The 72,089-nt window shown below is 32.6% G+C and overlaps 1 pseudogene; it reads right to left on the bottom strand.

The window, feature by feature from the left end:
- Positions 1-51,014: 51,014 nt before the first annotated feature.
- LOC149250105 (UDP-glycosyltransferase 83A1-like) lies at positions 51,015-52,558 on the bottom strand (annotated as a pseudogene).
- Between the last annotated feature and the right edge of the window lie 19,531 nt (positions 52,559-72,089).

Below are 72,089 nucleotides of genomic sequence, written 5' to 3'. Positions count from 1 at the left end.
ATTTACAGCAGTAGCGATACTATAGAGCCTGCATAATGAACGGCTTATCCAAGGTAGTTTTTTAGAGAGCATACACAACGGTTTATCCAATGTACTTTTTTAGAGAGCATAACACATTTAGTGGACGACGTGGATGACGTATAACAATTACGTTAAGCAATGATCTACACCTTGCATTTATTCATCGACAATCTAAAAATTTATGTAGAAAGAAAATGAAAATTTTGTATTTAATAAAGACAAGTAAATTTGGGAACGAAGAAAAATGCAGAAGAATTTCAAGTCTCATTTAATGAGTTGCTTAGAGTAATGTAGTCATACGTGAATGTTATCATCTATATGTTATAATTGGAGCTAAATGACTAAATGGATTACAATCAAAATATATCAAACTGCTTTGGATTGAAAACATATAGTACTGCTTTGGATTGAAAACATATACATATATACTATAGTTATTAAATTCAAATTGGAATTCAAATTTGAATTCAATTCAATTTGGTAAAATTCAATATAGAAAAAATTCTAGAGTATATATATTTTTTTTGTCGTTCAAAAAACTTTCATTACATTTTCAGGAAAGAATTATTTACATAGATCATCTCGACAATCCCTCTTCTCTCATTCCAACCAAATTTGTTGAGATTAGGGACTAGAGGATACCATAGAAAACACTTGACAAACATTATTTCTGGGAAGCATTGTAGCCTTAGCATATTAGGAAAAAACAAAAAGAGGACCAGAATTAGCAATAACATATCAAGGAGGGGGGTTGGCGGGCATTACAGGGGAAGCTGCAAAATAGCCAACAGGATCATGCATATGGAAATCTATGTGCTCGACTCGTGCTTCCAAGTTGTGTAGGTGGTCACTTGTGCGGAGGTGGTTGTGAAAAAGGTTGTCCACTTGTTCAAGAATTTCACTTTAGTTGTATTGGATGTCTTTGATATAGGCAACAATTTCGTTTCGATCTTCATACCTATGGTCCCTGAGAATTCCCATGGTTAGTTGAATGTTCTGAAGCCACTCAATGATGGACTCCATGGTAGCAAGGGCCACTACGTAACCACAAGAGCGAGCTAGAGAGATAACTGCAACATCCTTTATCTTTCAACTAGCCAAATTGTCCGAGGAAGAGCTATGGCCTCGCCCAGGACACCCTGCACAGAAGCGCTACACCCCCGGGCAAGGTCGGCCCCGTTGGCGGGGCATACTGAGATTGGCACGAAAGAACCATCGAATGAAAGGGAGGGTCACTAATAATTCTTCACAGAGCCTGCAATAACAAAACCAATAGCCAAAACCAAGAATCTGATGTCCCAAGTGGGTGCATACCAACATTCAGATACCACAAGAGTGAACATAGGGAGAGTCATTGTTGACCCATACCAAAGAGATGTACCCAACGAAAACCAACAACACAAATTGAAGAGCACGATGCAATAAAAGTAGTGACAGCTATCCTTGATCGGCACCCAGACTACCAATAGAGCTAACCAGAGACCAAGGTAGCACCCCCCACAAATAAGAGCCAAAGGTAATTCCCAATAGTTAACCGACAACAGAGCGATCCGAGACAAGCAAAGACAAAGCCCCCCTCCTATTATGACAAGCGAAAGAAATTGCCAACATAGATACCTGACCCTTCAAAACAAGAGGTAGTTCCTGGAGCTTCTGCTTCTGTGTTGCAGGTATAAGGAAAGATGGCCCGTGATTGGCATGAAGACGAGACAATCCCCCGATCGCTCAAGTTCTTGGATTCCAGGGACAAGATGAAAAACCAATTTAGACCCAACCCAAACTAGCACATACATCCCCTCCATTTCTCAACCATGGTCGTGACCCCAGAGGGTCTCCATGGAGCTTGTCTCCCTTTTTTCTCCTCCCGACCAAAATTCATTGCCCAACTGTCTAGACTAGAGCACAACACTCGTTTTCCCATGAATTTAACTATGGAATGTGCGTGCGAGTTCAACACTTGCCTATATTGAATTCAAGGTCGACATATGAGTTGGTGTTTAATGAGCATGTGGAGGCGGGACGAACCCCAATGGCTGCGCATGTGACAAGTGTGTACCCGGTAGGTCACCCCCATCGGGATGGGAGTATACATATTATCACTATATAAAAAAATGAATTTTCAAAATGTTAAAGTATCAAAATTAACAATTTTTACATTCAAAGCCTCAAAGACTCCTCTAAAATTGTTTTCAATGATGGTATAAAAGTGGCGAATAAAATTAGATATAAAGATTAATAGAAACGAACACCTCCTAGGTGAGTCAATGGAATGAGAGGTAATCCTTTTAGTTGTTGGTCAATCAATATATAGTAGTTAATGAGGCTATTTCCTCATAATACACTATGAGGTAATTTGATAATAATTAAGTAACAAAAGAATAGATCAAAGGACATTTGAGTAGAATTGGTCTCAATATTGTCGACCTTGTCTTAAAAAACCTAAAACCATGTAATCTATTTTCCCAACAAAATTTTCAAAAACAAAAAAGTGGATTTTTTCCAATCTTATAACAAATATATAGTTTTTTGAGACATGTTTTCAGGGATAATCACATCAAAAATTCATTTTCCACACGCATTTCGAACCAACCAGTGTGGTTCATCATCAGCATAAGATGAAGAAAAAGATCATGTCATGAATATAAATAGAGAGAAATGTAGAGACTCAGGTTCAATTAAAGATACCACTAGTATATATATAATATATTCTTATTTTTATAATTTCTATAAAAAGAAAAGTAGTTTATAAATAATAATTTTTATAATTTCTATAAAAGAAAAATAGTCTATAAATAATAATTTTGTAACGATTAGTTTATAAAAAATTATAAATTATATTTATATTTTATATAAAAAAAGCTAATATATAAAAAATAATTCAAATGTTAGTTTATAAAAAAAATTCAAACTAATCTAGAAAAGGTTAAATATAAATAAAAAGAAAACACACATTCAAAGGTTAAATATAAATAATAAAAAATCACACATTCAAAGTTAAAATTCAAACAAACAGCGAAGTAAAAAATAACCGAAGTAATGATGCCAGACCTTATTAAAAATATAATATATGAAAAAACAATGCCATAAATAAAATTAAAAGTTTAAAAATAAAAATTAATCAAAAATGAAAATGAATAAAATTCAAACTTAAAGTAATCAAAGAAAGATTATAATAAAAACAAGAAATTAATAAAATAAATAAGGTCTAATCTAAAACACGAGTTAAGAGATGATGAGAAAGATTAAGAAGATAAAATACTCAAAACTTTAGAGAAAATTAAAACCATTAAAAAATAAATACAAAGAAACATACAAAGAAACGGAAGAGACCCAACTTCTGTTAATATTCTAACCATTGTCTCTATTCAAATTATTTGGCTTGCTTTCTATTTCTAAGTCCTTCCTAAATTTAGGATGATGGAAATGACTAACCCTCCCAATGACTTGGGCATCATGAATGTAGATGTGATGCTTAGATTTTTCAGCATGTTCTGCGAATACAGAAGAGTGGTACCTACCATACTTAATGTGAGAGGCGTGTTCACGAATACTTTGATTAACCGAGTGAACAGTCTCACTAATGTAAGGAGTCCCACAAGAGAAAGGGATAATGTAAAAATTGATATATATCATCAAATCCTAAATTCAATAAATATATAGTTGAATATCATTTACGATACTCAATGGTGAATAGTATTTTATAAAAAAATATTAAAATTTTAAAAAATGAACCAAAAATATTTGAGAATTCACTATTCTAATTTATAAAATAATATACAGAAAATCCTCCACATAAAACTAAAAGTAATATTTTAAATATAAATTTTAAATAACAAAAATTAACGTATAAAATCATATCCAATATTTTTATTTTTATTTTTTAATTTAATTTTCTATTAAATTAATTTTGACATAAATTAAACACATACATCATCATACATCATTGAAATAAAGAGTTCCTACTGAAAGTGGTTGAAGACGCACCACGTGAATCAAACTATATTTTTCCCCTTTTCAATCTCATTATTTGAATTTAAAAATGCACGAACATTGTTTTGGCTTTAATGAGTTGCTGGTTCGAAACTCATCAATAGTTCTCTGCAACCAATGACTCAACGCATTGAATAAAATGGACGAGGATTTTCTTTGAAAATTACAGATTTGAAAAAAAATACTAAAAAATTTCGTCCAAATTGTGTATTAAATTGAATTTTGACATATTATTTGGTCTGGGCTGAATTTGATAACAATGATATATACATATTAGCTGACTTGTTAATATAATGTTATTTATTTATCCTAATTGCATAACAATATTGAATCAAGAAGCTCATTCTACAGCCCAATGCGAGGGGATGTGTAAGTTTGTAAATTCGTTCTTGCCTTTAAAAAAAATAAAAAATAATGTTCTAAATAGAAAAATAATGTCATCTATAATTAACAAAAAAAATGAATATGATCTAAAATAATTAGAAGTAAAAAAAATGTGAATCAAATGTTTAAATCTTATACTTCGTTTCGTGCTCCTTTCAAAAAGAATAAAAATAAATTATGTTGTAAATAGAAAAACAAGAGATTTGAATAAACTATTTGAAGGTATATGTTAACTAATTTATGTCCATATCAACTTCGAAAATAAGTTTATGGTTACAATTTTTATTTGGTCCTATATATGCTCTATTTAGCATTCAAAAATACAATTTAAACAATGAGAAATAAGACATTGTATTTTTACTCTAAAAAAGTTTGCACATGAAGAAGTTTGATCCCTCTAGGCTCATGTTAAATCCGTACTTAAGATGGATCTTTTTACAACCTAGTATGATGACTATGTGTAAGGATGTCCATTTGTGCTCAACATTTGTGAACTAAAAATAAGCTACTCTCTAAATAGAAACGTAATGTGAGCTATAATAAAAAACAAACACTAATATGCTATATATGTTTAGTTAGTTGCCATATGACATAATATAATTTCATTTAAATAGATTAGACGTATAAAAATGTGAGTAATATGTTTAAAATTTATATTTTTCAAAAATATTTCAACACAATATTTTTTTAACTAATTTCAATATCTATGTTAACTGATTTATGTGGATATCAATTTATTTACACATTGTATTTTGTACTCTAAAAAAAGTTTTCACTCGAAGAAATTTAATCTCTCTCATGTTAGATACAGAGTTAAATGGATCTAGGCTGGTTTATTTACCTTGTTATTTTCGCTCTTCGATGTGCCTTACATATAATGTGACTCCTGTGCCTTACATATAATGTGACTCCTCTGCTTGAAGGAGCCCTCCCCTCACAATGAACATTTCCATAATCTTTTTATCCTATGTCAATTTAGGTTTGATAATATCTTATGTAAGTTCACATTTTATCTTTATTATAGATTGTTTTTGGACGGTACATTATGTTTGTTGGTAATATTAATATTAATGTTAATTTGGTGAATATATAACATTTGAGTAAGATGAAAGATGTGTAAATTTAATATATTTAATAGATTGTAAACTAGATATATTAACAACATATGATTTAGTAAAAATCAAGATGTTATGTGGGTGGAGACCTTACTCTTCGAGTTTTATCACAATCACAATGAGCTAAACATGTTTTGTAGAATTAAACTCAGGTGAATATTTAAATTTTTTCTAAACTAAATACTAAATTGATGTATGATACCTCTTGTTTATGGGAGAACCTATAAGCATCTCTACAATGAATTCACCATTTAAATTTATGAGAGATATCCATATCCCACCCACTTTAAATTTAAATATATGACATTTTGCAAAGAAGTACATATTCTTAAGCATTATAAACCATTCATAACAAACATTTTCATATTTTCTTTGTCTTATGTACATTCACATTTCTACTATATTCTATATATTAAAGCAAGAGCCAATATGGCATATGGGTTAGCCCCCTATTCTTCTAGCCTTATCACGACCCGTGGAACATATCTTTTGGCTTTAAGCCATATGAATTTCTAATTCGTTGTCAAGATAAAAACTAAATTAATGTATGATATCCCTTGTTTACCCTAATATGTGTAAACACTAAATTAACATCTTTTATGTATCATGTTGCTCAAGTTCTATGTAAGAAGAGATGTGACTTTTTTCCAGGGATAACGATAACATAGGGATTAGAGTGATATCGAAATGAGCTATCAACTTTTCTTGGAAAGGTTGTAATTAATTGTTGATATATACTCCAATACTTACGGTTTAGATTAAATTTGGAAGGATTGATTTATTTTATTTCTAGTTATTGTTTTGGACATGCACTCACATTCTAAATATAAATGCAAAATTCTTAAAGATGTTAGTTGTGAATATGTGTGGAGATGTTGATAATGATTTTGAACACAATGATGTATGAATGATTGTTGGCAATTATCTCCCAACCTAACTACAACACCATCCTAAGGTTTTCTTACTTTGATTTAAAGTACATTTAATAATAATTATGGTTCATCACAAATAATATAATAATTTAAATTTATATTTCACTATTTTCATAAAGAATTTTAATTATTATTTCGATTTTTTTAAAACAAAAAAACAATTATAAGAAAAGGATTATGAAAGGTGAAAAATCAAAATTTGAATAAATCGATTTCTACCTCTAGCCGGAGGAAGACAGAGAGGTATCAAGTGAGTAACGTTGAGCCTGATTAGTGATATAGCTCAACCGATCAAATTTTAGCCAAGAAACTTAAAATCTTAATAAACTGAAATAATAATAAGACACCAAAAAGTTTAATAAACTTAAATGACATGGAACAATACATTAATAAGACACCAAAAATTTTAATGAACGTAAATGCCATGGAACAACACATTAATCAACCATCCTAAGATAAGACACCAAAAATTTTAATGAACCTAAATGCCATGGAACAACACATTAATCAACCATCCTAAGATAGACATGATATTGGTTAAAATGAATTTTAAGTATTTCCTGAATGTCTTTTCTTATAACACATCCATTATTTTCTAAAATTTCTCTACTTGTCTTAACTATTTCAAAAATTATTGAGATTTATATTTAATAAAATTTATTTTATTTTCAAAAGTTATTCTGGACTATATTTAACAAAATTTATTCTATGCTTAAATTAGCTTTGAAAAAATTATTGCTACTATTTAAAAAAATTATTTAAAAACAAAAAAATTCTACAATAACATATAAAAAAATTACCTTTTTATTCTACAATAATATATAAAAAAAAATTACCATTTTTTTTTTAATTTTAAAAAAACAAAAATAAAATAAAATAATACCAACTTGAAAAGGAAAAGAATCTCTCCCTTGGCGTTATCTCGAAATAAGAGTCTGCACTTTTTTTTAAAGATGAAAAGAATCTCTCCCTTCGTGTTATCTCCAAATAAGAATTTGCACTATTTTTTATGTTTAATAGTAAAGTTGAAAAACTACAAATTAAATGCAAAATGATCCATAAGAGAATAGATGAACTATAAATCCCATCAGCGATATACTCTACAAAATAATTATTTCAAATAATTTCAATCATCTATGATAATAATTATTTCAAATCATGAAATTATTTCAAATCATTTCAACAATTCATGGTAATTAAATATCTAATGTAATTAGCTTGGAAGGATCCAAAGAAGCCCAAGTCTCTGCAATTCACCGCGTTCTTCGTAAAAATTTGGTTTTCCGAGAGTCCTTTCCCTCATGGGCTTCTCCACTTAATTCATTCAGACGAGGATTACTGAACGCTCTTCCTCTGTACTCGAAGCTACTCCTACCAACTGGAACTTATCCTCTTTAACATATGAAACATACTCGGCTCGTCTGCCTTGAGACCTTTTCACACCTATTTTTATCTGACCGGTGATTGAGTACAATTGGGCTATGCCAAAATGGCCTTACAAATATAGTATCAGTGATCGCTATTACCTGGCACCGGACATAACTCCATTTCTGAAGAATTTTTTTTCTGGGCAACAACCTTACCCTTCCATTATTGGAATTTATGATAATAAACATTGAGAGATTAACCAAATCTTTGGTCTACATGGTGCATTTATTTTAGAACTGCCAGCATCTTTTTATTGGAATTGGGCACTTTAATCATTTTACTAATTGAAAAAATTTATAGGACAGTTAAAATTTAAAGATGATGGGATTCACACTACTAACTTCCTTGCCTATCTAACTCACATGATTAAACCTTCTTTAAATTAATTTTATACAAAGCTTCATTAAAAATTTACCATGCCATTTATCAGGGTTAATGAGAACGAGAAGACTATAAAACGTTACACACACTTACCATAACAACAATAGGAAGATTACAAAACCTTACACATACACTTGTCATACACTTAGCATAACAACAATAGGAAAATTACAAAACCTTACACATACACTTGTCATAGTAGTGGAAAGGTGTATTTCCGAAACACGTGTCCAATTCCAAATAACAAGTGCCTATCAGTTTCATTAAATTGTCCATGAATTTCACCCTTTCATGTTCTTAATAATAATTTGTAGAGAGATAACTTGAAAAAAGCATTTTTTTATCCAAATAAATTCATTTTTCATTCAGCTTTATAACTTTAAAATTAAAAGTGCAGTACTGTGCAAAATTTGTAAAACATTATAATAAATGTGAAAAAAATGTAATATTCTAATTTTTATTAGACTAATTATAATTTAGGATTTTGAAATTTATATAATGTAATTATGCCTGTTAATTTGATTCTTATTAGTTATACAATATTTCCATTTCGCAAATAAATTCATGAAAATTGATAATGTATTTCAATATAAATTATATTGATAATATATAGTTTTTATTTTAATTTTTATATTTATAATTATTTGTTGAGATTAATTAAGGTGTTATTTTTAGCTTTTAATATTTAAATTTATATTATGACTTTGAATTCTATGTTTAAATTTGGAATATAACTTCCAATTCCACTTCAAATTCAAATTCCAACTTCCTAAAACTAATAGTATGAGTAATGGTTGTAGTTATGCTTCCTAACTTGATTATTATTAGTTATACAATATTTCCATTTCACAAATAAATTTATGGAAATTGATAATGTATTTCAATATAAGTTATATTGATAATATAGAGTTTTTTATTTTTATATTTATATTTATAATTATTTCTTGAGATTAATTAAAGTGTTATTTTTAGCTTTTAATATTTAAATTTATTTTATGACTTTGAATTCTATATTAAAATTTGGAATATAACTCCAATTCCACTTCAAATTCAAATTCCAACTTCTTAAAGCTAACATTATGAGTAATGGTTCTTTTATTGTACCTATTTTCAATACTAATATTTATTGTCCCTGTCATTTGCCATGTTTTGCATGCTAAAACGTGGAGGAATATATGGCAACGTGGAGGAATAAGAGTAAGGTTTATTGGCTGAGCGTTTCAAATTGTCATTAAATATTTATTTTTATTCATCACCATGTCATTAAATATTATGTTTTATGCTTTATTACTCTGCACTCCATGTAGGATTGTAATGTGGAGGAATAAGAGAAAGGTTTCTTAGCTGAGCGTTTCAAATTGTCATTAAATATTTATTGTACCTGTTATTCATCACCACTCCATCTATTATAAGCAAAGCAGTGCTCCCTGGATGCATGCATTTCTTAGTGCTTGGGTTGTTGGAATTGTTGAATCCAAGCAATATCCAATTTCTTAGTGCTTGGGTTGTTGGAATTGTTGAAGCGAAGCAATATCCAATTACAATTTGCTGGAAGGATTACTGGAATGATTTGAAGGGGCTTCTCTCAGCTTCTATCTGCTAAGAAAGGTGCACAATCTTTCAGAGTCTTCCTTTTCTCGACCTAGGGTGTGGACTAGGGTTGTATACAATAGTTTTTAGCCTTGTAGTTCCACATGTGTTGGTTATTATTTATTTATTGCTTTAAATTTAAGTTTGGTTCTAAACTACCGACTAGGGTTGTATACAATAGTTTTAGTCCTGTAGTTCGACATGTGTTGGTTATTATTTATTTATTGGTGTAAATTTAAGTTTGGTTGTACACTACAACCCATATAGGGTTGGTTCTTATTTAATTAAGTTAGTCTCTATTAGAGAGTGTCAAATACCTTCGTACCTGTTATAACCTTGAGGCTTAGATGATACACATATATTTATTGTTTCACTTTATGATTAATACTACTTAGAGAGAAAATAATTATTTTTCCTACTATTCTTGTGGGTTAAAATGGTGATGGTAGTAACAAGAAGTAAAATTCCTTTCTCATGAGATTTCTTGAATATATGTATTGATTGTCTTTGTTGGTATAACTATTAGAGTATTTCAATTTTAAAAAAATGACTTGTTAATATCTCTTATTCTTTCCCCCTTGACAACACTACGCAGTAGGTTGGACCACCGTTGTCTGGGACATTCCCCAGCCCTAGGGTATTTAGCTAGGCATCATTTGCCTCATTTTTTTTTTTACTATTCTTGGACCAACATCAGTTGATATTCTAAGGCTTAACGAGGGTGCACACAAACCATACCCTTCAATACTTTTGTGCATACTTTAAGCTTTAAACATTAAACCCAGATCAACTATTTATGAGGTTCTTTATCTTCCCTCTTGTGGGAAGACATTTTTTTACTTTTAAAGAAAATATCCAAGATATTTCCTATCATAATAAAAAAATTTTAACTCTTTCCTTTTAGTGTTAAAAAAAAATGAATTTTCTTCTTTGTTTTGTACAAGGGTTACTATCTCAACAATTTCCATTCCTTATTACTGCACAAAAGACTTCTGTAAAGAATTAAATTCCCTTTCTTCTTATGACACAAAGATTTACTTTAACCTAATAACAATCCCTTTTCAAGCCAATACCTTTTCATTATAAATTGTCATATGCAATAAATTATATATATATATATATTCAATTATTTTATCCTTATACAAAGTCTATGCCAAATTAAAGTATATTATTTTTACATGTATCTCATATAAAGTGGTGACCAATTATATATAATCAATTAGTTTATTTTTATACAAAGTAGATTCCAAATTAAAGTGAAAAATTGAAGTATTTTATTTATGGTACCAAATTTGGGGTTACATGGGAGTAAATATGCATATAATGAAACCCTATTGTTAACTAAAGCGTTCAATACACCAAACTTTAATAGAAGTGTCATCTATTATATGTACTAGATTTATGTAAAACATTTTTTTATAGATTTTAAATAATAAAATCTATTTTATGTAATCCAAAAATTAGAACAAAAAAAAGGCATAGAAAAGCATTTAGAATTTAGTTCATTTAGATTTAAATACAAATATTAAGAATGGATGTCAAAATTGTGTTGATAGTAAACCATCTAAAATTTCTTATTAATTTAATTTTGTGTTTTCAATATAAAATCTATTTTATGTAATAGATTTAAATAATACATTTGGTTCATTTTGATTTGATATAAAATATTTATATATTAAAATTTTGTTCATTTAGATTTAAATAAATAAATTGAGAATCTATGTAAAATCTGTATTAATAATAAATTATGTTAATTTCTTATTAATTCAATTTATTGTATTCAATATAAAATCTCGAGAATATATTAAACATAAATATATTAATATCTATTTTTTATTACTATTAAACATCGATATCTCTTTTAATGTTAATTAATATCAATATTAATATTATTATTATTATAGATATTAATGTTAAACATAGAAATCGATGTAAAAATATATTTTGCATCCATATATTGATGTGAATATTTTTTTGATGATGATGATGATGGTTAACATCCACTGAGACCAAAATTTAGTCTATATGACCTAAAGAAACAAATTATTTAGTTTGATTTAAGATTTTATTCCTGTGCTCAAAAAGCTTGGAGAGAAGCCTCCCGAGCTCACTGTAATTTTGACAACGTAAAAGTCTAGGAAGGTCAGTATTGCAACAAAGATTTTGAAACTGAGATCTAATGTGGTTGTACGCAGGGCACTCTAAGAGGAAGTGATTTTCATCCTCGATGTTCGTATTCTCACAGAGACGGAAGCACCTTTCCATCCATGGTGTTTTAGGAATTGCCCAACGATTCGTTTCACTATGGAGCTCATGAGAGTTCGTTCTAATCTTGGCTATATTAATTTTCTTCTTTGAGCTAGTTAAAACAGAGAGATACTTTTGATCTTCTAGGGTGGGGTTGATGACCTCCTTATAATATCTTAATTTTCTTTTAGCTGCTAAATCTTCCTCACACCACATTTTTCCTTTGAACTTAGAAGTAACAATATTTTTAATTTTATTAATGTTTTGCAATGTAATATTTTTGTCGATCTCCCAATGGTTTAACAAGGCCCTGGTGTCTTTATGCCAACCTCGTTTGAGCCTTAGGTAGTTTCGGCTGGAATTTAAAGCTAGCTTAGGAAGTCTATGGTCTCATATGTTATTGAGTTTGTGCTTGTACAACAGAAACCTAGTCATAGCTAGGCTCTCGATAGGGGAAAGACCCACTTCTATAAGGAGAATAGGATAGGGTGTGTAATTTTGAGGCTATACATTATAAAACGCTTTTGGATTTGCTCAATCTTTCTCCAAGATTCTCTAGAGATGCTACAACCCCAAACCTCGCATTCATATAAGATAACCAGAGTGACTAAAGTTTCAAAAAGGAACTTCTTTCTATCCCACATTACGAGGTTTGCCATTTTACAATTATTTTCAAGACCAAAATAGGCTTTCTATCCCCCATTAATCCTTTTCTCAATGCTATAGTTCCAGTTGAGCTTGTGATGAATATCAATTCCTAGGTACTTATTATGAGACACTTCCTCCAAGTTACTATTTTCATACATAAAATTAGCGTAAGTGTCCTTCTTGGATTTGATAATCATAACTTTTGTTTTGTCAGTGTTAACAATCATACCCATGGTAGAGCAGAAATCCTTAAGAAGTATAAGTTGCTTATCAAGATCAGATGGGCACCTTGAGAGAAGAACAATATCGTCAGCATAGAGAAGAAGGATGATGACTATCCCAACTAAGATTGTGCCAGCAATTCTTGCTTCCTCTAAACAACCTTCTAGCTTGTCGATGTAAATGCCAAATAGGGTAGGGGAGAGGAGGCAACCTTGTTTAACTATGATATTACACTTAATACCTTTCGACCACCCCTCATTGCTCTTTAACTTGGCAATTACATTCTCGTGTAACTTTATAGTGGCAGCTCTCAACTCGAAAGGAACCTTTAGCTCTTCTAATCTGTTCCAAAGGTTGTTTTCTAGGAACTGCATTGAAAGCCTTTCTAAAGTCCACAAAGAAACAAAAGAGATTATGTTTATCATTGCGACATTCCTCCACAATGATCCTAAGTGTAATGAGGTGGTTTGTTGTTTAGTGTTGCTTTCTAAAACCTGCTTGGCCTTTAGCCCGCTTACCTTCACTTTCAAGACATATGGTCAACTTCCTTTCCAAAATAATACCATATAACTTGGCTAGGGGAGGGCTGATCATAATTGTCCGATAATTAGAGGGGTTATTTGTATCCCCACTTTTATGTAAATATTTCTATTAAACATTGCATTTAATAACTTTAGCTTTATTTGGGTTCATTGATGTTAGGATTAAAATGTTTGGTAATTTTATATCATTTGGTTCATGTAGCATTGTGTTAATTTATAACATTAGGTTTTGAAGTTTGAGTTTTTTAACATTAAAAAATTGCTTTAATGTTAATATTTATATTCAAAATGAAAAATTGATATTGATATTATAAATATTTGTAGAAACATTATAACATCAATAATAAACATAGACCTTATAGGTTTATGAACATTAATAATCTTGGATTATAGATATTAGGTTTAAAAAATTGTGGAATTTTGTTTGGTGTTGTAATAATGTTATGATCGCTTATTTGATTTTATAGAATGTGTATATGTGAAGTTTTTCTGTATGTGTAGATGGTAAATTATGTATGTATGTTAATTTTAATTTTATTCAACATTAAATTGTTTTGTTGATATCAAATGTGTTTTTATTTTTTTTGTTACAAAATTTCATTGTTTGATCGTGGATCTATCTATTTGGAGTTGTCTTCCATTTGAAATTCTTGAAATTGTCTTCATTTGGCTCCCTTTACCGGTTGTGATAAAGTTTAGCACTGTTTGTAAGAAATGGAAGAATGTTTTGCAAAACCATTATTTCTTATTACGTTGCAAGAATGTCTCTACGAACAAATTTGGATTTATGGTTCCTTTCCTCAATAGTGAAGACAATTATTTTGCTGTTGAATACCTTAATCAGAATGGGCACATATCTCATTTTCATTTACGATTCATAGATTCAAGATACATAGTAGAGTCTACTATTGGACCAATGGTGGTTTTATCCTTACCAATAGAATGCTCCCATACACACAACTAATTTGTAACGAATCCATTTACAAAGGCCTTTAGAAACATAGGGTCAATACAAATTGGAGACTCGAGATTCTTTTCATTATTGGAAAATGTAAGCAACAGAAAATCTCACTGGGTTGTTCTAAAACATATGTATGACAGAATGTAGTATAAATTTTATGTTTGTAGTAGTCTTGATAGGGTATGGAAAATGGCTAATGTTCCATTTGGTGGCACTTCACCCCCTAAGAATGGAGTGTTTTATAAAAGTAAATTGTTTTGGCTCTATCTAGACAAGGAGTATGAATATTATCCTTGGTATGGGTATACAATCTACTGGTTTGATGTAATAAAAAATGAATGGGGTTTTTCATTTGTTCCAATCACTGAAATATGTTGTATGTCGTTAGAAATATACATGGATCAGTTGATATGCCTTGTCAATGATGGATCCACTTCTATATGGTCAATTGAAGAATTAGATCATTTCCAATTTGGTCAACCGTGCATTGAACAAAGAATTGACTACTTTGAGGATGATTGGGGTTTCAGATGGAAGTTGTTGGAAGAAATTTCTACAGATATAAATAGAAAATGTCTTGGTTATCTTCCATTTCGAACAGTCCATGGTGTGGTTCTTATGTGCAACTATAGTGAAGTTCCTTTCCTATTATATGACATGATGACTAACATCTATTTTCCAACAGATATTCATAATTCAACTAATGAACATATGTCTGGGTTTTGGTACCCAACATTGGAGGATTGTAATGACTTGATTGAGTATGGAAATGTTTTTGCAATTGCTCCCTGTATGGATTCTATTGATGAGATTCCACCATTGGATATGGATATGGATTCTTAGGATATTAGTATTCTTAGGAGTTCCTATAAATATTTTCATTTTATATACTCTCTATGGTTGTGGAAAATATTTCCATTTTTGGCTCTATACATACTTTGGGTCTTTATGGTAATACTTTAAAATTATGCTTGTATCAATCTTTATGATGTAAAATATTTCATATTGTTTCCCCTAAAATTTTCTTAATTACATGTAAATGTGTCTGGATGCTATGCATTTTTCTTTGTTTGTATAATTATAATTGCTATGAGTTATGTTATACATGTTATTTGTATTGGTTTTTGTCATTGATTCTCAAACAATGTTATATCTTTATGTACATTTTAATATATAGTTCCAAATTTTTAGATACACTTCCAAGTCATATAATTCTTAGAGTATTGTGTCCCAATAGTATGGGTTTTGGTTTGATTCTAATATGATACATGAAAATTTAGACTTTTTTGTTTAAGCCATTTGGGAGAATTCATTTCTGTTTTTAGCCATTTCAAAAAATTCACTTTTTTTTTAACATTTTGATAAGTTTATATGGTTGGAAAAAATAACATATACACCTTTTTATGTTTTCTTACAATTTCCAAAAAAAAAACTCATGCCTTTTTCATTCTTTTGTGTTTGTCTGTATTAGATATTTTCTATGTTCCATGTTTATGATTCCATAATGAATATTTTATTATTCATTATAGACATGTCATCTGAAGGCACAAGCAAGCATACAAGAAAACGAAATTTATCACTAGCATCACGTGACAGGTCTAATGAAAGTTGATGTTTATGATATCAACAAAATAAGGATGCCATAAATGAGCATAGGAGAGATACATATCATAGAATAATGAGTGAAGCTACTCTTGAAAACGATTTTATAATTCCTCGTAAGTATCGTACGATGGATGATATTATGGAAAGAACATTTCCTGTTGATAGTTCATTATTAGAATATGCTGCTCGTTAGCATAATTTTTTTGTTCGATGCTCTCCTGAAAATTCTCATAACATTGGGGAAAAATCTTGCAATCGGGAAGAACTTCATATCGATAACGTGGATGCAAATGTCCACCCTAACCCTTACATGTGTCCAATTTCATGTTTTGACCAAGGCCAAAGGTTTCAAAACATCCACGATGAAGGTAATGATGACATTGTGTGTGATTATTTGGATGATATTTTAATTTTCCATTTGTTTGATAATTTGGAGCCAGTTTCTCGAAACATCAGATCTTCTAATCACTCTTCTCAAAGTAATGTGATCCCACCAAGAGAATTAGTCATCCCTGATAGTATTTTACGTGGAACAATGGAGGTAACGCAATGATATTTTGATTTTTTCTGCAATAGTGGTTGTTTTATTACATTCCTCTATTTACAAAGTTTTTTTTACTAAACTTATAAGTTATTTTCTTCTCTTGGAATAGGATACAACTCGTTTTAATAGAGGTCTAGAAATTAATTCCCAAAGTGTTCCATCTACTAATCTGAGAAGTGAAGATGAAGCATGTCATAACCTTCTTGTGCATTCTCCTCGATGATCAAATTTCCAAACTAAAGTAAATTTTCATTGTTTTTTATTTTCTTTCATTTTTTAAATTTCTAGTTGGTTGGACATTGAATTTTATGGCATATTTCATTTTGTTTGAATAGGACACAACTCATTTCAATAGAGGCATACAAATTAACTTCGTAGATGTTCCATATACTGATGTTAGAAGTGAAGAGGAACCATCTCATAGCGTTCATCCACATCGCCAAAGAAATGTAAATGTTGAGTGCAGTTGATATTTTTGTCATTTTTTCATTTATAGTTGGTTGGAAATTGTATTTCATAACCTTTTATGGAGAAAACGTGATTTCATCTCATTAGGTTGGAGAATTGGAATTCAAAACATCAAATTTTAAAACTAATGTAGATGATCAATGTATTTGATTTGTTTTTCATTTTTGAATCTTTATTTGTTGGACATTTAGTTTTATAACGTATTTTATTTTTTTGAAATAGGAAAAAGCTCATTTGAATAGAGGCATAGAAACTAACTACCAAAATTTTCCATCCACTGATGTTATAAGCGATGAGAAACCATCTCATAACCCTCATCCACATCAAGAAACAAATGTATATTTTGAATGCATTTCATTCTTTTTCATTTTGTTCATTTATAATTAGTTGGAAATTAATTTTTAAAATATTTTATGACAAGAGACCTTTACATCTTCTCAGGTTCGCGAAATGCAGACCATAAATTTGGAAAGACCCTGTCATAGATCCATTCCACATGCTTCAAATTTGGGAAGGGAATCTCATGTTCTTAAAGATGAGTACATTTTATAATAAATTTTACTCTTCCAAATGGTTCTCAACATGGTCTTGCCGATAGAGATCATATTCATTTTGATGAAAACATGATTGCAATGCATAAAATATTTGGAGAAAATATAGATAGCTTGACATTTGTCCAAATGTGCCACATTTGCCAAGAATCATATCCCGAAATCCAAGTTTTGAGACATTCTGAAGGACCTGTTTGCAGACAATGTAAGAGTGAAAGAGGAGCGCATCGTTTTTGTCGATATAATAACATGGATCCCATTGAGAATCCTCATATTTCAAGAGTTCTTACTCAAGTTGAAGAATTGCTAATAGCACGTGTGAATCCTATTTTTCAAGTGACACATGCTCGAGGTAGGTAATATAAGTATAGCGGTCGTACAATTATCTTTCCTCGTGATATTTCTACAATTGTACAAAGTCTTCCCTCACATGTTGAAGATATCGACTTTCTAATTGTGAGGAGACATGCTGCTCACTTTATATATTATGAATGTTATGAAAAAAGATATCGAGTTATGGCTGCATTTTTTTTCAAAATCCAACATGATCAATATTATCAAGATGTTGTAATTGACTATGATTCAGTGAATTCTCTGCCCGAAAGATCAACATATGTCTCCTCTAGGCTTAAATTTGTTGATTGTGATATTGAAGAATCTCATATCAATGCAAATAATAATGAAGGGTTTCCTGCTGAGCACTTTCCCTCTCATCCTTCTTATTTTGTTGTTTGCCTATCAAATGAATGAAGAGAAGTGGAAGAAATTAGAGCATTTCTTGATAATTTTGATTCTTCACATGTTCAAGACATGGATTGGCCTAGTATTGGAACCTTTCTTGTGAATGAATATAATACAAATGGGTTATTAGATGTGGCATTCCTAACATTGTTCCCCACTGGTGATGTTGATTGGTTGCAACCACGTATTTGTAGTGTTGAACTTCATGAGTATGCATTGCATCTTCTTAGGTACTATGATCAGAGATTTGGAAGCCATCCTTGATTTCGATATTACCTATTGAGCATGATAATGTGGCATCAGAGCCAAGAAATTGCTGCAATTTTTGTAAAGAAACATTTACATGATAACTCACCTACAAGAATTTAAGAGTTGCGTCACCAATTGTCTGATTTACTAGATAATAAGTTGGTTGAGCATCTTATGTGGTTTGGTTCTTCTCTGAGAGGTACAAGGGAATAGTAGACTAAGTGTTGAGATGAATTGACTGACATGATTACTCAGTTGGGATGTCCATCTTTATTTTTTACTTTGAGTGTAGCTGACACAAAGTGGCCAGAGTTGCATAACCTCATGCCCATACATTCACATTCTCATTCTTTAAATGAGCATCGTATGAAAATTGATAATGTTATCCAGTACCCTCATATTGTTGCCACATTTATGCACCATAGATTCAATATTTTTCGAGAGGAAGTTATCCAAAAATATCTTAAAGCTAAGGACTTTTGGTATAGGTTTGTGTTGTTGAATTTATTTTCTATACTTTGTCAACTTTTATTATGATTCTATTTATATTGTTTGTAGTAATTATATCTTCATTTCTTCATATATGAGTGGAAACATAGAGGTTCAACACATATCCATGGTTTCCTGTGGTTGGAAGGCGCTCCTGACATGGAAAGACTTGATTGGTCAAATGGTTCTGATGTACAACTTGCAAATATATTCTTTGACAAATATGTAACTACATGGAATCCACGTGACATACATCGCCGCAACATAATGGTTCCACGAAGCCTCAATGATGACCCTTTCCTATTGAATATTGGTCAGATTTTCTCTTGTAATCCTCATAATGATTATGAATAATTGTTATACCATGTCCAAAGGCACACAAAGTGTAGTGTAGATTCTTTTTTGCACAAAAAAGGCATTATTCTCACATGTCAGTATAATACTCCATGGGATCTTTGTGATGAATCAATATTGTTCATAGATGATCAAGGAAGGAAAAAATATGAGCTAGCAAGAAATGATAACAGGCTTAATGTACATAACATTGAACTTCTAACAATGCGACATGCAAATGTTGATTCCCAGCCAGTGCTTTCTCTCTATGTTCTCTTGAAATATATTGCTAAGTTTGCATCAAAAGAAGAAAAATGTCTGAAAGTTATCATCATATATTAACTAGAATTTCAAATTCTATTGGCTCTAAGGATCATGCTTTATGTGCATATAGAAGGTTTCTTGCAGAAATGATTGTTGACTGTAACATTGGAGCACAAGAAACGTGCCATATGTTGCCTAAGCTACCTCTTGTTGTCTGTAGTCGGAAATTCATTTCCTTAAATTTTGGAAGAAAGGTTTTCAGAAAAATCTCAAGGGATGGTTTGCAATGTTCATCCGAGAATACTTTTGTTCAACATTATCAGAGGAGACATTTTTTCCTTGAACATCTATCTTTGATAGAAACAAAAATATCTTGGACATTTGATAGCAAGCGTAAACAAGATCCATGGAAGCCTAGAGATGTTAATGCTATTGTTCGGGTTTGGCCACAATTTTATTCTATTTTTGAAGAAGCTTCAGATGAATTTGAAACCTTTTGTTGGACAAAATTTCTCTTATACAATCCATTTCGTAACATTCCTGCTGAAAGTGGCCTTTCAACTGAAATTATTATTGAAAATTGGAGGAATTTCCTATATCGAGCATGGCATGTTGATCGAAATCCATCAATTGTTGACAATATTGAAGATGAAGAATATGGTGATTTTTCTAACCAGGAAATGAATCCTGAAGATGATTTTCAAGAATAACATATTTTCTCTCACTTGGTTCCACCAAATGATGTGAATGTTTCTGATCTTCACACCCTTGGTCGAGGGGACTTTGATATATCCTTTGACAAGGAAATTATAACTATTTCTGATGATGTTGCAGAAGAAGTTATTAATTTTATAGGGAATGAAAAATAAAGGGGTGATATTATTGATCTTTGAAATAGAACATTTGCATCTCTAGATTCATTGTTGGAAAAACAATGACTTGCTTTTGAAATTGTTTTAAGGCACTTTGCTAAATATGAGATTCGTGAAGCTCTTCTTATGATTGTTCAGGGCACTGCGGGCACTGGGAAGTCTTTCCTTATCCATTGTATTTTTGAAGATCTTTCTAATTTGTCAAGCAATGAAATAAGCCCTTTGCTTCTTCTTTCCCCAACAAGAATAGATGCTTTTAATATACATGCAAAAACAATACACTCAGCTCTAAAAATTCCAATTAAAGATATGCAACCACTACAGGGGTAGTCACTTGCAGTATTCCAAGAAGAAATGAGACATGTTAGATATATATTGATTGATGAAATGAGCTTTCTAGGATCAATGTTTTTTATGAAAATAGATGCTCGACTACGAGAAGAACTTCGAGAGAAAAAGAATTTTCCTTTAGGTGGCAGATCCATCATCCTTGTGGGTGACCTTGGCCAGCTGTCTCCTGTGAGAGATATGCCTTTGTATGCAGGTAATACAACATGGAAAGTCTTGAGGAACAAATTCAACATTGTTGTCACTCTTGACACAATATTTCACCAACAAGGCAATAATGAGAGACAATCTTATTTTAGTAGTCCTCAATAATATAAGAAATGTAGAACCTGTTTTGGAAGATTGGGAGTTTCTTATGTCACGGGCTGATATGAGGTTGCATCCTATAGAAATATATTTATTTAATGCAGCAGTTCACATGTTTCCAACAAATAACTTGGTCACCTTCCATAATAGGCATATGTTAAAATCATTAAATTCTCCAATTGCACGATGTATTGCTGAGCATTCAAGGCATTCAAAAATCATTGGTGTTGATGATGATCAATTGGACCATGAGGTTTTGTTGTGCTGTGGTCAATGTATTATGTTGACATGCAATTTGTAGGTTGAAGCTGGCTTGGTGAATGGTGCACTTGGTTATGTTAAGGATATATTTTATACACCTGCCTCTAAGCCACCTCAACTTCCAATGTTCACAACTGTTGTTTTTCATAAGTATGTTGGCTTTCCATTTGATTCAAGAAATCCAAAAATTGTGCCTATCACACCAGTGATAAGAGGAAATTGAAAACAAATTCCTTTGAAGATGGCATGGGCTTTTACAATCCACAAGTCATAGGGATTGACTTTAGAACGAGCATCAATTGATATCAAGAATAAAGAGCAACAAGGCCTTACCTTCACAACCATATGAAGAGTGAAATCAATAGATGGTTTACGCATTGCACCGCCTTTCTCTTTTCAACATTATTCCAAGATGAAAGATAGTGCATATGTTACAATTAGGAATAAAGAAGAGGAGCGATTGAAGTCCATATCGCTATGACATACAACTAATAACATTGTGACCTTTTTTTATAGTAGTTTTTTGAATTTCTTTTATTGTCCTCTTGATTTAATTTTAATATAATAATCATTTTCATATATTTATGAGATTAATACATTCATCATATTCATATTAATATTTGAGAAATTTGTTTACATCATTTTTCATGTTGTTCAATTTACTTATTTCTTTATAAGTGGCTATTGTTATTTTCTTTGCAACAAACCATTCAGACATAAATAATGAGTTATATGAACCAATCATTCAAAATCAATTTTATAACTGGTTCATTTTGATATTAATATTGTGGATTCATATTACATCATGAAATGAAAAAATGGAGGTTTTGGATAGTGGCCATCATCGTGGCCAATATTCATTTTCTGAACATTGGACATGATTTTATTCTATTTCCATGGTTTTTTCTATTGTGTTGTGAAATGAGGCTTATATTTGTAGAATTTGTTATACCATTTGGTTCATGTAACACTAGATTGTTTTATTTCATGTAACATTATAAGATTATGTTTTTTAACATAAATAAAAATAGGGTGTTATGTTTTATGTATATATATCTATATATGTGTATGCCTATTTATTTGTGCGTGTATTTATTGATTTTTCTTTTATTTTTTTATCTTTCAAATGCATATATGGAAAATAATGATGTCATATATTATTCTAGAACAGTGCACAATATTGATGGGGCGATAAGTTTTCTTTCGTATCTTCGAAACAAATTTGATAGAAAACATGGGTTCCATCCTTATTTTATTGATGAGCATCTTCGTGTACTAGAAGAAACGTTAGCACATGTAAAATACTTGTTACATGTGCACCAGAGGGAGTCTGGGAGAAGAACAAGAAGGAATTGGTTGGAAAGTGCTATGTATCGTGATTATTATCCTGTTGATTTGAATTGGTGCCTCTTTTGTCATCGCTTTGGTTGTGTTTTAGAAGAGATTATTCCATAGATGAATTTTTATCGAATGTTTGAAGTTGAATTTTGTAGTGGAATTGTTTGATGTAAAGAAAACAAAAAATCTATCTTAAGACTCAATGTTCTTTCTGTGGTTGCAATGTTGGTGAAATTGATTTTTTTCTCTCGTTGTTGTTGTTATGTAGAAAATTATATATCTCTAGTCTTAAAATCTCCTATAATGTTGTTCTTCTTTAAATCCAATGTGTGAAATTTAGATGTGTTTTTTGCATTTATGTTCCTTTTCTCCAATGGAAATGTTACTATTTTATCTTGCATTTGTAATTGTTTTAGTCTTTTGTGTGGGTCCCTTCACTTTGTTCATGTCTTTTGTAAATGAAAATATTGTTTATGTTTATAATAATATTGTTGGGTTTTCATGTTCTTGCTGTTTATATCAATATTCTTGAGATTTATACTATCAATACATTCATGTATTGATATTAATGTATTTATGGCTTAAAATTTATTTATTGTTTATAATGTAGTGATATAAATGTGTTATTATTAATGTGATGATGATTTATCATGTTTTAATGATTTATAGTGTATTATTATTAATGTATTCATATTAATATTATGTATTGATGTCTTAATGGTTTACAATGTGGTTCTTATATTGGTTGTGGTTTATGTTTATTATTATTGTTTTGTGTTATAGCATTATTTATGTTTATAATATTGATGCTATGGATTTAGGGCTTAGGGGTTTTAAAATATTTAATATGACACATATCCTCTCATTTTCAAAATGAATCATCCTGATCATTATCAAATGTTGCGTTATAATGAAGATTGCCTTGAGATGAAAACCGTAATCAACCATGGTGAATCATGGTCAACCATGATCCAATGTCGCATTGTAACAAAGATTGTCTCAATATGAAAATCAACGATGGTTAAGGATGGTAATTTATATTTATGTTTCGATTTATAATATTTATCGTGGGGTTTAAACAAATTGGATTTATAATATTATTCCATTGGGGTTAAAATATCAATCCTTTCTGTTTTTAATATTGATCCCTTGCATTTTTTTATCCCTTAGGTTTATAATATTTTTCTCTTGGGTTTATAATATCAAAAACTTGGGTTTATTTGTCCTTTGAGTTTATAATGCTAATAATTCCTTCGATTTATCATTGTATCCCTCGGGTTCATTAATATCGATCCCTTTCTCTTCTTGACTGCTTAGGTTTTTAATATTTATCCCTTGGGTTCACTAATTCATTGGGTTTATAATATTAAACCATTGGGTTTATCAGTTCTTTGGGTTTATAATATTAATAATCCCTTTGGTTTATGAATCCCTTGAGTTTGAAACATTAATTCTTAAGGTTTACTAATCTCTTCGGTTTTTATATTGGTTTGTTGGGTTTATTAATTCCCCGGGTTTATTAATCGCTTGGATTTATTAATCCTTTTTGTTTATAATATTATTTTGTTGGGTTTACTATTTCCCTTCGGTTTACTATTTCCTTGGGTTTATAATATTAAATGATTAGGTTTATTTGTTCTTTAAGTTTATAATATTAATAATTCCTTGGGTTTATCATTTAATCCCTTGGGTTTATTAATCCCCAATATTAAGGTTTAAATAATAGTCCTAAGGTTTAATATTAATCCCTTACGTTTACAATGTTTATCCCTTCAATTTATTAACCTATTGGTTTTATAATATTAACAATCCCTAGGGTTTATTGATCCCTTGGGTTTATAATATTCATAGTCATGTGGGTTGATCAATCCTTTGGGTTTAAAATATTAATTCCTAAGCTTTATTAATCCCTTATGTTCTTAATATTGATCCCTTGTAATTTTTGATCCCTTGGGTTTATAATATCAAATGCTTGGGTTTTTTCATTCTTCAAGTTTTTAATATTAATAATTCCTTTGGTTTATCATTTAATCCCTTGGTTTTATTAATCGCCCGAGCTTAAAATATTAATTCCTAAGGTTTATTAATCGTTTGGGTTTTTAATATTAGCTCGTTGGGTTTATTGATTCCTTGGGTATATTGACCCCTTGCATTTATTAATCATTTGTTTTTATAATATTAATGCCTTGGGTTTGTAATATTAATAATGCCTTGGGTTTATTGATCTCCTGTATTTGTAATATTAATAATCCCTTGGTTTTATAAAACCCCAATATTAAGGGTTAAATATTTGTCCAACTATTTATGATTATGTCAATATCACAATAGATTAATCTAATATGGAAATCAACCATGTTCAGCCATGTTTATTTTAGGGTTTATTATAGTCATGTTAGGGTTTACATGAGTTGGGTTTATAATTTTTATCCCTTAGGTTTATTACTCCCTTGGGTTTATAATATCAATCCTTTCGGTTTATTGATCTAAGGGTTCATATTCGTAGGGTTTAATATTATTGAAAAATGGTCAACAATAAACAACCATGGTCCAACATCGCATTTTGACAAGGATTCTCTCAATATGAAAATCAACTGTGGTCAACCATGTTTATTTTAGTATTTTTAATATTTATCTAAGGGTTTTTTAACCTTGGATTTATAATATAACTCCCTTGGGTTTAATATTATTCCCTTGGGTTCAAAATCCCTTCGGGTTTTAGTATTAATCCCTTGTGTTTATTATTCCTTTGGTTTTATAATATCAATCCCTTGGGTTTATTATTCTCTTACATTTATAATATTAATCATGGTCAACGATTTTAAATCATAGCCAACCATGATCAACCATGGTTGAATTTCACATTGTTATAAGGATTGTCTCACCATGAAAATAAACCATGTTTATTTTGTCTCAATATGAAAATCAACGATGCTATTGATATTTATTTTTAGATTTGTAATATTTATCGTGGGGTTTAAACAACTTGGACTTATAATATTAATCCATTGGGTTTAAAATATCAATCCTTCCTATCTTTAATATTGATCCTTTGCATTTTTTTATCTCTTAGGTTTATAGTTTTTTTGTTGGGTTTATAATATTAAACGATTGGGTTTATTAGTTCCTTGAGTTTATAATATTAATAATTTCTTTGGTTTATTAATCCCTTGAATTTAAAATATTAATTCTTAGGGTTTATTACTCTCTTTGGTTTTTATATTGGTTTGTTGAGTTTATTGATTCCTCAGGTTTATTAATCCTTGGATTCATTAATCCTTTGTGTTTATAATATTAGTTTGTTGGGTGTACTATTTCCTTTGGGTTTACTATTTCCTTGGGTTTATAATAGTAAATGGTTAGGTTTATTTGTTCTATAAGTTTAAAATATTAATAATTCCTTGGGTTTATCATTTAATCCCTTTGCTTTATTAATTCCCAATATTAAGGTTTAAATAATAATCCTAAGGTTTAATATTGATCCCTCGGGTTTATAATGTTTATCCCTTCAATTTATTAACCTGTTGGATTTATAATATTAACACTCCCTATCGTTTACTCATCCCTTGGGTTTATAATATTCATAGTCATGTGGGTTTATCAATCCTTTGGGTTTAAAATATTAATTCCCAATATTTATTAATCCCTTATATTTTAAATATTGATCCCTTGCAATTTTCGATCCCTTGGGTTTTTTCATTCCTCAAGTTTATAATATTAATAATTCCTTTGCTTTATCATTTAATCCCTTGGTTTTATTAATCCCCTCACCTTAAAATATTAATTCCTAAGGTTTATTAATCGCTTGGGTTTTTAATATTAGTTCGTTGGGTTTATGGATTCCTTCGGTATACTGATCCCTTGCATTTATTAATCAATTGGTTTTATAACATTAATGCCTTGGGTTTGTAATCCCTTGGTTTTATAAAACGCTGATATTAAGGGTTAAATATTTGTCCAACTATTTATGATTATGTCAATATCACAATAGATTAATCTAATATGGAAATCAACAATGGTCAACCATGTTTTTTTAGGGTTTATAATAGTCATGTTAGGGTTTATATGCATTGGGTTTATAATTTTTATCCCAAAGACAAAGATTTTCTCCACATGAAATTCAACCATGGTCAACCATAGTCAATCATGATCCAACGTAACATTGTGACAAAAAATTAATTATTATTATTAATTATTATTATGTAAAAATGAATTAATTATTATTATTTACTGATATTTAAGTAAATAAATATTATTATTGTTCAACAATAATTAACTATTTTGCTATTATTTATTCATTTTTTAGTAAATTATTACTATTATTATTGTTATTATTATTATTATTAGTTATATAAAATACAATAAAATAAAATAAAAATATTTATATTTCTTCTAAAAACAAAAAAAATATGATGTAATGTGCTCCAGCTCGATGCTGGCAGTGAATTTGCACTCTCACGGCGACTCTGCATAGTGACTTATCGCTCATGCAGTGCGGTAGAGAAACTTTCGATTTAATTTTTTATCACTTACATGGTGGGGCTCTACAAGCTGCGGTTGTAGATTCTATATTTTTTTAGATCATCTAGTTTGACCTCAGCTCTGATACCAATTTGTTTGAAAGGCAGAGGAGACAAAACACAAATTCACACACAAATACATGAGTTGCAGCTCTTCTATTGATCACACAAAACTTGATAATTACAATGAACTCGATGAAGGGTATTTAACCTTTTCCAACTAGCAACTTGCCTAAAATATATTGACATGCAACCACACACTAAAATTCGTCTATCACTTAACCCGGCTTGACTCAACACTCCACACTCAACCCTCAACACTTAGTTAACTGACTCTCTAATTTTAACCAACTCCTCATGCGGGATTAATTACAATTTCTAACAGAAAAATCCCTCGTCCACAAACTTCAAGGCCACCTCCATCATGGGATTTATGTGGCCTTCAGCAGGAAAAGGAACCAGAACTGCATGGTGTTGCCGCTTGCTGCAACTGATTTCCATTATTCCTTCCTTTCTCAATTCCACGATGCAGCCTTTGCGTCTAAAACAACACTTTCTTTGCCTAGAATTTTCACAAAGTTTGAAAAAGGGAGGAAATCGTAGTCCAAATTTCTATGGTCAGAAAGAATAATAAAAATCATTTACTCGATTTCCATAGTCATACTTTCTGTCTGAGCTTGCACAAATATCCTCTCACGAAGCACTCAAAACATGTTAGCAAACTTTTGTGATTACCTGTCAATCGGCAATAAGCCTTATCGAGGGTTGAGAATTCCCCAATCTTAATATTCTATAACTTGTTTTATTCTCCAAAATTCACCTCCAAAGATTGATGTTGAGAAACCCCTAAGCTAGAGAGACCTCCTTTGACACCTTCCTTTAGAATTTGCACATAAAAGACTTGTAAGAGTTTGCCAATAAATTCTTCAAAAAGGGACATGAATATATTATAGAGGCTATAATTATTTTTTTACCCCGATACCAATCTATAATTTTGGAAAGTCCATTTAACCTATCTAGATCGATCTACCATTACCTTAACCACCAAGGTCTTTAAACTATCAACAAAATTACTATCCATTAGAATTGAACACCCACATAGATTCCCAATTTCCTAAGTACCCCACACAGATTCCCAATTTCACAAATTCCATTAAAAATCCTAAAAGTGTTAACCATACTAGATACCTCTCCAAAATTTATAAAGAAGCATTGAAAAAAAATGAAGAGAAAGTTATCCATGAACTAGATTCCTTTGAGAATATAAAAGACATCATCTTTAAACTTAAAAATAAACCCAAACCAAGAAACTTGAGATAGTAACCTATTACTTGAAAATGAACCTATAAAACCCAAGTGTTCAAAATATGTCGACCCAAAATTTTATAAACACATCTATGAACTTAAAATAAAATATAAAATTAATTATAAAAAAAATGATGTAAAGTGCTAATCAACATATTATTACATAATACCATGGTAAAATCATAATTATTTCCATAAGCGAATCCTACCAAGCCGATGCAGTGTCAATATATTGCTTCTCTACGGTTTTCATAGGATTGGCGAAGTCATGGAGATTTGTATAAGATGAAACGCCTTCCTTTAGTGCATCAATCACGCCTTTTCATCTCCGTTCTTTTGCTCATGTCTATTGCATATGTCGTAGAATATTTAAAAAACTTAATTCGTGTGAATATGGTTTAATTTTAACAATGTTGGTTAAAATTATGGAATATTTTAAAATTTGCAATTTAATTTTTTAACTTTGCTTATAAAATATAAATATGATTTCTGTTTTTTTCTTACTAATTTATCTAAATTTAAATATATTTTAATTATAAATTCTAAAATATTTTAAAAATATATTTTCTATAATCAAAATTAAATCATTGATTTCACTCGATATTAATTAGATTAAAAAAAAAAATCTACAATTGAAATAAGGTATCTCTCTAACCTTTTGAGCTTTAAATCGATTATTAATTTTTCACCGATTAATAATATCCCAAGCACATTCGTGATAGTGTTTTTCTTAAATAAATACAGACCAATTTTCAGGTGATGGAGTGTATAATTCTGTTTCAGAGATTGATTTCCATAACTAAAATAACACCTAACAAAATACATTAATTTTTTTGGATGGTATATTTACTTGATTTATGATTTTAAACTTAGATTATTATTATTAAAATTATAATATTTTGTTTTTTTTTTTGTTATATTCAAATATATTAATTTTTAAAATTAGTTTTTAATTTTTAATTTTATTTAATGAATTATTAGATCACACTTTTTATTTCAGTATGGAAGAGATGTAATGTATTGTCTTCTTTTATATTTTTAAACATTTTAACTCCATCAAATTAAGTAAAATTAAAAAATAAAAAATAAAATAATAATTTTAATTATTAGCAAAACATTTTGATTTTATCTAATTACATATAAAAAAGAATAAAAATAAAAATTTAATAAAAATTATTATAATTAATAATTAAATGAGTCTAGATCCATCTTAATTCTAGATTTACCAAGGTGCAAATCTCTTTTAAAATGAACAAATATTTTATCTTTCTTGAAGTTTGGTAGATCCAAATTTCTTGAGATACAAACCTCTTTTAAATTGGATAAATTGGAAAGAGATTTAATCCCTATAAAAACTTGATAAATCTAAAGTTAATATGTTACATATGTATAAAAATTTAGATTTTTTTTTATTAATAGTTTGTTTCTAAATGTTTTATATATATTTTTTTAAATTTATTTCTTATCTGTTAAATTTAATTATTTTTTTGAAATTTTTATATTTAATTTTATTATTTATTTTTTCAATTATTTTATTTTATTTTTCTGAATGATTTAAGAACATAATTTGAATTTTATATCCGTAATTTTATGAATAGTTAACGATACCATTTCCATTAATTCATAATTTTAATTTGAAAACGAACTTATTTCCATTAAAAGGACGTTCTTGTTTTATTATTAACACAATTTCAAATATGTTAAAATTTATCTATCATAAAAATGGTATTATTACGAATAATACCATTTTTTTATTTGGGAATTGAATTTCATATTTTTTTAAAATAAAATAAGTCTAAGTATACTTATTATTAAGAAGTTACGAGTTCAAATTTTTGGATACTCTCGAGGTTAGGTAAGTCTAAGTATATTTATTATTAAGAAGTTATAAGTTAAAAAAATTTGGACACTCTACACTCTCAAGGTTAGATTATATGACTGAGCCGTTGGATATTTTTGAAATTAATGGAGAAATGTATTATTGGAGAGAGTCCATTCATTAGTTATGTGTGAGACTTAGATTAGGAATTACTTCCTATATTCTAGGTGGTTGTTTTAACCCTCCTACTTGCATGCAAATTATTTATTCATGATGATTATGTTGGAATGTAATTTCAACTGCAGAAACAGTTGAACAGCAACAGCGTCTGCAAAACAATCAGTTTTCCACTTGCGATGCGATCCATCGCAGATCGCACAGATCGCAGATCACACAGATCGCAGATCACTGCCCCCCTCCGCTCCTTGTCCCCTGCGCTGCGACGATGACGATGCGATGCGATCATGCGATCGCAGATCGCAAATTCAAACCTCTGTGCGTTAAGCTCTTCGCGATGCGATGCGACCTGAGCCATCGCAGATCGCACCTTCTGTCAAACAAATCGCATAATTCAATGGTTATGGCAGCAGCCGCGCGATATGGTTTGACAACCGTCCGATTGAAATCAAAGCCGAAGCTGCGTATAGGTCTGCAGGGTATGGACATTGCGTGAAGTTTCAATTTGACCGCCGGTTCTGTCAATAAGGTCGACTAAATTAATTGACCGCCATGCTCAGAATTAAATGGCATTCATAGATGGTTGGTAAAACACTTAAGTTCTTACGGCATGTATTATTATTTGTTTAACATATATGATATGTATACGATATGGATTTTTGTCCCTGTTGACTTTCATAAAAGAAAGAGAACTTTGGTTTGCACAGCAGTGCAAGGTGTTAATAAAAAAAAGGAACGAGTTGACCATTGAATGATGAAAAGGAGAATAACGCCAAGTTGTGCGAAATATAAAGAAACAACTAAGAGGTTGAAACGCAGTGTGGTTGGTTGCTCTAACGAAGGGAAGCAAGCTGTGAGCCAATGAGGTAATGAGTGAGGGTAAGGGCACAGCAGTGTGAGGAAATGAAAAATGCACAGCAGTGCGTAGAAGAACATAGAACAGGGGCAGCGTGAGAAAGGAGGCATGCACAACAGTGCATAAGGAAATGAGGGTTGTTTTTTGTTGACTGAAAACAAAAGAATATATATATACGCAGCAGTTTGTTTGGTATGTATATGTTGATTTTTGCATATGTAAATTATGTTGTTGGGTGAAAAACAACAATGGAATGCGCAGCAGTGTAAAGGAATTTTTATTGTTGAAAGAAAAATGTGTGGGATGCAGCAGCATATGTAATTTTTTTTTATTGCAATGTAAATGTGAAACTCACCGCAGTGAGAATGAAGAAATGTGTTTTTACACAGCAGTGAAAAGGTGAATGAAGCAAGAGGATTTTTATTTACAGCAGTATATGTAAAACTCTGTTTTTACAGCAGTAAATGTAAATGAGATTTTTACACACAGCAGTGTAAAATCTCAGGAGGAGACAGAGTAAATTTTTGTTGGTTGAAATGTATTGCTGGTGAATCCCTCTGTTAAAGAGAAAGGTTCTTTTCAGCACAATGTCATGGTGAATCCCTCTGTCAAGCGGAAGGTGCTCTTCAGCACAGTGTCATGGTGAATCCCTCTGTCAAGAGAAAGATTCTTTTTAAGCATAGACTGGTGAATCTCTCTGTCAAGAGGAAGGTGCTCTTTAGCATAGTCTCTGGTGAATCCCTCTGTGTGAGGAAGACCTTTTTGCTGTTTGCGGAACTGCATCTGAAGCAGTGTTGGTGAATCCGTCTATGTGAGGAAGACGTTTGTGTAACAGCAGTTTTTTAATCCCTTTGTTAAGAGGAAGACCCTTTTTTTTGTAACAGGCAGTCATATTGATCAATGCAAAGTTCTTTTTGGGTGTGAAAAATTTCTGTTCTCAGAAAACAAGTTAGCTTCCCTATGCAAAAGATCCTGTGGCAGAAAAACAAAGCATTGTCTCTGTGTTCAGTTTGTTTGTTTGTTTTTGGGATTTTACCAGAAAAATCCCCAACAGTGGTATCAGAGCATTGTTATGCTCTGTTGAATTTTGTTCGAAATCAGTAGAAATTTCCAACAACTGGTATCAGAGCTAGTCCAGGCTCTTTGAAAGTGACAAAGAAGCTGAAGGAAGGAGTTTTTTTTTGTAGCAGTAAGTCTTCTCCAGCAGAGTGAAGTCTCAGGCAAAAGGATTCAGGTATTTCTCAAAGTTTTTTTGTGTAGCTGCTGAAGACAGTCAGTTGTTTTAAAAACACAGTTAAGTAATTTGAAGCATAGTTAAGAATGACAAGGTCAAAGAAAAAAGTCTCCAATCCTCCTAAGGATGTGTCTCCCTCTACAACTAAAATAGAAAATAATCAATTTGAAAGCATTCTATTTGAGGCTCCAAGGTTCAATGGGAACTTTTATATATGGGAAATAAAAATGAGGACTTTCTTACAGTCTAAAGGGATTGAAATTTGGGAATGAGTGATTGATGATAGCAGGATGGATAGAGAATCCAAGGAGTACAATACAAAAGCAGTAAAGACAATCTTGGATGGACTTCCTGATTCTATAAAGAAGAATCTAGGAAAATATTCATCAGCAAAGGATATATGGGACAGACTTCAGGACCTTCATGCAAAGGGAGCACTGACCATGACCATTAGTCAAGAAGAAAATTCTGAATCCATCATAGAAGCTGAAAATGAGAAGGTTTACCTCATCAAGCTTTAAGTACAAGAAAGGGATGAAGAGCTCGCCAAGCTTAAGAAGGAACTTGATCAAAGCAAAAGGAAGCATCATGAAGAAGTCATATCCATGACAAATCAATTGAATAAAGCAAAGAAGCAGGAAGATAACTTGTCAAGTCAACTTGAAAAAATGCACAAGAAAGTGAACAAACTGGTAGAAGAGATTCGATAGTACAAGGTAGAGGTCTCCTCCCTTAAGTCTCAATTACAAGAAGCCAAGAAGCAGGCACAAGAAGCTCAGAAGAAAATGGAGAGCAGTCAAGCAAAGAATTGAGAAATCTCCAAAATGAAGTCATATATCATCTCCCTTAAAATAGTAGCAGCTGAAGCTACTCGTAGCAAAGAAGAAACTGAGGAACAACTTGCAAAGAAGAATAATGAGTGTCAAAGATTGGAAGAAGAGATTGTCCTCCTTAGGAAATAGGTTGAAGGGATGAACAAAATCATGAAAAGCTCTCAAGCCTTGGATGACATGCTTAGCTATCACAGATCTCCATCTGATAAATCAGGACTCGGGTATGTAGGTGAACCCTTAAGCAAGAATGAAAATGCTTTAAGCAAAGGAGATGTAAAGAAGGCAGAAAGAAATTGTGATGCTCCTAGTTCCAACAAAGGCAAGGAGAAAGATCAAGGCTACAATAGAAGAAATCCTACTCCAAGTAGAAAAACAGCTCCAAGAAGAAATGTTGATGATGTCAAAGGGGCAAGAGGCAATGGTTATCATCAAAGAATCTCAAGGCATAAAAGCTTCAGAAGTACATCAAGGAAACCTCCATCTCCCAGGTACCAAAGTTCATTTTTTGGTTATTGTTATTCTTGTTCAAACTTTTGTCATATGGCAAAAGACTATAGACCATTTCATAGAGATAGATGTTATGGTCTTCGACAATCTCCAAGAAACAATTTTACAAGAAGAAATCATGAAATCTTATTCATGAACAATGTACAATGTTTCAAGTGTCATAACATTGGGCATATGGCACGTGATTGTAACTTAACATGGGCTCTTACACAAGCTAGACCCATGCAAAAGAAGAAAGTTATACAAGTATGGAGAAGGAAGGAAATACAGTCCGAAAGTCCTTCGAGCTCTCCAGCTGATCTAAGTTTCTTTTAGAAGACTCTGCCAAAAGGAGACGATGAATACAGTTAGGGGGAGCCTGTAACAGTTTGAACTTTTTGAGGAAATGTTTGGGTATGACTGATAACCCAGCAGTTGAAATTAAAGGGGAGTGTTGGAATGTAATTTCAACTGCAGAAACAGTTGAACAGCAACAACGTCTGCAAAACAATCAGTTTTCCACTTGCGATGTGATCCATCGCAGATCACACAGATCGTAGATCGCTGCCCCCCTCCGCTCCTTGTCCCCTGCGCTGCGACGATGATGATGCGATGCGATCATGCGATCGCAGATCGCAGATTGCAAATTCAAACCTCTGTGCGTTAAGCTCTTCGCGATGCGATGCGACCTGAGCCATCGCAGATCGCACCTTCTATCAAACAAATCGCATGATTCAATGGTTACGGCAGCAGCCGCGCGATATGGTTTGTCAACCGTCCGATTGAAAGCAGTCTTGTCCACCGTTGATCAAAGCCGAAGCTGCGTACAGGTCTGCAGGGTATGGACATTGCGTGAAGTTTCAGTTTGACCGCCGGTTCTGTCAACAAGGCCGACTAAATTAATTGACCGCCATGCTGAGAATTAAATGGCATTCATAGATGGTTGGTAAAACACTTAAGTTTTTACGGCATGTATTATTATTTGTTTAACATATATGATATGTATACGATATGGCTTTTTGTCCCTGTTGACTTTCATAAAAGAAAGAGAACTTTGGTTTGCACAGCAGTGCAAGGTGTTAATAAAAAAAGGAATGAGTTGACCATTGAATGATGAAAAGGCGAATAACGCCAAGTAGTGTGAAATATAAAGAAACAACTGAGAGGTTGAAAAGCAGTGTGGTTGGTTGCTCTAACGAAGGGAAGCAAGCTGTGAGCCAATGAGGTAATGAGTGAGGGTAAGGGCACAACAGTGTGAGGAAATGAAAAACGCACAGCAGTGCATAGAAGAACATAGAACAGGGGCAGCGTGAGAAAGGAGGCATGCACAACAATGCATAAGGAAATGAGGGTTGTTTTTTGTTGACTGAAAATAAAAGAATATATATATACGCAGCAGTTTGTTTGGTATGTATATGTTAATTTTTGCATATGTAAATTATGTTGTTGGGTGAAAAACAACACTGGAATATGCAGCAGCGTAGAGGAATTTTTATTTTTGAAAGAAAAATGTGTGGGATGCAGCATCATATGTAATTTTTTTTTATTGCAATGTAAATGTGAAACTCACCGCAGTGAGAATGAAGAAATGTGTTTTTACACAGCAGTGAAAAGGTGAATGAAGCAAGAGGATTTTTATTTACAGCAGTATATGTAAAACTTTGTTTTTACAGTAGTAAATGTAAATGAGATTTTCACACAGCAGTGTAAAATCTCAGGAGGAAACAGAGTAAATTTTTGTTGGTTGAAATGTATTCTTGGTGAATCCCTCTGTTAAAGAGGAAGGTGCTTTTCAGCACAGTGTCATGGTGAATCCCTCTGTCAAGAGGAAGGTGCTCTTCAGCACAGTGTCATGGTGAATCCCTCTGTCAAGAGGAAGATGCTTTTTAAGCATAGACTGGTGAATCCCTGTGTCAAGATGAAGGTGCTCTTCAGCACAGTCTCTGGTGAATCCCTCTGTGTGAGGAAGACTTTTTTTGTTGTTTGTGGAACTGCATCTGAAGCAGTGTTGAAGCAGTGTTGGTGAATCCCTCTATGTGAGGAAGACCTTTGTGTAACAGCAGTTTTGTAATCCCTCTGTTAAGAGGAAGACCTTTTTTTTGTAACAGGCAGTCATATTGATGAATGCAAAGTTTTTTTTTGGGTGTGAAAAATTTCTGTTCTCAGAAAACAAGTTAGCTTCCCTATGCAAAAGATCCTGTGGCAGAAAAACAGAGCATTGTCTCTGTGTTCAGTTTGTTTGTTTGTTTCTGAGAATTTACCAGAAAAATCCCCAACAGTGGTATCAGAGCATTGTTCTGCTCTCTTGAATTTTGTTCGAAATCAGCAGAAATTTCCAACAGATTAATGATGAATGTGTAGAGCATTTTGCTAGAGGCAGTCTTCAAGTGAAACTCCTCACCTTTGAGCTGCTCAGTTTGATGAATATATTTAATGTCTTCCATTTTTAACATGGTATCAGAACATCAAGATTGAGTTGAGTCAAAGCCAGTGTGATTTGTTGATTGAACATCAAGATTGAGTTGAGTCAAAGCCAGTGTGATTTGTTGATTGAGTGAGTCCCTAACCGGAGAAGTGTGGTCCTTAGTGTCTAATACGAAGGAAGCCTCGTGGCGAGCAGGTGAAGTGTTGAGGTATAGGGCGAGAGATTTTTTTTTTTCTCCGAGGATAAATGGATCAGCGTGTTGTTTGCTTTAACAGATGCGCTGCCCTATGTTGTGATCAACGCGTGATTATGAGGGAAAAACGTGTTGTTTAGTCATTCCTTACACCAATTCCCCTCAGCGCGAGCCATCAACGCGGAATTGAACGGACAAGAAGCGCTGCTCTGTGTCGACATGGAGGCTGGCTACATGTTGAATTGGCCCATTGACCGCACGCTCTTAGCGTGGTGGATGCGAATCTGTGGCGTTGGTGAGCATCGTGGCTCGTAACAACATCAATCATCCAGGAGAATTAGAGCGACATGTGTAGAGCGGCCTGCGTCAGTGAAGTCTACCGCTTTTCGGTGGATCTGTGGATATAACACGCCATCTACAACTTGGATCGTGAGAGATCGTATCAGCTTGGAGAAGTCCAACGCATGAACTTAGATCGTGAGAGATCACTGAGGTAAATCGCCGGTAAAGTCTGTTCAACTGAGAGCAGCAGAAACGTGGATGGAAGCCATGGTGTAACAGTGGTGGTGTGGCTGTTGGGATCCGAGCGCAGAAAAAAGTGTAGTTTTTGAACGCTGATCGGTGGCCTGATGTGGAGGAGGATTGACTCTTGTGGAAAAATTGGTGCCGAGAACCTGGATCGAGCATCAACGAGATTGAGCTACATATATGTTGGAGAAACGGTGCTTTGTTATCATGTTTTCCCTGGACGTTGAGTTGTGATCATAACCTGGATCTGGAGACTGGAGTAGAGGGGCTTCAACGTAGCAGATCGGTGCAACAGAGCTCGAGGGCTGGACTGCTGAGCAGGTCGTAGCAGCAGATAGGTCGAGCCGACAACGTTGGTAGGTGTTGTTGCTGCTTCGTTGGCAGCTTGGCAGCAATTTCAGGCCCCAGAACATTCCACAAGTTCTGTGGTCGCATTTGTTTTCTCTGAGCAACCCTTAAATGGAGTAGAAGCCTTGAGGCATCTGCGTTGAGAAGAGGAGGCATTAAAACCGAGGGTATTGTTGGAATCATTTTTTTTTCTTTGAATATTTTTTTTTGAAGGGGAAAAGAGGGTTCTGTGTTTATTTTGGGGCTCCGAGATGAAAGGGGCTTATACATGAAAAAGGCGTTTCTATATCCTTAAAAAGGATTTGTGCATTCATCTGAATGGTTGAATTTTAAAAAAGTCTTTTTTTTGAGATCAGTCTTCTAGATCTGGATCTGGACATAGATCCTTTTTTGCTAGAGGATAATTTTTTTTTGAGGTAGATCTGTCAAGATGAATAATCAGATCGTAGAGGCATAGGCATACTTTGAACGAGAGAAATAAACTCAATCGATCCAATTATTCTAATTGTAAATCCAAGTTGCAGACCCCGCTTGAGTGGAGAAATGCATGAGCGATTGCAAATGATGATGAATTGAAGCTGAACCATAGCTAAAGGCGGAACAACAACAACAATCCAGGACTGAGAAAAGAGGGAGAATAAAGAAAAAGTGTTGTTAAAATTGTCAGCGAACGATTGTATTATCCCTCACATCTGAGAATATAAATCAACAAACAACATCTGGACAACTCTCAAGGACCTGTACAAGATCAAAAACACAAATTCCCTGTTGTTTCTGAAGAGAAAGATTCTCTCTATTAAAATAGAGGAGAATGAATGAGTGGCCATGTTCATCTCTCGAATAAGGAGCTCAAAGATAAGCTGGGTGACATAGGGGAGACAATGTCAAACACGATTACCATGAATGGTATCACTGATGACTATCAAATGTTTATCACAGGCTTGAATGTGTGAGAGAAAGCCCACAAATTTGAATAATTAACAGGGACACTAATGCAAGAGGAAGAAAGGTGGATGACTCTGAAACCCCAGAGTTCAAATCTTGCTTTAATGGCGAAGAAGAAGCCCTTCGGAGGGAAGGAAAGTGCAGGACAAAAATGCAGAGGTACCCCACAAAGAAAGCCACCTCAAGGCATGTCTTCGAACATAAGTGATTCAGAAAACAAATGTTTTTACTGCGGTAGAGTTGGTCATATTGCTAAGTATTTTTATAAGAAAAAGTTTTGATGAAACTCGACATAGACATAAGAAGCATGCAAGGCATTTCGCTGATAAAAATTAAAATCAGAATCTCACATTGTTTGTATCTGATTCTGCATTCTCTGCTGAACAGAAACTTGGTTTATGGACAAAAAAAGCTCCCACTCACATGACAGATAACAAACATTGTTTTGAAAATTTCAAAGAAACTAGTATAAAGAAACAAACCAGGATGAAAATGAAAATAGGCCACTTTCTACGACTCATATCCACTATTCCTCCCTTTCCATATCCTTAGAACTCAACATTTTCTCGACCCTGAATGCTGGCAAACTTTGATGAAGGGAACACTCAGTGAGGTTCTATGATTGGGAAATATACCTACTTTGTCGTTTACATATTTCTCTTCCTTCCGTCTTCAATGGCAACTCTGTGACGATGAAGGAAAATCATACCTACTTTGTTGTTTCCATAATCCTCTTCCTTTTGTCTTCAAAGGCAACTCTGTGATGATCAAGTCGAACACGTTATCATAGAATTATCATTATTTGAATGAGATGCGCTGAAAGTTCAAAAAGTCTTTCCATACAGTTGACAGGCTTCACTTTACAATGATGCTTCCCGTTGAAAATTCATTTCATTCAATTTTGGTGAAAAACATTATAATATATTTAAGTTGCAGAGTCGAAGACAAAAAGATCACCCAAGGAATATGCCATTTGTCATAATGTGCAATCATTTAATTAATTTTAGGTGAAAACATTATAATATATTTGTTGCAAAGTTGAAGACGAAGAGATCAACCAAAGCATATGCCATTTGTCACATTCTGCAATCATTTTATAAATATCAAAATAGACAATATAATAATATTGTCTAACTTTAATATTGTGTAATTGGGAATTATTATCGGATAAGAGATATGAATAACACATTTAATATTGTGTGGTTGTATCTCTATTTCTATAATTTTAAATAACAATGGTAAAATATTTTTAAAGGATAAATATATTACTAGCATTTGCACCTGATGTTGCAAAGGAAACGCCGTAAGGCATAGAGTGTGGAAGAATAGCGACATGCGAATGGGCATTGTTGAAAGCAAGGGTGGATGATAATGAGTTGCAATTGAAATTGTTAGTTATGTGTATGTTGAATATGGATATTTTGTAAATAATAGTGTGTAGAAGAATAGTGACATTTGAATGGACATTGTTGAAAGCAAGCGTGGATGATATTGAATTACACTTGAAACTATTAGTTATGTGTGTTTTGAATAGGGATATTTTGTAAGTAATAGTAGTTTGTGGAAGAATAGCAACATGTGAATGGACATTATTGAAAGCATGGGTGGATGATAATGAGTTATAGTTAATGTCAGGTAGAGGTTATCCATTATCCATGTAGTAGTTGTTGTTTATGTGAACATGTTTTTGTACATTATGTTAAGGTTTTTCAAATGGGCATCTTTGAAATTTTGGAAAAGAAATTGAAGTGTTTGGCAAGTTTTGGCCTACTACTCATAAACATCAATTCGAAAAAGGGGTATCTGTTGTAGTATTTGTAAATGAGTAAACATTTAAAATTTGGTTTTATATGAAAAAAAGATTTAGTATGCATAATGAAACATTAAATCAAAACAATAATAATAAAAATATTTTGCATACCGTCATCTACAGATATTGTAAAGCAACTCTAGCCACATTTTGAATATTGCTACATGGGCTTAGGCTGTAAAGACTCCACATTCAAAACAAAATGGAAAGGTAGGATGAGAAACATATTGGATCATAAAGCAATAGAGAGTATAGTGGAAGCATGGAATCCTTATAATTATCGTTGGTCCTCCTTAAACCTTACTAGGATTGGTGCCATTTGGTGGCTTAGGAAAGAAGAGTGATTTTCTAGGTATCATTTTCATTTTGTTTCTCCTATGGGGCTTCTTAGATTTAGAATTTGAGGGGACCAACATCGTAATAGTGTTGTTTGGTGGCTTGGGCCTGTAACACATGAACTGGTACTTAGCCCCAAACAACTCGAGAGTGTACAAATTTCCGAGGACAAAAGATAAAAAGGAGTTACTATTAAAATTTAAAATTCCCATTTAACAAACTCTACCTGGGATTTCTTGAAAATTTTAATTTACCAGCCTCTGCATTTCATCAAAAGATAAGAGCCTTGCTGTAAAATAAGGATTGAAACTAAAAAGTAATGAGCTGTTATCATTTTTTCTATTCCACCAATCTCAAAACATTAAACATGTATGTACCAGTTCACTCTACATGATTCATGATTTATTGCAAAAATGGTAAAAAAATCAATGCTTATTTCTTCTGATCTCAACAGAACTTTGCATTTTGAAATCTTATAAATCTATTAAAATAGTAACAATAGTAAAAAATTATATCTTATTTTTGAGTGATCAGGAACTTTACAGCCCTAAAAGTTTTATTATGAGTAAAAGCTTATAATTTCATTGTCTTCTAACAGTTTTGTGTGAAGGAACTCTAAATTTCTTGCACCATTCTCACTTGAAGTAAATGCACAGGTGGTATATTGTAGGGAGACAGAGTCAACCTGCAATTGTTTTGGAGAAACCTATAGAGCTTGTCAATTAGTAATCCTTCAAAAGGCCTAGCTCTCTTATTAGTCTTCAATGTGATTTTCCCTAGAGGATACACAAACCCTGTATTCTTTGCCAATTTAATCTACTACAATTCCTCATCTAAGAGTAGTTACTTTCTTCCACTGTATTTCTGCTTGCATAACTTCTGTCATGTGAGGAGGAATGAGTTCTTCTAAGATTGAGATAGTCTTTTATGCTTTCAAAAACCTGACTGATAAATTCAGAGCCTTCAATGTTTGGGGCATCTTTGTAACCATATTGGGCTACACATTTATATACACCTTTTGGCTCTAGTTTTCTAACCATAAATCTCTCCGACAAAAGTATTGTCTTGACTGGAACCATTCATATGGTGACAATGATAAGAACTTCATGCAGAAACCCCACATTCTTTACATAATGCTCAATAATCGGTGGTAAGTCAGAAATAAGGTCACTGCAAAAGAAATGAATTCCTGATACAAGTGAATTAATCCCAACAATCAATCCATTCAAACCTTCTATGCTGAGTTTTCTCTGTGCTAAATATTTATACTTTTTCTACCTTCCTTATTTCCAAGAGAACATTATGGTCAGAAAAATTGTTGCAATGACGAAGGGACACCAACCACCCTGTGGCACCTTATTCAATACAGATGATAGATAAACTCCTTCAAAGATAGCAAAAAACAGAGTGAAGGGTAGTATAAGAAAAACATGCATGTTCCAAACCACAAGCATGACCAAAATTGTTGCAATTAGGAAGGGACACCAACCTCCCTGTGGCACCTTTTTCAATATAGATGATAGATAAACGCCTTCAAAGATAGCAAAAAATAGAGTGAAGGGTAGTATAAGAAAAACATGCATGTTCCAACCACAAGCATGACCAAGGTTACTACGCACGTTGTAATGAACATGACCCCAACCACTGCAACCCCTGCACCACCAAACACCTAAAATTATCCTTGGAAACTCAAAAGAATCGATAAAAACTACCAAATTCGGTTGTGAGATATAAATTCGTATATTCTTACCATATGCATTGCCAAATTGTGTTCCATCCCAGAATCCTACGACAATTGCAAGGCAGATAACCATGAGAACATAGTTAACTTTAGGTGAATAGATCTAACCCTCGTAATTTTGTGAGGTATGAACAATATTCACTCAAGGGAAGCAACTAAGAGCCATGGACTGTCTTATGATTGAGAATGTTGCCGTAATCAATGCTTGACTGGCTACAATGGCTGCTAAAGTGGCAACAATACAGCAGTTGGCTTCACTCCATCCTCATCTGATACAAGAAAAGGACGTTGTAAGTTACCAAACAATAAAGTAATTCATGGATTTCATTTAGTGAAGGGTAAAACAAGGCATGATATGGAGGAATACCATGTCGCAGAGTATAGGCATGTAGAAGATCATGATTTGGGGCTTTTTGCTCTCCTTGACGGACATTTGGGACATGGCGTCCCATGTTACTTGCAATCAAATCTTTTTGACAACATTTTAAATGAGGTAGGTATGAAGTGCTCGTGCCTTGGATGGTCATCTCAAATTTTCTTGGACTTTTTGCAAGAATTTGTATTGCATTTCAACCTTTTTCGTAAATTTTTGAACTGATCAACTTTATTCAATTTTGTTAATGATGATGTCTTAATACATTTTTTAGACATTTTTTTAAAGGGTTTTATTAAAACTAGTGTAGATTCATCAAATTTGGGTTCATCAAGTACTGAGAGGGATCAAATTTCTTGAGGTGTAAATTATTATTATTATTTGATCTCTCTTGGTATTTGAGAGATCTGGGTTTAAGATGGATCTATGCTATTTTATTTATTTTTTAGATATTGCCATATATATATGTAACAACATCTATGTAATACTGGGCTGTAGAGCACCTTGTTACTGTCGTGAAATTCCCAAGAAAATACTATATTTTTCTTTTGGTAAACTGACCTTCCAATTCATGAAGTAAAACTTATGATGAGTGTGCCTTTCGTCCCTAAATGTGTAAAATTTTTATAGCTAAGAATAACTGCAAGTAATGTTGAGAATTTAAAAAATTTGAATTTCTCAAAAAAAAATGATATTAGTTTATTTAATAATATTACTGATTTAAAAAAATTTTAAATATTGTGTGGGGTTCAAAGATTTTAGGGTCTATTTTATTTATGGTGGTTGTGAAGGGTTGTTTTGCAAAATACATTAATAATACATATATTTAGGTCAATAATTCTAAGCATTCACAATCCATGAAGCCAATTAAAGAGTTTGAAATGTATTTAAAAGCTAGGGGAAAATTAAAATACAAAAGTCAATAGTTAAAACCATTTCTAACCCATCACAATAGAAATTGGAATTTTACTTTGAACCAACTTTTTGTGAGTAATTTATAAACCATGGATATAATATTTTCCAAATACAAATTCCCTAGAACCTCTTGAAAGAGACTTTTAAATATCAATTTTCTTCATAAAATTTGAAAAAATTCAGTCATAAATGGTGCGAAAAAAGGTCTTGCCTACTACCACTACATATGGTTAATTCTAATTTTTTAACAGTGAATTACAAAAACACTATTAAGAAAACTGCATGCAATGTTCATTATTGAAATTTATGGCATGGGCTAATTATACACCAACAATTTCAAACATTTACTCTCTATACCAAATAAAATAAAAATCAAATTTGTTAAAAAAAACTAATAAAAAATTAAAATAACAAAATTTATTTTATTACTCAATTTTGATGGTACTCAATCCACTATTATTATTATGTATATAGATCTGGGTAAAATTGGATCCTGCTTCCGATATTAAATATGGGTCAAATTGGATCTTGCTTCCGATATTAAAGATGTAATGTAGAATAAGCCTAGAACCCAATGGCTATTGAGGCCATTGTACCTCAAAAAATTACATCGTACAAAACAATTATTCAAGTGACACCTTCCATTAATTCCATTTCAGCAAACAACAATCTCAGTTGTATACCATGAACCATGTCGTCAAAATTTTGAGGTTTAGGGTAAATAACCGAGATTGCTTTTGCTGAAACGGAATTGATGGGAGGTGTCGCTCGAATAGTTGTTTTGTACAATTTAATTTCTTGATGTACATTTGGATTACGTGGTTCATGGTATGTAACTGAGATTGTCGTTGCTCAGATGGAATTGATAGCAAATGTCTCTTGAATACTTGTATTGTACAGTGTAATTTCTCGATGTACATTGGCCTCAAATATAGAAAAGAAAGTATAGACGCTAAGTGTTCACCTAGATGAGGATCTAAATTGGTGAGAGTTAGTCCTGGCTATTTAGTATTGGTTTTATATGACAGTACCATTTCCTATTAACAGACGACAGAAGATAAGATAAGACTAGTTTTATTAATGGCAGTGGGTGACCAAAAGAGAGTTCGACGGGGCTCAAAAGTACACCAGTTAATCCTCCGTATCTCTTCCAACATTGGTGAATGAATGCCGCTTTTGTGAATAGATTCAAGTACAGTTTTTTGTTCCAGCGTTGGCTTCCATTGATGAGTGGAGCCTCTCATTGTATTTTTCCCTACAGAGATGGATAGATGAATTAATATAAGAAAAAGAAATGGATCAACAAAATTCAAAAACACATGCAGATCCATAAATCTAGCACTCTAAAAAAACAATAAATACCTGATAGTTTTTTGGTCATTGTTGGGTTATTGTAGCCTTCATATTATTCACTAGCAATTGTCCCAAAAGGTACAAAGAGAGGCCGATAGGATTATTAAATTGGAATTGTTGAATTTTTCTAGAAGAGATGTTGCGCTGGCTAAAGGCTTTCTAATTGTTTTTTATTATAGTAAAATTATATTGATAATTCATTGGTTTTACTTTCAAAAGCTTGAAGGAATTTGAAGAGCAGGTATAGAATTGCTTTGTGGGATTTGATCCCAAAATCATTGATTTGTAAATACATACAAAATGAAATGTTAATTGGTTGAAACCCTGCACAAATGTTTGATATAAGCAAATAAGCCAAAAAAGTTGAAAGGCTTAATTGGTTTGTGGAAAACCTTGTTTTCTTGGACTGGATCATTGTGAAATTACTTTTCTTTAGATGTTTTGTTTATATCTATGTTACAAGGAACACCTTGAATGTCTTATTTCATTTTAGAGTAAGATAATAAAAAATATATATTATTATTACTAACTCTCATATGAACGTGGCTTAAAAATAATAATAATAATTCATAAATTCAAGAATATTTTAATATTTCAAAACATTAAAGATAGGAAAATATTATCTTAAATTATTTATTTTTCACTATTAATTAATCAACTCAACTCTATTAAGTTGTCACATTATATGGTATTCTGTATCCATCCCATTGCTCAACTGTATTACGATTAGCTACTTTGATATTATGCTGCACCAAACAATATTGTAGTCTCATGAGATCAATCCTTTCAGTACGAAGACGTCCTTTCATTGCTACAGTGATCCTAAAACACTTTATAATTCCATGGAAAGAAATGCAGTAGAAAATGAAACCAGAGAATTTATTAACCATGAGAAAATCCTTATGCATCAATTTGAATACAATTTTAAAATTGTATTATTATCATAATATTATTCTATCGATTAAATTTACTAATTTATAAGCTGCCCGCGAATTTATCATAAAAGACTTCATCAGAGAACATATGTTTGAATCCTTCAATGAAGTAAAGCTTATGGTGCAGAAATTATATGCCAATTAGAATTTTACCATGATCTAGGCATCATGTATATTGAAATTTCATAGAAATAAATCAATGGCATCGATATAAAAGTATTCAAATACTAGAAATTCAATCATACTGAAATTAAAATTACTACAAAATGCTTCAATTCATAAACTCCCTTCATATGAATAAACAATTCTGTCAAATTACTTATTATTAATTAAAAAAACCTTACATCAACCTTCATCCCTTGGAAATTTGCCATCCATCTGTAAAAACTATTACTAACTTATCTTATTACTAACTTACTCCAAAACAGTTGATATATCGAAGGAATATGTAATGACATTGGTGTTTACTTTTCCCTTCACTCATTGATTTCATCGGAGACTTTTGGTATTGGAGGATGACCATTATGGCCTGGAGAGAGCGCAGATGGAGCTACAGCAGCCTTTAGCTGGCGTACTGAATATCCTACTTCATCAACTACCGCTACTTCATCAACTACCTATGTTACGACAGATGTGGTCCCTGGAACTTCAACTATCACCATTAACATTAAAATCCAAGCTGCTACCCATCGCTCCTATCCTCTCCTCAACGTTGTTGCTGCTACTTGATATGATTAAGCCTGATTGATGCAATTCGAATACGCTTTACTTGGTGCAGATCATATATCCATCTATTTAATTAAAACGTTTCTCTTTTCCTTACTAGTTTACAACTTAAAAGATAGAGAGGTCTTAAAAATTAGAGAGCGAGCAGATCACTGGTATGTTTAGAATGTTTCTTTCTTCCTTACGCACTAATTTTAAATTGGGTGAAAGAGCCTGCAAAAAGCGAGTGAAATCATATATTCAAAAAGACATGAAAGCCTTTTGCCAAAAAAAGAAAAATAAAAAAGTGAAAGCGGGTCATTGCAAAAAACAGGAAACTCTGCTTAAAAAATCGGTGAAAGTAGATCATCACAGAAAAACAGTAATCTAGTACTCTAAAAAACAATAAATACCTGATAGTTTTCTGGTCATTGTTGGGTTATTGTAGCCTTCATATTATTCACTAGTGTAGCAACAACTCGACCCCACCGATGGATTCGATGATGAGAGGAGGAAAGTAAGATGAGATATATGAAACCTGCCTATGGATGAAAGTAAATTGAAAGTAAACCCAGAAATGGGCAGCGAAATTAGAGGAATTAATGGAAATATGGATCAGTTGATTACTCTGAAATGGGATGGGAACAATTGTGATGCGAAGGCCATTGAGTGGACCAGGTCTCCCCGTAAGGCATTCCAAGGGAGCCACGTACCTCATCCAATTACGTGTAAACGCTCCTTTCTTGCGCCGCGGCCAGATGCCAGATGCGATCCTTTCTTGCACCGCGGCCAGATGCCAGATGCGATGCGCGGCCAGGGATAATGAATCGAACACTTCGAATCAAACGGTGAATATTAATTCCATCGTCTAACAACGAAATCAATGGCGCAGGAAGGTACAGAGTGGCACTGGAGGGGAGTCCTTCCGAGAGGAACGCCTTACGGCGTAATTATTACAAAAGATTGAAATTGAAAATTGTTTATATTATGAAGTTGTAGGTTTTATTTGAATTTATTTTTTTTCTTTATTTATATAGTATTGTTTTTGTTTTTGTCATAAAAGTTTCACTAACCAAACTAATTCTCTTTACTTAGGGTTTTCCTATAACTATATTTTAAGTTATAACTTGTTAAATTTGAAATTAAATTTTACAAACAATATAAGAGATAGTCTAAATCTGTCTTTCAAACATCTAAAACTTTAACACTTAGCCAATATTCTTCAATACTTAGTCATTCAAAGTAATGCAAGAACAATGACATTTAACAAAGTAAAGGGACCACAATGTAAAAGTACATGTGTGACACCCAATGTGGATGTCTTAACTTATTAATCTAAGAAATGTTACAAGAGTACAACAAGAAAGTTCTACCACTATCTATGAGTCATTTCGCAGATGTACAATACCTAACTACCTATTGCCACAATACTTGCACATTTTAACTATTGAAGCATCAATGGAATTCCCTTTCCTCACTAATAGCTCAATTTCAGTCCAACTTTGCCATGTCTTAAACACTTGCTAATTTGTCCAATTCCATTATATAGAGTCCCTAAGTCTTTACCAACATTTGGGTTGTTCATTGTATTAAAATCCATACATAACACCTCAAAACTCCATATCCACTTGATGAATCATGACTCTTTTGTAAATTAATGTCTTTGCACTTACTTGCATCCTCTTTAAAGGTGGAATATGACTTGTTTTTTTCCTTCTTTTGAGGTGATTTTCATTGTGCCCAAGGTCGAAGTGGACCAAAACATGCAATAAATTCCACGAACATCCACTAATTTAGTCTACATTGGATCATGTATTATTATCCAACATTTCCTAGTCTCATGCATCCAACAACTCCAACAATCCCACTTAAACAATTCCCAAGGCATTCTTACCATTAGATTGAACTTTCCACCCTCTTCATTTGTCCTCTAAGATCTTGAATTCCTTTCTTGCACAAGCAATCATCCACCACTTTGGCCACTATTATCACTATCGAGTCCATTATGGCTGCAATCCTAGCAAACTTCTCTTCCAACGCCCTCATTGAACCACTATCCATGGAAGGCTGCAAAAGATTCCCTATTAAATCTCCATCTATTGATCTTCCATCAAGTCATTAGTGTTTCCAAGTATTAGAGTATTAAATAAGTAGTTAGATTTTAATATTAAGTAAAGAGGATGGCATGTCAAAATTAATCATTTCCATTTTGAATTTTCCTATAAAAGAATGCTCTTGCTATGCAAGAAACTTATACTCGATTTAATATAATATTTGGTTTTGCATTCTCCTTATTTATACCTAACCTGGTATTAGAGCAACACTCTTATAAGAAGTTTTAGATTTTTACAGTCTACTAGCTTCTGCAATCATCATAAGGAATTTGTTCCCTTATTCTATAGAATTTCGTAGCCTACTAGATACTATGTTACCAAAAAACAGAAACACCAAATGACAACGAGACAAAAGACAACATTTAAAAGTTTCACATTCAAAAAATAAGGAGAAACAAAAAACTAAGAAAAATATGAAAAACACAAAACAAAACATTCATCATCAACATTTATTATTTACATATATGAAATTGTAATGATCACATTTAACCATAGTAGATTATTTACATATATGAAATTGTAATGATCACATTTAACCATAGTAGATTAGTGAAAAAAATATATAATATTTATTTTGCTATGGAATTTAGCCCGATCCTTAACACCATCAAACCTCAACCTTATTTATTTTATATATAGAAAGATAAACACTAAATTTAGAAGCATACCATTACCATTAGCATTGCATGTTGATATTGTGGACGGAGGAGCATCTTTTTTCTAATTTTGATGCTCTTTCTTGATTACATTCTAACTATTCAACAATCTTAGCCATGCAAATCCACTGAAGGTTCTCCATGAGTTGGACGTACTTGATGGTATTGCATTGACTTATATGGTTTGCAACTTAGCATGGCAGACGGATGTAAAATGATGTGATGGTGTGTTACAAAACATTTGTTGAGTAACCAATACATTCAAGTACAAATGAGTTGAATAATGTGTCTGCCATGGTCCCTTATCCCACTAATTAAAAGGACACCAGTAAAGATACTCATGATCATGGTGTGGCACATTTAATCTGGTGGACATGATTATTGTGAGTATGCCGCTCTGCACACACACCACCTTGACTGTAGCCATTTCTCATCGGGCTGTAGCATCCTGCTCTTAACACTCTATTAATTTGGTGACGATGTCCACTCAAATTCAGTTTCGACCATAGTGAGCACCATAACCTGTGCATCCATTTCTTGATGATGATTCTTTTTTTTATAGGAAAGCACCTTGCTGATTCCCTTTGTTCACTGGTCATGGCTTTTACCACGGGTTCCAACTCCTACAAATACCGAAAATCATCTCGGTTTTTCCCAAAAGTAGTAAACTTGGAATTTTCCCAAAAGTAGCTGTTGTAGCTCACTTGTGCGCATGTTTGACCGAGCATTTACTACATAATGGAGACAACTAGGGTTTCTTTGATCCACACGGATAACCAAAGTGCATTCAATGGTATAACATCCCCATATAATTCTTTCATGTCATCAAGATTTTCCTGTGTGAGCAGTTACCATACCGAAAGAGCTTTTTCCTACTATAGAACATCATGTGTGGAGCAAGCAATGTTATGTCCACAATGGGGTCATCTATGGTGCAATCGTTAACAAGCTTGCTTATGCAAGTCAGTTTGATAGTGTCCGAAGATCTGCTTGACTGTATGAAAAGGGGACATTGCAAATGTTTTGATGCTTTCTTCTTTGACTTGATCAAAATATCTACACATAAAGGTAGCAATCATGATCAAGCGCTTAGAATACTCTTTGGGATGCATGCTTTCCAATATTGGTCTGCAATGTTGAGTTTCACTTTGATTTTGAAATGGTTCGTATGTTGTACTTCATGGCTCCTAAGATCTCCAGATTTCTGGTCTTTGAATGCTCTTAATAAAGTTCATTGTCAACGGGGCGTTGGACAAAGTGGATGTTGTATATTCAATACGGTTTAAGATGAACAAACCAATTAAATCAGAAATGGAAAACTGATGGAGCATCTTTGTAGCTAAAGGGAAGAGGGCTTGGATCTCTTTGAGAACATGATTAAAAATGTTTTCCATCTAGACATTGTGGCTTTTAGCATACTAATTTCTGATCTTAACAAGGAGATTATTGAGACATTAATTCCAATTGTCAGAAGCAAAAATATGATGTAACAAAGCTATTCAACGTATTATTACACTAAGATCGTAGTTGTTCCCAGAACTTAGAAGCGAATGCTACCAGCACTCAGCAGCGTCAGTCAATTACTTTTCTACGGTTTTCATTGCAGTAGCGAAGTCGCGGAAATTTGAGTCAGATGAACCACCTTCCTTAACTGCAGCAATCGCACTCTCGCTCAATTTCATCACTCTTCTCTTCATCTCTGCACCTTCCTCGCCCGTCACTGCTCTCTCCACAGCCCTCTTAATCTCAGTCATGTCAATTATTGATGTTCCACTCTCAGTAGATGCAGTGTTTTCCTTAAGCAAAGACAAGCCAATTTTCCAGACATGGACTATATAACTTTGGTTCAGAAACTGATCTGCAAAATAAGGCCAGCATAACATGGGCACCCCCATGGTGATGCTCTCCAACGCTGAATTCCATCCACAATGTGTCAGAAAACAAGCAATGGAAGGACGAGAAAGTACCCTCAACTGCGGACACCACGACACGAAACACCCTCGCTGGCTCCATTGGATGCGCTCCACGAACCCTGGAGGGAAGGCGGCCTCGGTACCTTGTAGCAGATCAGGGCGCACAACCCAAAGAAATGGTCTCTCCGTGGCCTCCAACCCAAGTGCAAGTTGTTGGAACTGCGTCTGGGTTAACACACTCAAGCTGCCAAATGAGACGTAGATCACAGACTGCCTGGACTGCCTATCCAACCAATCCAAGCATTCGCCATCTTCGGCCCAAAATCCCGTTGTGATTTCCAATCGGAGTCCTGAGTTCGAATTGAGAAGGGAAGAAGGAACCAAGGGACCTATTGGACAGACTGAACCTCCGTTCTCGACCACACTGCTGATGGCGGGGACTTCAAGATGATGGAAGGAATTGCAGATGACCCAATCTATTTCCCGCATTCTCTCCATGTATCGATTGATGAAGTGGAAAAATGATTCTTGTTCAGAGTCATTGAAACCGGCAGCCCATGGAAGATGTGCAGAGCAGAGAGGCGGCATGGAGGGGAGGTATTTCACCATTTTAAAGTCCTTTGGAACTCCTGCAGAGGCCTCAATTAATAAATACACTTTTGGCAATCAATTCATACACTATAATTACAAGATTCATGAAATTAACATAATAATTAACTGTAAGCATACCGTTTGAGGGAATGATTTGGGATGAAACAAGGGATGGAATATTAAAGAGCAGTGCATAGGTAGCACTAAGAGATGTCCAGAGAGCGGCCCTTGGAATGTGGTGGCGCTGAGCAATCTCTGGTGCCTGTGACGCTATAACGTCTACTACCAGGCAGACACTTGAATCATTATCCCCCTCTTTGATTTGGTGAATGAGGTTGTCAAGAAACGGGACAATCACGTTTTCTGTGACATCAAATAGCTTGGCAATGTCATTGCGAGTATCATTGGACGACCATAGGGCGGATCATCGTGTGGTTACTCAAACTGGTTTTGTTAGCCTCTGCTATGCGAGAATGGTTGTAATCTGTATTCACAAAACTGATAAAGAATCCCTCGTCCACAAGCTTCAAAGCCACCTGCATCATGGGATTTATGTGGCCTTGCGCAGGAAAAGGAACGAGAACCGCATGGTGTCGCTGCTTGCTGCAACTGAAATCCATTATTGCTTCCTTTCTCAATGCCTCTGTCTCTAACACAATACTTTCTGTGCCCTGAACTTTCACAAAGTTTGAAGTGAAGCCGTAGTCGTCCAGCTTTCTGTCTCTTGCACAGATATCCTCTACCCGATTTGCCATAATAAAAAACATTTACCCGATTTGCCATAGTCATACTTTCTGTCTCTTGCACAGATATCCTCTCGCGACGCACTCAAAACACGTTAGCAAACTTTTGCCATTGTTGAAATCAACGTGGCTGATGTGATTAAGAAATTAGTATCAGTTTTACGGGTTTCATGACTTTATTTTTAAAATTTAATTATGCTGCACTTTGAAAACTTATACTGCTCTTTGAAAACTCATTTCAAAGCAGAAGGGATGTGTCTCGGTATCTATCATTCTTCACTGCTCTTTGAAAACTCATTTCAAAGGAGAAGGGATCTGTCTGAGTACCTACCATTCCTCACAAGCAGTCGTTTCAAAGAAAACCAGAGGAAATATAATAATATCATATAACTTTGGGAAAATATAAAAAATGAATATAACCAGGGTCATATACTAGTTAATCTATGAAGCTTAGTTAAAATATAGTTAAATTGAAGTAGAAATCAATAAAAATATAAAAATGGAAAATTTTAAAAAGTTATAATTAGATTAATTTTAAATTATAATTAAATGTATTGCTAAATTTTGTAAATTAACTTTATTTGTATTGTAATATAAAAACAATTATCAAAGTTTATTTTTGGTTTTTTATAGTTTGTGAACATGGTCTTATGAAGATGTTATTATTAGATCTCCATATAGAAGTCTTATCATAAATTTATATTATACTTTAATTTGTGAATATTAGAAATTTTATATTTATTCTTATTACAATTATCTTATTATTTTGAGCATCATTCATTCATTAATAGTCTAAGATCTACCATATGTGGTTAAGTTTGCACAGAAGCCTAAGTGATGCCTGTCTACCCCTTAAAAATATAATATAAAATAAAAATTTATCTCTCACATACCATTAATAAATTGTTTTAAATTACATATGTAATTTTAAATAATATATTTTTTATTAGATTATATTAATGGTTAACTATTTTTATAAATAGAAATATACAATGATTATAATCATTAGTAATAATATTATCACTTTCCCCAAAAAAATTGTAATAGGAAAAAATATAAAATTACAATAATTTTATAGCTTTCTCAAAAAATTGTAAAACAAACATAATATAAAATTTTAGTATTGCTAAATTATTTGGTAATAAGAATATAACATAAAATTTCAATAATATTATCACCTTTCTAAAAAAATTGTAAAACAAACAAAATATACATTTTGTAAAACAAACATAATATACATTCTCAATATTACTAAACTAGCAATTGCAACAGATGTTGCAAAGGAAAGCCCGTAAGTCATAAATTTGAGAAGAATCGTGACAGTTAAAAGTATTTTTTTATTCCACGTGATATTTTGGGAAATTGACTATGTATTTGACAGAGAGCACGGACTTATAGATAAATGCAAAAGACTTTTAATGCTTAAAAAAAAAGACATTATTAGGAAAAATGTTAAAATGTTGCTAAATAGATTGGCTATGTATTTAACTAGACACGACCTATAAATAAATGCCAAAGGCTTTTAATAACTCACAAAGAAGACTTTATTCAAAAAAAACATGAGAAACGTTGCTAAGTGCAAACTCTAAATAAAGCCACGTATGAAACTAAATTGCTTGGAAATTTGAAGGTCACACAATTCATTTTATGTAGTTAGAAAATATATGGTGATCATTCCAACCACGGGAATCAAGAATTATGGATCGAATTTTAATTTGGGTCACAGTTAATTTTTCCTGCAAGATAGAGAAATAAGTTTCTTATAATTTTTATTAAATCATTCAATGTGAAAAAAATTACCCAACTGCAAGATAATTTTTTATATCATTGAATCTCATTCATAATTATAGATGGAATCGTATTCATGATTAGAGCTAGAATTTCTATGAAAGTTAATATTTCTTCAAAGATAACAATAAATATCTTCTAATTTTTCAGTGGCAAAAGAAATAAGTTTTTTATAATTTTTATTAAATTATTCAGTGTGAATAAATTACCCAATTGCAAGATAATTTTTTCTATATTTTGAATCTCATTCATAATTATAGATGAAATGGAATTCATTAGAAATCATAATTATAGATAGAATGATATTCATTGTTAGAAATAAAATTTTTACAAGAGTCAATATTCTTTCAAAAATAACAGTAAATCTCTTCTAATCTTTTAGTGCCAAAATTCAATTTGCTCCAAGACAAATTGCTCTTATATTTCTTTAAGATAGAGTCGTAGCAAATTGCTCCTATATTTCTTTTAAGATAGACCCGTAACAAATTGCTCCTATATATCTTTAAGATAGAGCCGTAGGAAATCGCTTCTATATTTCTTTGAGATAGAGCCGTAACTCTACTGATTTTTCAGTGAAAATTTATTTATAATTATTGAATGGTATTTAAAGTTACATCTGGAATTTGGGTTACAATTAATATTTTTTAAAGGATGAAGGTAGATCTCGTTGTAGTTTTTGTTTTTTTGTTAGTTAGTTAGATTGAGTTTTATGTTTGATTTAGAAAGTACAAAAGAACAAAAGGTAAAGAATAGGAAAGGATTGACTCAATAAAAAAGATTTTATGTGTAATTTAAAAAGTACAAAGGAACAAAAGGTAAAGGATGAGAAAGGATTGGTTCAATAAAAAAGATTTAGGTAGCCTATTCATATATATCCACATACAATTTTGCTTATTCATCTTTGTTCATATACAATTTCAAGCTATACAGAAAACAATGTTTTCTAATGGAATCAATAGTTATTAAAAATCTAGATCTACAAGGATTTCAAATGGAATCAATAGTTATTAAAATTCTAAATTTACAGGGCTTTCTAATACAATTTTACTCATTCATCTTTGTTCATATACAACTTTAAGATATACAGAAAACAATGTTTTCTAATGGAATCAATAGTTATTAAAAATCTAGATCTACAAGAATTTCAAATGGAATTAATAGTTATTAAAATTCTAGATTTAGAGCGGTTTCTAATTGATCCTAGATTCATAAAAAAGTATTAATTATACATATCTTGCCCAAATTATAAACTACTTATTATTTGGCTAATTAGATTCATGGTTATAGAGGAGAGCTTTATAGTAATAATTTGGGGATAATTTGTATTTTTTAATTTAGATAGATCTCAATAGGTGATTGAATTCATTTAGATATTACTAACTAATTTTAATAAACATATTAAATTTGATTGGTCTCATTTATAAAAGTCCATTGGTATATAAATGATAAAAATTAATGTCATTAAAGCATATCAACCACATTTCCTAATATAACACATAGTTATTTAATAAATTGGTAATGAACTTTTTCCCAAAATATTATACTAATATATTAGATGATATAATCCAAAAAGATATAAGAATATTAATTGAAGTGTATTTATGAAAAGAGCATTGGTGGAACATTTTTATTGAGAAAAGTTGTTATTGCATTTTTTTATTGAAAGCATTAGTGTTATACATATGTTAAAAAGTACTTTTATTAAATTATTTTAATGAAAAATGTTATTGTAAATTTTTTATAACCTTAAAGAAGTTGTAAATTTTGATATAATATAATAGTTTAAATAAAATTATTAAAAAATTTATTATTAATAACATTTTCATATAAATAATATAATAATTTTCTCTTTAGCTTTTTAAGAAGTGAAACATTTATTTAATTAAAAAAACAACATAATGTGTAATCTCTTTTTTGGTCCCAATTTTTGAATTTGTACAAATATATCCATGATATTTTTTATATGTTAAAATTCTACTTACCATATCTTTTTCTGGATTTTTTAGGTGGATAGTAAGATGAAGCCATCCCGTGCGAATGGCCTGCAAAATCTAGTTTGGTACAATAATTATCATACACAAACATACAGGCTTATGTTAATCATGCCATCAAGAACTAACTAGTTGTAAAGTTGACCAATATATCGGAACTCATAAATAAATAAATGGTTTCAAGTTTACACGTATGCAATTTATGTAATAATCATGGTTTATGTAATAATCATGGATACAAAATACCTTTTGAATCTGGAAAATCAAATGGAACGTGAACTAAATTTTTTATATCTATGAGAAATAGATGGGAGTTTTTTTGACATTCCTTTCAGCGTTTGACTAGAATGATCTATACATTTTAGATTACCAATTTGTAAATTTAAAAAGTCATTTTTCAAGAGTTTTTTTTTCACCTAAATATCACATAGAAAAATATTAACTACTAGCATAACCATATTTACCAATGTGATTGATAAATGCCGATAAATTTATATCAACCACAATAATAATTATTATTGGTATTTAGGATTATTAATAACTATATAAATATTAACAATCAGATTATTTACATATATTATTATATAAATATAATAATAATAATATAAACTCCTAATATATATTAATTAATAATAAGAATAGATCATAATAATATATTATCATTATATTATTAAAATAATATAATAATATAAAATTATAAAAAAAATAATAACAATTATATTGTATTATAATAATAATAATAATATCTGATTATAATATTATAATTATATTATATTATTATAAAAATATGCAAATATAATAATTATTATAATAATAATATAATCAATATTATTATCATATATTATTATAATAATAACAATAAAGACCAATTATTTGTTATTTATGATAATTAATAACTATACAAATAATAGCAACCATATTCTTATTTATTTAAATATTTATGAATATTATATTAATATTTTTTTTGCTCAAGCAAGAATCGAACCTTCTATTCAAATGAAGCAATAAGAGGATACATAATATACAGGCTGTCAAAGATTTGACAAACACCCAAAGTTTGGGAACTGAGCCTCATGCTCAAGAACGTGGCTAAGGGCCCACAAAACCATACAACCAACAAAGCCAAAGAGCGGACCCAAAAGTGATAAAGAGACCCACGAGCCGACCTAAGGGTGAAAAACATGCACGACAAATTTGAGTCGTCGATCTGCATCCGCAATATCCAACGGCTGAGAGGGATATCGGGCAGACAAAAAGCACTAGGAATACTCGCCCGATGAGGGTGGTATTCACAAACTACCTGGAGCCACGTGTTACATGGTCAGTGGCATCGGAGGCTTTTTCGAAAACTCGCTTATGGTAAAGCAGATGCCCGATAACGAGGGAAACTATAGCAAGACCATCATGTTCCCACCAACCACAATCACGACAGACCTCAGCCCTATATTTGTTGCTACCTGTTCTGATGGCTGGAAAGGATATCGAGCTGAAGAGAAGAGCGGGGGATACCCGCCCGATGAAGGCGGTATTATCTTTATTCCTAGAGACACGTGTAACTCTGTTTGTGGCATCGGAGACTTTTCGGCAAAACCACTTCTGGTACAATCAGACACCCGATAACTATGGTAACTGCTGCAAAACCCCCTTTTCTGTGGTTTAGCACTCTTCCTCCTCTGCCGTCCATTCCTTTGCCAGATCCAGAACTTGGGTTGCCTGTTAAATGAACCCTTGACATCCATCATCTTAGTTTTCTACTGGCTGTTTCCCCTTGGAGTGATGATAAAGCTCCCTGTGTTTGCGCACCAGAGTGCTACAATATTTGCGCAGTTGTCTCGCTCGAACAAACTCCCACAAGTAGCACTTGTTTTCTTTTATGAAAATCACCCCTTCATTAGCTAGCCTGTCCACCACTCTATTGGCATCTCTACGTACGTGAACAAAGCTTAGAGTTCTAAGTGTTTTGAGTTGAGATTGAACTCGATGAAATACTTGCGAAAGTCTCCAATGATTTGAAACCTTGTCTGGTATTGTGCCAGTGCTTATACTTTTGACCGAATTAATCATTAATTCCGAGTTTGTCTCTATGATTGTGTTATGTAAATCATAGTTCATCAGGATTTCTAAGCCCTACTCAATGGCCATGAGTTCTGCCATATTGTTGGTGGTCCTCCCCAAATGAATGTGAAAAATTACTTTGATATTGCCCTCGGCATCCCTAATGACTCCTCCGTACCCAACATCCCCTGGGTTCCCTTTAGAGGCTCCATCTATGTTGAGTTTCAGGAAGCCATGAGGAGGGGGTTGCCAGAAAGCCTTGCCATCTGATCTGTGCCTAGCTATCTTTTTGGAGCCTGAAGGGCTATAAGACTGAAGTCCCAACTGTTCTAGGATGTGAGTGTCCCTTTGACCAGGGGGTTTCTCAGGAGGTTGCTTCAGAAAGACATTAACTGTTTCTTTGAGCTGTTTTAGGATCTGAGCCATGATGCCTTGAGTTGAACCAGATTTATCTTTGAAGATCCTGTTGTTGCGTTCTTTCCACACATCCCAGATCAAAAAACCTGGAATCAGTGTCCAGGCTGCATTGACTATCTCATTATCCGAGAAGTCTTTCCTCCAATTCTTTAGAGTTACAGTAATGTGATCTTCACTCCTGACAATTTGGTTGAAGATAGAGTCTACCCAATTCCATATGGAGGAGGTGAATGCGCAAAGGTTAAGTAGGTGATCCATGGTATCCTCCTGCAACCCACATAAATGGAATTTAGAAGGACCTGCAAAACCTCTTTTTCTAAGATTTTCCCAGGTCAGAATCTTTTTATGCTGAACTAGCCACATGAACAGTTTGATCTTCATCCATTGTGGGTTGCTCCAAAGGTTTTTCCAAGTCTTGTCAGGATTTGGATGGTCAAATCCGGTGACTATTCTTTTGGCTTCTTTGAGGTTGAAGTTGCCCTCATTGTTTCTACCCCACCTTAGTAGATCATTCGAGGTTGATGATAAAATTTTCCTCTTTTCCAGAATCTCTTCAAGAACTTTAGCTTGGGCTTTCAAAGGGGTCTCTGCACTGTATTCCGGTACCTTCTAGATTCTCCACTTCCCTTCCTCTCTTGACTGATCCCAAAATTCACTTACCCTTTTTAGTCCTTTGTTAAGGGTGTCACTTTTGATGATGTCTAGACCTTCTCTGCAGAGATTTTGTTCCTGCTGCCAGTTGTCCTCCCAGAACCAGGCAAGATTCCCATTTCTTATCTCCCAGAAACTATGATTCTGAACTAAGGCTCTGTTCTCCCAAGCCTTGTTCCAAATATGAGATCCCCTAATGTGCCCTGTCATCCGAATGTGGTCCTTTTCCTACCAATCCATTGCATACTTTTTTTTTTATAGCTTGGTCCATGGATTGTTAGTTTCCTTTAGCCATCTCCACCAAAGTTTCACCCCCAAGACTTTGCTTAGGGTGGATGGGTCATGGAGATGTAAACCACCATGGGTTTTGGGTTTGCAGAGCTTGTCCCACACTACCAGGGCCAATTTATTTTTCTCTTCCTCTCGACCCTAAAGGAAGTTTCTTTGAGTATTCATGATCTGTTGTAAAACTCCTTTTGGGACAGGAAGGGATGAGAACATGAAAACTGGAATGCTTTGTAGAACAATCTTTGTAAGAGTTAGTCTTCCTGCTAAATTCAAAGATCTTATAGTCCAGTTATTGACTTTGTCCTTCATTTTATTTGTAACTGACTCCCAAACTTCCTTATTCTGGGGTTTGTCTGTGAGAGGCATTCCCAGATATTTAGAGGGAAGATTCTCTCTTTGAAATCCAAGAATTCTGGCGAGATGTCTTTGGATGGAAATATCCGTATTGAAAAAGAAAACTTTTGATTTTGTGAGGCTTACCTCCGTGCCAGCAACCTTTGCAAAATCCTATAGGATTTGTTTGAAGGCTTTGGCTTCCTTGACTGTGGGCGCACCCTGCAGCATAGTATCATCCACAAATTGATCATGAGTCAATGTGTCCCCATTCTGAGTGAGTTTTAGCCCCTTGATTCTTCCTTCCTCCTTGGCTGTATTGATCATTTTTCCCAATCCTTCCATCATGAGAATGAACAGGAATGGGGAGAGAGGATCGCCTTGCCTAAGGCCCCTTGAAGACCTGAAGATTCTTGAAGGAGAGCAATTGAGAAACTACTAGGAGAGCCATTGAGGCCACAAATATTAACTACTAGCATAACCACATTTACCAATGTGATTGATAAATGCCGATAAACGTATATGAAACATATATACAACCACATTTTCCAATATGGTTGATGTACGCCGATAGGCTTATATCAACCACAATAATAATTATTATCAATATTTAGGATTATTAATAACTATATAAATATTAACAACCAGATTATTTATATATATATTATTATATAAATATTATAATAGTAATATAAACTCCTAATATATATTAATTAATAATAAGAATGGCTCATAATAATATTATATTATCATTATATTATTAAAATAATAAAATATAATAATAATAATAATATCTAATTATAATATTATATTATTATTATCTTATTATAATAATATAGAAATATAATTATTATTATAATAATAATATAATCAATATTATAATAATATAGTATTATAATAATAACAATAAAGACCAATTATTTATGATAATTAATAACTATAAAAATAATAGCAACTATATTATTATATATTTATATATTTATGATTATTATATCAATATCATTATAATAATATAAACTCAAAATAATATTTATTTATTATATATATATATATATATATATATATATATATAAAGTTAAGTCTAACCTAAGTACCCATGGGGGATTTGAACCGGTGACCTATCGCAAGGAGTGCCTTAACAGCGCACCCACTCACCGTCAATCCAAAACCCCATGGGCATATTAGTATGATTAATTATTATTATTATTATTATTCTTACGCTTTAATAATTTTAATATTTATCTTAAGGTTTGTATACATTGGGTTTATAATATTAGTCTCTTTTGTTTATTATTACCTAAGGGTTTAATACTAAAATCCCAAGGGATTATGAACCAACGAGAATAATATTAAACAAAAAGGACTAATATTATAAACCCAAGGAACTAATAAACCCAACACTTTAATATTATAAACTTAAGGAATTAGTGAACCCAACGGATAAATATTAAAAAACTAAGGGATCAAGAAGCACAAGGAATTGATAATACAAACACAAGAGAAACATAAAGATGACCATGATTGATATTATAAACCCAAGTTAATAATAAACCCAAAGGATTAATACTAAAACCCCAAGGGATTATGAACTGAAGGAAATGATATTAAACCCAAGGGACTAATATTATAAACCCAACATTGGTAAACCCTAATATAAATATTAGAAAGACTAAAATAAACATGGTTTATTTTCATGCTGAGAGAATCCTTGTCACAATGTGACATTCAACCATGCTGGCCATGATTGTTTATGATTAACAATGGTTGACCATGATCAATATTATAAACCTAAGGGAATAATGAACCCAATGCATTGATATTATAAACCCCAAGGAATAATTAAACTAAGTGATTAATATGAAAACCCCAAGGCATTATGAACCCAAGGGAATATTATTAAATCCATGGAACTAATATTATAAACCCAACACTGTTAAACCCAACTAATATAATAATTGATAGGGATATTAATATTAGTCGGGAATATTAATATTAATATTAATATTAATATTAACAATAACAAAATTAAATATTAAAATATTACCATAATGATATTATTAATGATTAGTTCAATATAAACATTAAACCTATAAAACCTAATATATATTAAAGTTAAACCTCATATAAATTTTAATGTTATTATTAAACTTTACATAAACTTTAATATAAACGTAATAATATTAAATCTGAAATATAAAGTTTAAAATTTAATATTTATGTAATTGTTTGGTGATAAATATATGCACAGATATTCAAATTCCAATTTGTATAAATGTGTTATTGAATATTGAATGATGAATGAATGAATTAGCATATCTGGTGTAACACAGAGTTATAGGTGGAGTTCGGCAAACACACAGAGATAAGCATGATGAAGAGGATCTTGATGGATTTTTGAATCCATTAGAAGGATCAAAGTCAAGCTCAAGAGGGAGTGTGCAGTGAAACAACCAAGGGATCAGAATCTTGAAGAAAGCTAAAACCATAGAAACGCTAAAGAAATAGCGTAAAATCATAAGCAAAGAGAAGAGTGGAGAAGTGAAGAGGTGATGTATAGCAGCCGTTGGATCTAATAGATCAATGGACCAGATTCAATCGCAGAGGAGTGAAGGAATATCGCACCGGCGGAAACCCTTCAAGTGTTGTCGGATGGCCGAAGGGAATAAGCGATTGTGATCATGCGATTAATCATCAACCATCGGATCGCGAGCTTGATCGACAGTTGAGATGTAATCGCATATTGCAAAGGTTAGGAGCTGAAGGATGGTGTGATATCTGATAGCGATAAGCGCTGATCAGAGATCGGAGGTCGGGGCGATCGGAGGTCGGCGTTTCGGAAATCGGAGAAACAATGCAAAAATACTTGGTATTAACGGACTCGACGATAAATATGAATGCAAGTGTATAATATTTGAGATCCGCTTATGTGTTTCAGAGTGGAATTTCAATGTAATTCTATGTATTACGGTTAAAGTGGGGTCCGAGTCTTTTAATGTAAAAGTGGTGTTAAACGATTCCAATAGTCACATATCGGATGCAGAAGGGGTGATAGGAATCATATGAGCACGAAGGACTGCGATGAGCGATTGTGATAAAGGCAAGTCTTAGGAACTGTGCAAAGGCTTATGAAACATAAAAATATAAATAATAACAATAACAATTATATTGTATTATTATTATTATAACAAAATATAATATAATAATAATAATAATAATAATAATATCTTATTATAATATTATTATAATATTATATTATTATTATATTATTATAAAAATATAAAAATATAATAATATTATAATAATAATATAATCAATATTATTATCATATATTATTATAATAATAACAATAAAGACCAATTATTTATTATTTATGATAATTAATAACTATACAAATAATAACAAAGGTTTGAACCCTAGGGGGGTCCTTTAGATGATGGCCCCAAACCTCCACTGTCCATTTCTGAAGCCGCTCCACACTAAAATGCCTGCCGCGGACCCGACCAACAAGAACTTTCTCCGCAGAGTCCATTGAATCCAATAATTGTGTGTCCTCTGAGAGTTTGAGGAATACCTCACAGTTCTGGAGCTTTAGGCACCGTTTTCTCTTAGAACCCCCACTGAATCTGGTGGCCGAAACTTCAGGTACCTCGAATGGATGTGCAGCCGCCGAAGAAGGTGATACCCTAGCTGCAGATGACAGAATGGAGGCGAAAAAGCCCGGAATGGAGCCAATACCTGTGAAATTACTCAGTGGAGGAGTCACCGAGGACAAAGGGGCAGATGAGACGGGCGCCTGTGAAGCAGAAGCCAAATGGTGGATTGCCGAGGGTTTGCAAATTCCAGACGAAGAGGGATTCGAACCAGGAACCACCCCTAGGGTTTGCTCACCTGGGATATTCGGAGGCTCAGCAAATGCCAGGGAATTCGGTGAGAGCGGCTGAGAGATGTAATCAGGGATCGTCGGGGCGTCTTCAGGCAGTGAGATAGACGGAATGCGAGAGCTTGAAATGGAGGGAAGGGCTTCTACTTCATCAGAGAGTTCATTGTCAAAGGTGAAAAAACCCTCCAGTGTGGTCTTGGGATGTGTCCAAATGGGCACATCCTCCAAAGGGTCTGCAGAATAGTCTAAGAGGTCTTCCATAACTGTCGAAACTGCCGGATGATAGTTGCCTGCAGGTTCGATGCAAAACAGGAAAACGGGGGGTGTCGGTGGGAAGGACCAAACCACCCAATATGAATGCCTTACCAGAGTTCTTGCCTGTTAATAGCTGAGGTAAGAAGGTAAACGGGAAGGAGCAAGGGGAATAGCAGTTAAGGGGCCGGTCGGTAAATGCATACTGCAAACCTTGAAACCTATGGACGAAAACAACGAAGTAACCATAACCCCATCGCTCCTCGATTACAAAACCTTATTTGAGTGCCCTTCTTGTTGTTCTCTCCCACACTTTGTTTGTGTGTTCATCTCTTTAACATTGTATTAGTATGTGATATCTATTATAAAGGGTTTATAATAGTATTACAGTGCCGATAGCGATTTGTGGGTTAGCCTATGTATGACTTAAAGTTTAATAATGATTTAGGGGGTTGGCATATATATGTAGGCCTAAGGATTAACGAGGATTAATGCAAAGGATGGATCAAGGGACAAACTGTGGTTAGTTGTTTGATAAATCATTTCACCAAGTATTAATAAAAGGGGCCTTAACCCATTGTTCAGTTATAATGAATCTTTGACCGGATGGTCATAGAAATATAAATACTATGAACACTAAAATAAACATGGTTTATTTTGATGGTGAGACAATCCTTGTCACAATGCAACATTCAAACATGGTTGACCATGGTTGCGTATGATTGACAATGGTTGACCATGATTGATATTATAAACCTAAGGGAATAGTAAACCCAACTTATTTATATTATAAATCCAAATGAATAATAAATCGAAGGGATTAATACTAAAACGCCAAGGGATTATGAACCCAAGGGAATAATATTAAGCCCAAGGGATTAATATTGAAACCCCAAGGGATTATGAACCCAAGGGAATAATATTAAGCCCAAGGGACTAATATTATAAACCCAACATTTGTAAACCCAAATATAAATATTACAAAGACTAAAATAAAAATGATTTATTCATGGTGAGACAATCCTTGTGACAATGTGACATTCAACCATGGTTGATATTATAAACATGAGGTAATAATATACCCAAGGGATTGATATTATAAACCCAAATGAATAATAAACCCAAGGGATTTATACTAAAACCCCAAGGGATTATGAACCCAAGGGAATAATATTAAACCCAAGGGACTAATATTATAAACCCAATGTATATAAAGAACCCAATGTAAATAATGTTAAACCCAAGGGACTAATATTATAAACCCAACATTGGTAAACCCTAATATAAATATTAGAAAGAAAAAAATAAACATGGTTTATTTTCATGGTGAGAGAATCCTTGTCACAATGTGACATTCAACCATGGTTGGCCATGGTTGCCTATGATTGACAATGGTTGACCATGATCGATATCATAAACCTTAGGGAATAATAAACCCAAGGCATTGGTATTATAAACCCCAAGGAATAATAAAACTAAGGTATTAATATGAAAACCCCAAGGGATTATGAACCCAAGGGGATAATATTAAACCCATGGGACTAATATTATAAACCCAACATTGTTAAACCCAAATATAAACACTACAAACACTAAAATAAACATGGTTTATTTTCATGGTGAGTCAATCTTTGTCAAAATGCGACATTCAACCAAGGGACTAATATTATAAAATGAACATTGGTAAACCCAAATATAAATACTAAAAATACTAAAATAAACATGGTTTATTTTGACGGTGAGACAATTCTTGTCACAATGCAACAATCAACCATGGTTGACGATGTTTGGCTATGACTGAAAATGGTTTACCATGATTTATATTATCAACCAAAGGGAATAATAAACCTAAGGGATTGATATTATAAACCTAAATGAATAATAAAACCAAGGGATAAATACTAAAACCCAAGGGATTATGGAGCCAAGGGAATAATATTAAACCCATGGGACTAATATTATAAACTTGAGATCGAGTAAAGGCAAATATCAATACTACAAACACTAAAATAAACATAGTTTATTTTGATGGTGAGACAATCCTTGTCACAATGCGACATTCAAACATGGTTCACCATGTTTGGCTACGATCTATATTATAAACCTAAGGAAATAAAAAAACCCAAATTTTGGTATTATAAACCCAAATGAATAATAAATGGAAGGGAGTAATACTAAAACCCCAAGGGAATATGAACCCAAGGGAACAATATTAAGCCCAAGGGACTAATATTATAAACCCAATATTACAAACACTAAAATAAACATGTTTTATTTTCATGGTGAGACAATCTTTGTCAAAATGTGACATTCAAGCATGGGACTAATATTATAAACCCAACATTGGTAAACCCAAATATAAATACTACAAACACTAAAATAAACATGGTTTATTTTGATGGTGAGACAATTCTTGTCACAATGCGACATTCAACCATGATTGACCATGTTTGGCTATGATTGATAATGGTTTACAATGATTGATGTTATAAACCAAAGCGAAAAATAAACCCAAGGGATTGATATTATAAACCAAAATGAACAATAAAACCCAAGGGATTAATACTAAAACCCCAATGAACAATAAACCCAAGGGATTAATACTAAAACCCCAAGGGATTATGAACCCAATGGAATAATATTAAACCCAAGGGCCTAATACTATAGACCCAACAATCGTAAACCCAAATGTAAATATTACAAAGACCAAAATAAACATGATTTATTTTCATGGTGAGACAATATTTGTCAAAATGGGACATTCAACCATGGGACTAATATGGTAAACCCAAATATAAATATTACAAACACTAAAATAAACATGGTTTATTTTCATGGTCAGACAATATTTGTCAAAATCCGACATTCAACCATGGGACTAATATTATAAGCCCAAATTTGGTAAACCCAAATATAAATACTACAAACACTAAATAAACATGATTTATTTTGACGGTGAGACAATCCTTGTCACAATGTGAGAATCAACCATGGTTGACCATGATTGATATTATAAACCTAAGGGAATAATAAATCCAAGGGATTGATATTATAAACCCAAAGTAATAAAAAAACTAAGGGATTAATACTAAAACCCCAAGGGATTATGAACCGAAGGGAATAATATTAAACCCATGGGACTAATATTATAAACCCAATATTGATAAACCCAAATATAAATACTACGAACACTAAAATAAACATGGTTTATTTTGATGGTGAGACAATCCTTGTCACAATGAAACATTCAAACATGGTTGACTATGGTTGTCTATGATTGACAATGGTTGACTATGGTTGTCTATGATTGACAATGGTTGACCATGATTGATATTATAAACCTAATGGAATAGTAAACCCAACTTATTTACATTATAAACCCAAATGAATAATAAACCCAAGGGATTAATACTAAAACCCCAAGGGAATACTATTAAACAAAAGGGACTAATAATATAAACCCAAGGGAATAATAAACCCAAGGGATTATTATTTATTTTCATGGTGAGACAATCCTTGTCACAATGTGACATTCAAGCATGGTTGGCTATGATTGACAATGGTTTACCATGATCGATATTATAAACCTAAGGGAATAATAAACCCAAGGGATTAATATGAGAAACCCAAAGGAATAATAAAATGAAGGGATTAATACTAAGACCCCAAGGGATTATGAACCCAAGGGAATAATATTAAATCCAAGGGACTAATATTATAAACATTAAAATAAACATGATCGACCATCATTGATTTACATATTGAGACAATTCCTATCACAATTCCATGTTGGGCCATGGTCGACATTATAATAAACCATGTTTGACTCGGGAATAATAAACCCAAGCGATTGATATTATAAACCCAAGGGATTAATACTAAAACCCCAAGGGATTATGAACCTAAGGAAATATTATTAAACAAAAGGGACTAATAATATAAACCCAAGGGAATAATGAACCCAAGGGATTGATATAATAAACCCAAAGGAATAATAAACCCAAGGGATTAACACTAAAACCTCAAGGGATTATGAACCCAAGGAATTATTAATATTAAAAAGTTGAAGAATGAAGAAAACCAATAATTTGATATTATAAACCATTGGGAATTAATAAACCCAAGGGAAAAATATTAGAAACCAAAGGGATAAAAAATGGCAAGGGATTAATAGGAATTAATTTTTTAAACCCAACGGATTGATCAACCCACGTGACTATGAATATTATAAACCTAATGGATCAATAAACCCTAGGGATTGTTAATATTATGAAAGTAGCACGTCAATAAATTGAAGGAATAAACATTGTAAATGTAAGGGATTAATATTAAACCTTAGGACTATTATTTAAACCTTAATATTGGGGATTAATAAAACAAAGGGAATAAATGATAAACTGAAGGAATTATTAATATTACAAACTTAAAGAACAAATAAACCTAATCATTTAATATTATAAACCCAAGGAAATAGTAAACCGAACCTAAGCCCTAAATCCATGGCGTCAATATAGAAACATAAATAATGCTATAAAAAAATAATAATAAAAACCATAAACCAAAACGAATATAAGAACCACATTCCAAACCATAAAGCACTAAAACATCATAAATCATCATTACATTAATAATAACACATTTATATCACTACATTATAAACAATAAATAGAATTTAAGCCATAAATACATTGATATCAATACATGAATGTATTAATAGTATAAATCTCAAGAATATTGATATAAACACATAGAACATGAAATACCAACAATAATATGGATTTCATAGTGATATTGACTTCAATCGCTCCTCTTCCTTCTTCATAATTGTAACATATGTGCTATCTTTCATCTTGGCATAACGTTGGAAAGAAAAAGACAGTGCAATGCGTAAACCATCAATTGATTTCACTCTTGATATGGCTGTGAAGGTAAGGCCTTGCTGCTCTTTATTCCTGATATCAACTGATTTTCATTCTAAAGTCAATCCCTGTGACTTGTGGATTGTAAGAGCCCATGCCATCTTCAAATGAATTTGTTTTCTATTTCCTCTTATCACTGGGTTGATAGGGACAATGTTTGGATTGTTTGCATCAAATGGAACACCAACATACTTATCAAAAACAACAGTTGTGAACATTGGAAGTTGAGGTCGCTTAGAGGTAGGCGGATATAATATATCCTTAACAAAACCAAGTGCACCGTTCACTAAGCCAGCTTCAAACCATAAATTACATGTAAACATAACACGCTAACCACGACACAACAAAACTTCATGGTCCAATTGATCATCATCAACACCACTGATTTCTGAATGCCTTGAATGCTTAGCAACACATCGTGCAATTGGAGAATTTAATGATTTTAACATATGCCTATTATGGAAGGAGACCAAATTATTTGTTGGAAACATGTGAACTGTTGCATTAAATAAATCTCTTTCTCTAGGATGCAACCTCATATCAGCACGTGACATAAGAAACTCCCAATCTTCAAGAAAAAGTTCTATGTTTCTTATGTTATTGAGGACTCTACGAAAACAAGATTGTTTCTCATTATTCGCTTGTTGGCGAAATATTGTGTCAAGAGTGACAACAAATGTGAATTTCTTCCACAAGACTTTCCCTGATGTATTGCCTGCATACAAAGGCTTATCTCTGACAGGAAGCAATTGGCCAAGGTCACCCACAAGGATGATGGATCTACCACCAAAAGGACAATTATTTTTCTCTGGAAATGCTTCTCGTAATCGAGCATCTATTTGCATAAACAACCTTGATCCTAGAAAGCTCATTTCATCAATCAATATATATCTAACATGTCGCATTTCTTCTTGGAATACTGCAAGTGACTGCCCCTGTAGTGCCTGCATATCTTTAATTGGAATTTTTAGAGCTGAGTGTATTGTTTTTGCATGTATATTAAAAGAAGCTATTCCTGTTGGGGCAAGAAGAAGCAAAGGGCTTCTTCCATTAGTTGACAAATTAGAAAGAGCTTAAAAAATACAATGGATAAGGAAAGACTTCCCAGTGTCTACAGTGCCCTGAATAATCATAAGAAGAGCCTCACGAATCTCATATTTAGCAAAGTCCCTTAAGTGAATTTCAAAAGCAAGTTGTTGTTTTTCCGACAAAGAATCTGGAGATGCAAATGTTCTGTTTGAAAGGTCAACAATATCACCTGTTGATTTTGCATTCCTTATAAAATTAATAGCTTCTTCTACAACATCATCAGAAATAGTTGTACTTTCCCAGTCAAAGGATATATCAAAGTCCCTTCGACCAAGGGTGTGAAGATAAAAAACATTCACATCATTTGGTGGAACCAAACGAGAGAAAATCTACCATTCTTGAAAATCATCTTCAAGATTCATTTCTTGGTTAGAAAAATCACCATCTTCTTCATCTTCAATATTGTCTATAATTGATGGATGTCGATCAACATGCCATGCTCGATATCGAAAATTCCTCCAACTTTCAATAATAATTTCAGCTGAAAGGCCAATTTCTGCAAGAATGTTATGAAATGGCTTGTACAATAGAAATTTTGTCCAGCAAAAGGTTTCAAATTCCTCTGAAGCCTCACTAGGAATAGAATAAAACCATGGCCAAACCCGAACAATAGCATGAACATCTCTAGGCTTCCATGGATCTTGTTTACGCTTGCTATCAAATGTCCAAGATCTTGTTGTTTCTATCAAAGATAGATGTTCAAGGAAAAAATGTCTCTTCTGATAATGTTGAACAAAAGTATTCTCAAATGAACATTGCAAGCCATCCCTTGATATTTTCCTAAAAACCTTTCTTCCAACATTTAAGGAAACAAATTTCCGACTACAAACAACAAGAGGTAGCTTAAGCAACATATGGCATGTTTCTTGTGCTCCAATGTCATGGTCAACAATCGTTTCTGCAAGAAACTTTCTATATGCACATAAAGCATGATCCTCAGAGCCAATAGAATTTGAAATTCTAGTTAACATATGATGATAACTTTCAAACCTTTTTTCTACTTTTGATGCATACTTAGCAATGTATTTCAACACAACATAGCGAGAAAGCACTGGCTGGCAATCAACATTTTCACGCCACATTGTTAGAAGGTCAATGTTATGTACATTAAGCCTGTCATCATTTCTTGCTGGCTCATATTTTTTTCTTCCTTGATCATCTATGAAAAATCTTGATTCATCACAAAGATCCCATGGAGAATTGTACTGACATGTTAGAATAGTGCCCTTTTTGCGCAAACAAGAATCTACAGTACACTTTGTGTGCCTTTGGACATGGTTTAACAATTCTTCGTAATCATTATGAGGATTAGAAGAGAAAATCTTACCAGTATTCAATAGGCAAGGGTCATCATTGAGGCTTCGTGGAACCATTATGTTGCGACAATGTATGTCACGCGGATTCCATGTAGTTACATATTTGTCGAAGAATATCTTTGCAAGTTGTACATCAGAACTATTTGACCAATCAAGTATTTCCATGTCAGGAGCACCTTCTAACCATAGGAAACCATGGATATGTGTTGAACCTCTATGTTTCCACTCATATCTGAAATAAATGAAGATATAGTTACTACAAACAATATAAATAGAATCATAATAAAAGTTGGAAAAGTATAGAAAAAGTTTGAACAAAAACCTGTACCAAAAGTCTTTATCTTTAAGATATTTTTGGATAACTTCCTCTCGAAAAATATTGGTGCATAAATGTCGCAACAATATGAGTGTAGGAATTTACAGGGTAAG

This window comes from Pinus tabuliformis, chromosome 7 (assembly GCF_031772625.1).
Source record: "Pinus tabuliformis cultivar Carrire ecotype Pingquan chromosome 7, CPIR1, whole genome shotgun sequence".
In the NCBI taxonomy this organism is placed as follows: domain Eukaryota; kingdom Viridiplantae; phylum Streptophyta; class Pinopsida; order Pinales; family Pinaceae; genus Pinus; species Pinus tabuliformis.
This window is presented reverse-complemented; position numbering and strand designations above follow the sequence as displayed.